This window comes from Urocitellus parryii, chromosome 5, assembly GCF_045843805.1.
Source record: "Urocitellus parryii isolate mUroPar1 chromosome 5, mUroPar1.hap1, whole genome shotgun sequence".
NCBI classification, from domain to species: Eukaryota; Metazoa; Chordata; class Mammalia; order Rodentia; family Sciuridae; genus Urocitellus; species Urocitellus parryii.
This window is the reverse complement of record NC_135535.1, coordinates 61,472,950-61,545,038: the sequence shown is the minus strand read 5'-3', so window position 1 is coordinate 61,545,038 and position 72,089 is coordinate 61,472,950. Positions and strand designations below refer to the sequence as shown.

The 72,089-nt window shown below is 33.3% G+C and overlaps 2 protein-coding genes and 4 pseudogenes across 2 annotated transcripts; 4 read left to right on the top strand and 2 right to left on the bottom strand.

Moving 5' to 3' along the window:
- LOC113181101 (olfactory receptor 9K2-like) overlaps nt 1-5,268 on the bottom strand; it is a 9,739-nt pseudogene extending 4,471 nt beyond the window's left edge.
- A 20,191-nt stretch (nt 5,269-25,459) lies between these two features.
- LOC144255160 (olfactory receptor 9K2-like) lies at nt 25,460-26,638 on the top strand (annotated as a pseudogene).
- Nucleotides 26,639-34,597: 7,959 nt separating this feature from the next.
- LOC144255157 (COP9 signalosome complex subunit 8-like) lies at nt 34,598-35,152 on the top strand (annotated as a pseudogene).
- Nucleotides 35,153-36,415: 1,263 nt separating this feature from the next.
- Nucleotides 36,416-36,731, bottom strand: LOC144255179 (SOSS complex subunit C pseudogene; annotated as a pseudogene).
- Nucleotides 36,732-42,452: 5,721 nt separating this feature from the next.
- LOC113181102 (olfactory receptor OR9H1-like) lies at nt 42,453-45,552 on the top strand. The gene is made up of 2 exons (XM_077799057.1): nt 42,453-42,487; nt 44,586-45,552. Exons 1-2 carry the CDS (start codon nt 42,453-42,455, stop codon nt 45,550-45,552), a joined length of 1,002 nt encoding a protein of 333 aa, XP_077655183.1.
- Nucleotides 45,553-60,616: 15,064 nt separating this feature from the next.
- Nucleotides 60,617-61,564, top strand: LOC113181155 (olfactory receptor 9S13-like). The gene has a single exon (XM_026386555.2). The coding sequence runs from the start codon at nt 60,617-60,619 to the stop codon at nt 61,562-61,564; it is 948 nt and encodes a 315-aa protein (XP_026242340.2).
- Nucleotides 61,565-72,089: the final 10,525 nt, after the last annotated feature.

Sequence of the window (72,089 nt, the reverse complement as noted above, 5' to 3'; positions counted from 1 at the left end):
AAATACAAAAGATAATTAGGAATTATTTTGAAAACTTGTACTACAATAAAATAGAAGATATCAAAGGAATTGACAAATTTCTAGAGTCATATGATTTGCCCAAATTGAATCAGGATAATATACACAATTTGAAAAAATAAATTTGAAGCAATGAAACAGAAGACGCCATCAGAAGCCTACCAACCAAGAAAAACTCAGGACCAGATGGATACACAGCCAAGTTCTACAAGACCTTTAAAGAAGAACTAATACCAAAACTCTTCAATTTATTTCAGGAAATAGAAAAAGAGGGAGCACTTACAAACTCATTCTATGAGCCAATATCACCATGATTCCAAAACCAGTAGACACATCAAAGAAATAAAACTTTGGGCCAATATATCTAATGAATATAGATACAAAAATTCTCAATAAAATTCTGGCAAATTGAATACAAAAACATATCAGAAAGGTAATGCACCATGATCAAGTGGGATTCATCCCAGGAATGTAAGATTAGTTCAACATATGGTAATCAATAAATGTAATTCATCACATCAATAGACTTAAAGATAAAAACCAAATGATCATATCAACAGATGCAGAAAAAGCATTCAACAAAATCCAGCACCATTTCATGTTCAAAACACTAGAAAAAATAGGGATAACAGTAATATATTTCAACATTTTGAAAGCTATCTATGCTAAGCCTCAGGCCAACATCATTCTAAATGGAGACAAATTGAAAGCATTCCCTCTAAAAACTGGAACAAGACAGGGATACCCTCTTTCACCACTTCTATTTAATAGTTCTTGACACTCTAGCCAGAGCAATTCAACAAATAAAAGAAATTAAAGTGATACAGATAGGAAAAGAAGAACTCAAATTAGCATTATTTGCTGACAATATGATTCTATACCTAGAAGATCCCAAAAAATTCCACCAGAAAACTTCTAGAATTTGGCATAGTAGCAGGATACAAAATCAACACCCATGAATCAAAGTCATTTCTGTATATCAGTGACAAATCCTCTGAAAGGGAAATGAGGAAAACCACCCCATTTATAATAGCCTTAGAAAAAATACTTGGGAATCAACCTAACAAAAGAGGTGAAAGACCTCTACAACAAAAACTACAGAACACTAAAGGAAAGAAATTTAAAAAACATCTTAGAAGATGGAAAGATCTACCTTGTTCTTGGATAGGTAGAATTAATATTGTCAAAATGACCATACTACTAAAAGCATTATACAGACTTACTGCAATTCCAATCAAAATCCCAATGACATTCCTCATAGAAATAAAAAAGCAATCATGAAATTCATCCGGAAAGATAAGAGACCCAGAATAGCTAAAGCAATCCTTAGCAGGAAGAGTGAAACAGGTAACATCTCTATACTAGACCTTAAACTACACTACAGAGCAATAGTAACAAAAACAACATGGTATTGGCACCAAAACAGACTGTTAGACCAATGATACAGAATAGAGGACACAGAGACTAACCCACAAAATTACAATTACCTTATAGTAGACAAAGGTGCCAAAAACATTCATTAGAGAAAAGATATCCTCTTCAACAAACGATGCTGGGAATATTGGAAATCCATATGCAACAAAATGAAATTAATCTCCTATCTCTCACCATGCACACAACTTAACTCAAAGTGGATCAAGGACATAGGAATTAAATCAGAGACCTGCGTCTAATAGAAGAAAAAGTAGGCCCAAATCTCCATCATATCAGATTAAGGCCCTACTTCCTTAACCAGACTCCTATAGTGCAAGAATTAAAATCAAGAATAAATAAATGGGATGGATTCAAACTCAGAAGCTTCTTCTTGGGGGAAAAATTGGTGAGGTGAATAGAGAGCCTAGAGCTTGGGAGCAAATTTTTACCCCTCACATATCAGATAGAGCACTAATCTCTAGGGTATATAAAAAAACTCAAAAAGATATACTTTAAAGTAACAAACAACCCAATCAATAAATGGGCCAAGGAACTGAACAGGCACTTCTCAGAAGGTGATATACAATCAATCAACAAATATATGAAAAAATTTTATTGCAGCAAAATTTACAATATCTAAACTGTGGAACCAACTTACTTGCCCTTCAGTAGATGACTGGATAAAGAAAATGTGATATATATACCCAATGGAATATTACTCAGCAATAAAAGTGAATAAAATCATGGCATTTAAAGGTAAATGGATGGAGTTGGAGAATATAATGTTAAGTAGTCAATCCCCAAAAACCAAATGTCAAATGTTTTCTCTGATATAAGGAGGCTGATTCATAGTAGGGTTGGGAGGGGGAGCATGGGAGGAATAGACAAACTCTAGATAGGGAAAAAGGGAGAGAGAGGGAGAGGAAGGGGTAAGTGGGTTAAAAAATGAAGGTGGAAGGAAATGGACATCACTACCCTAAGGATATGTATGAAGAAGACAGGAATGGTGTGAATGTACTTTGTGTATAAGCAGAGATATGAAAAATTGTGCTCTATATATGTAACATGAACTTTAATGCATTATGCTGTCATATATAACAAGTTAGGATAAAAAAATTAAAAAAAATATGTTGGCCATGGCTTTGGGTAAAATAACAGTGGAGTAGGAGAGATCAATGACTTTCCTAGATGATTTCTATCTTGCTTATTATATCATAAATATATTACAGACCATGTTACAGACTATGTTATATCATAACTATATAACAACCCTATTTAAGATTAATGAGCAAGATCAATGACTAAGCAAATCTATTTGTATGTAAATAATAATTATCGTTTTATGGCCTTGTCATCAGTGGCCATCATTATGGCCCTAACTAGATCACAAATTGGAGATCCAGATACCAGAAAGTGCTTCACTCACTGAAATACAAGAAGTAATAAAAGAATTAATGCCCTTAAAGGAAATGAACATGTAAAACTGTAGTTATTTTTAGTGTATTTCAGTTATCAAAAATTTGGAATAAGATACATAAGACATAATGCTCCAACAAATTTTTATTTACTATTATGTGTTGGCTGGCTGTTACGAAAATAGTGTGTAGAAGGCTGGGGATGTAGCTCAATGGTAGAGTGCTTGCCTAGCATTCTCAAGGCCTTGGGTTTGATCCCTAGTACCATAAAAATAATAATAAAGCAACAAACAGACAAAAGTCAGAAAACCTCAGCATCATATATCCTCATGTAACTGGAATCATCAATGAGGCAACTCTTCTGAGGTGGGCCATGCAGTCTTAATTGTTACCTGGTTAAGGATGAATGGCCTTAGCTGGGAGGACTGAGGCAAAATGTCTCTTCGGTTGCTTCTCCTCTTCCATCAGGCAGTACTGTGCATCACCTCCATCACCATAGCAGTGGTTGAAAGGAACTAATGAAAACAGGAATGAGCAAGTACTTTTCACATTAACATCTCATTAGCCAAAACGACTGATATGAATAAATTAAGAAGTGGGGCAGGGCATACTTCCCTGAACTGGAAAACACCATAAAATTTCACTGTAGTGAGAGGAAAAATTGGAAGATAAATAATTGAGAAAGTTTATTTGAAACATAGGGCTAAATTCAGAAACTGTTTTAGTGAGCTTTTTCGCTGCTGTGACTAAAAGATCTGACCCGAACAATTTTAGTGGAGGAAAAGTTTCTTTGGGGGCTTATGGTTTCAAAGGTCTCAGTCCATGGAGAGCAGGCTCATTCCTCAGGGCTCTAGGTGAATCAGGACATCATTGTGGAAGAGTGTGGCAGCGGGAAGTGGCTCACATGATGATCAGGAAGCAAGAAGAGAGACTTCACTTGCCAAAAACAAATATATATCCCAAAACTACACTCCATATGCCCCACATCCTTCAGCCCCACCCCACCAGCTTATCCCATCAGGTGATTAGGTGACTAATTCACTGATGGGATTAAGGCTCTTAATATCCCAATCATTTCTTCTCTGAACCTTCTTGCATTGTCACACAAGTGAGCTTTTGAGGGGTACCTCACATCCAAACCATAACATTGAGCACTTGTTTAGCATTCTTGATGCCCTGAGCTCAATTCTCAGTAAGATAAAGAACTATTTTGATTGTTACTAAGTGACAAAGAATTTTAAGTTTAGTAATAAAATCTTTTTATCTATTCAAAGGAACAACTGTTCTTGTCTGATGTGTATATCTGTACTTAACACCACATGAAAAATGTAGAATTGTTGAAATGTTTGTATTAATGATTATTCCTTTATATAGTTAAGCTTGATAAGTTGAAAATCTTTTTGATTTGCTACTTCTTTTCATTGGTGGGCTTGATAAATGGAGAAAGCTTTCTCCATGGTGTTCAGTTAATGGTAAATGTAGAGAATGTCTTGGTTTCTTCTGTTCTAATGTTAAGGTGAGGAGAGAGAAGATGGTGGATTAGAGGAAGGATGCACTTCTCAGCAGGTCCTTAGCAACAAATTTATAAAGCAGGAAGGCTGCTCCTCAGCAAGGTGGGTAACTAAGAGAACTCAGTGAAATTTACTTGACTATAAAATATTTGACTATAAAAGGAACTAAAGGTAGAGGAAGTCAGAAAATTGGAATATGATATGAGGAATAATATGTTACAGATGCACTAGCTTCTTGGTAGCTGAGGCCACTGAGGGGAGGAGGGAGTGCAGGCAGACAGAGAAGATTGCACTGTGAGCAGATCAAAATAAATAAAGAAATAAAATTGACTGGAGAGACCTGTGAATTAGAGAGATCAGGAACTTATGTAGAACGTTTTCACCAGTCACCTATTAGGATTCCCAGCGTGAACCTGAACCCGAATGACTTAAATAGGCACAAAGAAAATTGTTCCTGGACCACACAGGCTCCAGATATCCAAGGAGAAAGGTACATTTGCTGCTGGTGCCCCATAAAGCTATTGGAAGACACTGATAGCAGCCACACAGGAGCATCTGTACCTCCAGGGAGGATAACTAGTATTCATGGTGGTGAAGGTGAAACCTGTGGAGGGTTAGCCCCCACTCCCTAAAAGTGGATTTTATTGGAGGCCCTTGAGATCCAGACTTCCTGCAGAGACTGGCAATCTCCCCAGCAATAGAGGGTGTGAATCAGATCTCAAATATCCACTGACAGAGTTCCAAAGTTCAGCCAAGACTAAACTCTATCTACTGGAACTTCCAATTTAAAACTGTGTACCATCCTTGTTGCAGGAATACACAATTTGTGAGCTCTTTCCTTTATATCCCCCCTCTACTGGGAGAATAGAGGCTGATATGAATTACTGCAATCAGCTTTACCTCGTAGCCATAATGGCTCACAGCCAAGTGAGAAACACAAAGACACTGGATTTAACAACACCCAACCCTTGACCCAAGGATTACAAAGTAAAAAATAATGAAATTTGATTGGGACAGTTCAAGTTCATAGGGTAGAGATCCTGCTGAAGAGAAATGCCTGCATCTCAGCCAAGTAATAGTGATTCTCATACCACACAAGGTGGAGCCCCACCTGAACCTCATTACTTTATCACATAGGATAGGAGATATAAATACCCAAACCAACAATGAACTGCTAAGGATGAACAACCAGAAGGGGTCCTCAGTTCACACTCATGGACATCTACTTATAGATCAAAAACAGAGAAAAGTTCCAAAACAACAGATAACTACAAGCAAAAATATACAATATAAAAGAGGAAGGGGAGTCCATTTCATTTGATTATAAAAATGTTCAGTGAACTAAAGGAAATTATAAGGAATGAATTAAGAGAGCACGTACAGGAAATGAAACACCATTTAAATAAAGAAACAGATATATTGAGAAGAAATCAACCAGAACTTCTGGAAATGAAACACACAATGAATCCAATAAAAATTTACTTGAACGCATAACCAACAGATTAGATTGCATAGAAAACAGAAATTCAGGCTTTGAAGACAGGATATATGAACTTAAATACTGAGTATGAAATAAAGAAAAAAATAAAAACACCATCAGAATATACACGAACTCTGGGTCAGCATCAAGAGAACAAACCCAAGAGTCACTGGGATAGAAGAGAACATGCAAATATAGATAAAGGCATCAAGCATCTTTTCAATGATATAGTAACAAAGTTTCTCCATAACAGAAATGAGATAGACATCAATATACAGGATGCATACAGGACCCAAAACTGACAAGATCAGAAGAGAAATTCTTCAAGACACATCATAATCAAAATGACAACCACAGAAAATAAGGAGAGAATATTAAAAGCTGTGAGAGGCAAATGTCAGGTTATATTTAGAGGTAAACTTATAAAGTTCACTTATGACTTTACAACTTAGACCCTAAATCAAGAAGAGCCTGGAGTTGAGATATCACATGTTCTAAAAGAAAATAAATGCCAGCCAAGATTGCTATTTTAGCAAAACTCTCATTAAAAATTGATAAAAATATAAACTTTTCTTGAAAAAGTTGAACTAGATCATCAAGCTAGTATTACAAAGAATACTCAAAGATATACTGTAAACAGAGGAAATCAAAAACAAATCCAAACCCTCAAATAGATGAAGATAATTAGAAGAGTAACCAACTAAATGAAAATCAAGACAATTAAATATAGCAAACAAATCAAAATGGCAGGAAAACACAAACACATATCCATACTATGAATGAGTGTAAAGTCTCAACTCCCCAATTAAATGATGAGCAAAATGGATCAAAAACCAAGACCCAACTATATGCTGTTTGCAAGAGACTCATCTCATAGTCACCTAGAGATGGAAAGTTAAAGGATGGAAAAATATTCTAAACAAACAAAGTCTGAAAACAAGCAGAAGCAGCTATTCTCATGTCTGAAAAAGCAGATTTAAATAAAAATTAGCCAGAAGAGAAAAAGGGGGCTACTACTTACTGGTAAAGAGAACAATCCAAGAAGATGATATTATGATAGTAAATATATACACCCTAAATGTCAGCATATGTAATTATAGAAAAAAGTACTTCTTAATAGGAGATCCCAGATATATCTCAATATAATAATATGGAATGATTATAACATACCTATATCACCAATAGATAGGTCTTCTAAACGTAAAATCAATGAAGATATTTCTGACTTAAATAATATTATAAATCAAATGGACCTAATAAACACCAACAGAACATTTCACTCGCCTACAGTTGAATTTACCTTTTTTGTTTTTTAACAGCCCATGGAATCTTTTCCAAACTAGACCATATTCTAAGTCACAGTGTATGTCTTAGCAAATACAAAAGTGTCAATATAATTCTGTGCACCCTATCAGATCATAATGGAATGACATTAGAAATCAACACCAAGAAAAATAATTGAAACCACATAAACACATGGAGATTGAACTCTACTCTTTTAAATGAAAAATGAATTAGAGAAGAAACCAAGAAATTCTGGGAAACACATGAGGACAAACAAAATATATCAAAATCTTTGGAACAGTATGAAAGCATTACTAGAGGAAAATTTATAGCATCGAGTACCCATATTAAAAGAATAGAGGAATTCCAAATAAATAAGCTTGTGTTCCTCCTCAATGTCTTACAAAAGAAAGAACAAAATAATTTCAAAATCAGCAGAAGGTGGGATCTAATTAAGATCAGAGCCCAAATCCATGACATTGAGAATAAAGAAAACCACACAGGACCAATGCAACAAAGGATTGGTTCTTTGAAAGACAAATAAGATTGATCCACCCTTAGACAAACTCACCAAAGTAAGAGAAAGAAGGCTCAAATAGACAAAATTAGAGATGAAAAAGGAGATATCACCATAGACACTTCTGAAATCCAGAGGATCATTAGAAACTATTTGAAAATTTATACTCAAACTGTGAAATCTAGAAGATAATGAAAAAGTTTTAGATTTTTATGACCTGCCCAAGTTTAACCAGGAAATACAGAAAAACCAAACAGACCAGTATTCTCTCTCATGTCCTGAGTGGGTGAGGGAAAGTATTTCCCTCCAGAGGGATGGGCTGGCTGATAAATAAAAGTTAAGAAAATAGTACTATGAAGTAATCACAGGACACAGAAAAGTATGTTTCAGAGTGGGGGCAGCAACAGGCCAAGCTGTCCAGACAGGGGCAGCTTCTAAAGAAAGGAGCCCATAGTGGTTTATTTATATTAACACATCACAGGAAATTGATAGAAAGTTTTTTTGCCAAAAACAGGATAGATGTGGGGGCAGGTAGGCTGCCTGGTTCCTGACAGGTCACGCCCATCTCTGATGCTGCTTTGGATCTCTTTTGGACAGAACTGGGAGGCAGTTCATGTGCATTGGGCCATCTTGACAGTGGGATTGCTGCTCTAAGTTCCCAAATACCACACCTTCCCACTCACTGTCTTCAAAGATGAAAAGGTCCATGCACATGTCATGGGTGGCTTCCTGCACAATATCAAGTATTAAAATTGAAATAGCAATAAAAGGCCTTCTAACAAAGAAAATACCCAGATGAGATGGATTCTCAGGTTAATTCTACCAGACCTTCAAAAAAGAACTAACACCAGTCTTTCTGAAATCATTCCATGAAATTGAAATGGAGGAAACACTTCCAAATACATTCTATGAAACCAGTATAATCCTGATATCTAAACCAGGCAAAGATGCATCAAGAAAAGATACAGGCAAACATCCCTGATGATCATAGATACAAAAATTCTTAATAAAATATTAGCAAACTGCATTAAAACACATCAAGATGTATTATACCATTATTAGGGGGGTTTTATCCCAGAGTTGCATGTAAGACAAAAAATGTAATTGACCATTTAAATAGAATTAATGCAGAAAATGAAATACAACCTCCATTCATTTAAAAAATGCTAAGGAAGCCAGGAATAGAAGGACATTTCTCAACATTATTTAGGCTATATATGACCAACTCAAAGCCAACATTACACTGAAAAGAGAAAAACTGAAAGCATTTCCTTTAAAATCAGGAACAAGAAAAAGATGTCTGCTTTCACCACTTCTATTCAATACAGTTCTCAAAACTCTAACCAGAGCAATTAGGTAAGAGAAGGAAATTAAAGAGATACAAATAGGAAAAGCAGAAATCAAATTATCTCTGTTTACTGATTATATGATCCAAAATCTTGAAGACCCCATAACTCCAGGAGAAGACATATAAATCTGATAAATGAATGCAGCAAAGTAGCAGGATACACAATCAAGGCTCACAAATCAATAGCTATTCTGTACCTGAACAGTGAATCTGCTGAGAAAGAACTCAGGAAAACCATTCCTTTCACAATAACCTCAAACAAACAAAAAAGCCCCTAAACTTGAAAACCAATCTAATCATGGAGGAGAAAGATCTCTACACTGAAAATTATAGCACACTGAAGAGAGAAATTGAAGATCTTACAAGAGGGAAAGAACTTCCATATGCTTGGATGGGCAGAATTAATATTGCAAAAATGTCCATGACCTAAATCAGTGCATAGATTCAATGCAATTCCCATCAAAATAAAATTCAGTTCTTCACAAAACTAGATACTATACTTGATCTAAGCCAGAATGCCAAACAGGGATCTTCATGTAACTAGAAAAAATAGTCCTAAAAGTCATTTGGAAGAATAAGAGACCAGAATAACCAACAAGAAAAGCAATGCAGGAGGCATCATGACACCTGATCTCATTTATACTACAGAGCTATAGTAATAAAACAGCATGGTACTGGAATCTAAATAGACATGAAGACCAATGGAATAGAAGATGCAGAATGTAATCCCCATACCTACAGATATTAGATACTTGTCAAAAATATGTTGTAGAAAATATAGCCTTTTTAACACATGGTGCCTGGATAGCTAGATATTCATATGTATAATAATATGAAAAATTTCTCTCTCTTCTTATACAAACATCAAGTCAAAATGGATCAAATACTTAGCAATTAGATCAGAAACTTTGCAACTGATAAAAGAAAACATAGAGTCTATGCTTGATCATATAGGTGTTAGCACTGACTTCTTTAATAAGACCCTTAAAACTAAAACCAAACCAAACCAAACCAAACCAAAAACCAAAAACCAAAAAACCGAAACAAAACCAAGAATCAACAAGTGGGATGGTATTAAATTTAAATGCTTCTGCACATAAAAGTGAACAATTAAGAACACAGGAGAGGGTCTAAAGAACGGAAAAAAATCTTTGCCAGCTACTCCTTCAACAGGGGATTAATATCTAGGATATATAAAGAACTCATAAAACTTAACACGAATAAGTAAGTAACCCAATCAATAAATGGGAAAAGAACCAAACAAACATTTTCAAAAGAAGAAACATGAATGGCCGACAAATACATGAAAAATATTTCAGCATCTCTAGCAATGAGGGAAGTGCAAATTAAAACAACACTAAGATTTTTTTCTTATTCCCGTCAGAATGGCAATTATCAAGAACAAAAATAATAGTAATGCTGGCAGGATGTAGGGAGAAAGGTATATTCTTACATTATTGATATAAAATTAGTACAACCACTCTATAAAGCAGTATGGACATTCCTCAAAATACTAGGAATGGGGGAAGAGGTGGGCAGCATGTGCATGGGGTGCCACCCTGGCAAAAACTTGTAACTCTTGTTTTTCGATCCCAGTACCTTGCCCATATTTCTCCCCCTTACTATTCTGTGTAGTGTTTGCCTCTCCCTAACCCCAATTCCACCACCCCAGGAAGGTGGGCAGAAGGCCTACACCTCTCTCAGAAAGTTTATTAGATAAATCTTGGGACAGTTTGGAAGAAGTGGCCAAGAGGTAAGATAGAGGGCTGGTCCTTGGTTTGCCCTCCCCCAGAAGAAAGCTCTTGTACTCTTCATTTTGTGCCACTTGGCTACTGTTATGTAGTTTTGGGGAGCTTAGTTTTAAAAGACTGATTAAAAAACAGCAAAAAAAAAAAAAAAAAAAGCAATTTTGAAGCGGCTCTCCAGATAGAATTTGTTCTGTATTATTTGTATTAAATATGAGTTTGAGATAGAATCTTCTTACATTTTTTTTTTTAAACCAAAGGGTCACAATGAATGCAGCGCCATTGTGTGTTTGCGTTTGTCCTTTCCTGTGTGAACAACTTTTATGATGGTGTTACTTTTTATTGTTTAAATGAATATACATTGTTCAATGGTGTTGCTCTTCAGTGTTGTGGTATTCCTTTTTTTTTTGAAACTGTATAAAGTTTTTCCCCCTCAGCATCTGAATCTAATATATAATAACTCATTTGTATAAGGTTTTTAAATTTATATGTAAAAATGTATAAATTTTTTTTGTTTCTTTTTTTGATTTATTTTGTCTGTATGAAACCCGGATGTCATCAAATGGACATTCATAGTTGCATTAAGGATCAGTAACATCAACAAAAGTAGCTTTAAAAGCCTTTATGTAAAACAAGAGTTGAACATTACTGAGGAAATCTTAGCAAAGCTGTCTGAGCAACAGTGGGAACTGCCTGTTTCCCTTTTGAATTCCTATTCAAATGACCAGACCCCTAGGGGCATGGACTGACTGTGCAAAACTTGATGTGCCAAAATTCTCAGTGACTTTAGCGTTTTTTTCTGTTTTTAATGCTGTACTTTTTGTTCATCATGTTTTGCCGTGATGTTATGTAGGTAGGTTTGTATGTAACTTTACTGTCACCTATAAAAAATGTGTTTGGTAGCAGATTTTCCAAAGCATTTTAAATGAAGAGTCATAAAGACTTAAGGGCCAAAATTCTGCATATTGGATTATTCTTAAATGAAAAACCAGCTGCCACTTTTATGTATGTACACAACATACAAGTAGGTAGTGATTAAAAACAAGCAAATAAACAAAAAACCCCAAACACTAGTTGTGATGAAGTTGCAAAATGCCGTATAAAGCTAAAAACTATTTAATCAGTGCCATTGTAGATGATATGAAGAATTATAAAACATTTCAATTCCTTGTTTATTAAAATGCTAACTATAGCATTTTTTTGTGTGAATCCTTTCAATGTTTCCTAACAGTTGTGAAAATCACAGTTCCATTTTATTATTATTATTATTATTTTTAAAAAGAGTGAGAGAGGAGAGAGAGAGAGAATTTTTTTTTAATATTTGTTTTTTAGTTTTTGGCGAACACAACATCTTTATTTGTATGTGGTGCTGAGGATCGAAACCGGGCCGCACGCATGCCAGGCGAGCGCGCTACCGCTTGAGCCACATCCCCAGCCCCCACCGTTCCATTTTATACTCTAATTCCAAGTTCATTTTTAAAGGCTTGGAAGCCATTTTTGTATTGAATAAATGTTCATGCTCTACAGTATCTGTAACATGCCATTCTGGATTAATAAAAGAAACAGTATGTACAGATTAAAAAAAAACATAAAACAAACAAAAAACTAGGAATTGAACCACATATGACCTAGCTATTCTACCACTTGGAATTTATCCAAAAGGTATATTTATAGCAGCAGGATTCACAATAGCCAAATTATGGAATCACCCCAGATGCTTGCCAATAGATGAATGGACCAATAAAATGTGATATATATGCACAGTGGAGTTTTATTCAGCCATAAAGAAGAATGAAATTTTGGCATTTGCTGGTAAGCCAGACTCAGAGAATCAAGGGTCAAATGTTTTCTCTCATATGTGGAAGCTAGAGCAAAATAAAGGAAAGAAGGTGGGTGGAGTGTGTGGAGGGATTAGATATTACAATGATATAGAGAACATCAGTGGAATAGAAGAAGGAGATCAAAAGAGAGGGATGAGGGATGGGAAAGGGGAGGAAATATGGAATGAATTTAACAAAATCACATTATGGGAATGTATGTATATACCTCATGGAATTTTACCTTTATGAATATGTAGAAGGTACCAGTAAAAATGAATAATAAATGAATGAAGGAAGATCAGTAGAGAAAGAAGAATGCAGGAGGGAATGGGGTGGGAATGTGGGGGAGAGGGGATTGATATAAGATTTGACAAATGTATGATTTTGTCAAAATGAACCCAACTACTATGTATAATTATCTTATCTTTGAGTCTACTGATGTGATGAATTACATTTATTGATTTCCATATGTTGAAGCAACCTTGCATCCCTGGGATGAACCCCACTTGATCATGGTGCGCTATCTTTTTGATATATATATATATATTTTTTTATTTGACTTGCCAGAATTTTATTGAGAATTTTTGCATCTATGTTCATTAGAGATATTGTTCTGAAGTTTTTTTTTCTTTGATATGTCTTTGCCTGGTTTTGGAATCATGGTGATATTGGCCTCATAGAATGAGTGGAAGTGCTGCCTCTTTTTCTATTTCCTGAAATAAATTGAAGAGTATTGCTATTAGTTCTTCTTTAAAGGTCTTGTAAAACTTGTCTGTGTATCCATCTGGTCCTGGGCTTTTCTTGGTTGGTAGCCTTCTGATGGCATCTTTGATTTTGTCACGTGATACTGGTCTGTTTAAATTGTATATATCATCCTGATGAGGAAAGCTTCCCCTTTTACAATAGCCTCAAAAAAAAAAATACTTGGGAATCAACTTAATGAAAGAGGTGAAAGATCCATACAATGAAAACTACGGAACCCTAAAGAAGGAAATCAAAGTACAGGTATGAAGACACAAATTGGTTTTAATATACCATGTGTTCAACCAGAGATATGAAAAAATTGTACTCTATATGTGTAATAAGAATTGTAATGGATTCTGCTGTCATGTATAAATTAAAAAAATAGAAACTATGAGACTAAATTCAAAAGGAAGGTACACAAACATAACACACTCTTTGGCATTTTTTTTCCTGCAGGTTGTAAATTTACAATCTCAAAACTTCTGTGTGTGTATCTGGAATTGAAAAAATGAGTAAAAATGTGGTAAATGTTGGAGGTCACCAGGTTTCTTACTGTTGGAATGAGGAATTACAGATTAGTAAAGGAAAAGTCTAGAGTGAATCATGATGTGGAATAGGAGCTGGAGACATCAGTGTGAATTTGTCATAAGGTCAATACCTTAGATAAAGATGGATGAATGGTGAAATAGTATTAGACACATATGTATGCATGGCTTAGCATGTATATTTTCTAGTTGTTTGTTGAGATATCCTAGAAGCAATGCCACCCTGTAGCAATAAGCACATCTAGCATTCCAGCAGTGGTTTCTAATAACATTCCTAATTAAAGAGAAATAAAGAATACAAACAAACAAACAAACAAATATAAACAGGAAAAACTGCAAAACTGGCAGATTTTTATGACCAGGCAGGGAGCATTCAAGAAAAGTCTTAAGGGTCTTGCATGTTAGAGCATAATGGAGCTTTCAGTAAACTCAACAGATGAGACATTTTCAAGGGATACAGGAATTAACTTGATAGAGCTTCCAATGGTCAAAGCTGCAAAACATAAAGCAATAACTTAAAGAATACAATTTGGGATTATATTTCAAGTCAAAAAATAAGTACGTACAAGTCTATAATAAATAATGGTTGACTAAATAAATAAATGGGCAACAAGAGACACATTTTGTCAAGTTCTCCAAATCTAAGGAAAGACCTTCTAGTCTTAAAGAGGTAGAACATCTGCCTACTTGAGTATAGGATCCCACAGTGAATTGCTTATAGTATAGCATTGCCTATACTATTGTTTATAATATAATATTCTAGTATTGAAGGTGTAGGGAATAACTTGATAATGGAAAAACCTTTAAAAACACTCTTTCAGTCAGGTGATCAAGCCAATATCATTCATTGATAAGCCTTGTTGGTAATATATACTTACTGGTATAGTATGATGAGAGAGTCAGTTAATCTCTCTGGCTTTCAAAACCCAAACCTACACTTTATCTATGAGAAAAACATCATACAACAACAAATGGAAGTTGAGCATGTTGGCATGCACAGGTAATCCCAGTATCTTGGGAGGCTGAGGCAGGATGACTGACAGTTCAAAGCCAGTCTCAGCAATTTACTGAGGCCCTAAGCAACTCAGTTGGGGCTTTAAAGGTACAGATAAAAGTGAAATTCATTATGGTATCTTCACTATGTACATAGTATTATTTGATCAATAATATTCTACAGTTTTTCCCTTATCCCATCCCTCCTCCCTCTCCCTCAATTTACTTCCTCTCTCCACTGATCTCTCTTCTGTTTTCCTGAGAAACCCCTCCCCTCCTTATGTTGCTCTAGTTTTCACATATGAGAGAAAACATTTGACCTTTGATTTACTGAGTCTGCCTTAGTTCTCTAGGCATCTTGTTCTCCAGTCCCATCCATTTACCAACCAGTGCCATAATTTCATTCTTCTTTATGACTGAGTGAAATGTTATTGTGTGTGTGTGTGTGTGTGTGTGTGTGTGTGTGTGTGTGTGTAAAAGATAGGGATCTAATTTTATTCTTCTGCTCTGTGATATCTATATCTATATCTGTATCTATATCACTTTTTTCCATTCATTTATCCGTTTGATGGGCACCTGGGCTCGTTCTACAACTTGGGTATTGTGAACTGATCTGCTGTAAACATTAATGTGCCTCTTTCACTAGAGTATGCTGATTTTGCTCTTCTGGATAAATACCAAGGAGGGCGATAGCCAGGTTAGACATGGTTCCATTCCTAGTCATTTGAGGTATCTCTATACTACTTTCCAATATGATTATACTAATTCCCAGTTCCACCAACAATGTATGAGTGTACCTTTGCCTCCCACATTCTAGTCAGCATTTATTATTTATTGTCTTCATAATGATTGCCATTTTAACTGAAGTGAGATAAAGTTTTAATGTAGTTTTGCCTTGCATTTCTCTTATTGTTAGGAATATTGAACATTTTTTATCTATTGACATTTGTATTTTTTTCTTTTTAGAAATGTCTGTTTAGTTCTCTAAAGCATTTTTTAAAGATAGAAGAGAGAGAAAGAGAAAGAGAGAGAATTTTTTAATATTTATTTTTCAGTTTTTGGTGGACACAACATCTTTATTTTATTTTTATGTGGTGCTGAGGATGGAACCCAGTGCCCTGCACATGCCAGGCAAGCGCGTTACCGTTACCGCTTGAGCCACATCCCCAGCCCCAATCTTTAGAGCATTTTATTGATTTTTTTTTTTTTGGTTTGAGTTTTTGTGTTCTTATTCTGGATACTACGAATCTACTAACCCCCTGTCAGAGGAGCAGCTGGCAAAGATTTTCTATGATTCTGTAGGCTTTCTCTGTAAGCTCTTGATCATTTTCTTTGCTGTGCAGAAGACTTTTATTTGATGCCATCTCACTTATTGATTCCTAGTTTTATTTCTTGAGCTCTAGGGTTATTGGTAAGAAAGTTGGTGCCTGCGCCAAAATATTGGAATGTGGACCTGACTTTTCTTCTAGCAGTTGCAGTATGTCTGGTTTAACTTCTAGATCTTTGATCTACTTAGAGCTGACTTTTGTGCAGGGTAAAAGATAGGGATCTAATTTTATTCTTCTGCCTCTGGATATCAATTTTTCCAGCACCATTTGTAAGAAGAATATCTTTCTCCAACCTATGTTTTTGCCACCTTTGTCAAAATGACTATTTCTATGTGGGGTTTTCTCTGTGTCTTCTATTCTAGTACACTGTTCTTTATGTATGTTTTGATGTCAATACCATGCTTTAAAAAAAAACAACTATGGCTATGTAGTATGATTTGAGGTTGGGTAATGTGATACCTACCGCCTTGTTCTTACTGCTGAGAATTGCTTTGGCTATTCTGGGTCCTTTGTATTTCCATGTGAATTTTATAACTATTTTTTTTTTCTGGGAAGAATGCCATTGGTATTTTGATAGGAATTGCAGCAAATCTGCAATTACTTTTGGCTATAGGGTTATTTTGATCATTTTAATTCTGCCTATCTAAGAACGTGAAAGGGCTTTCCATCTTCTAAGCTTTTCAAGTTTTTTCCTCTGGGTTCTACAGTTTTCATTGCAGAAGTCTTTAACCATCATGGTTTGGCTTATACCCTTGTATTATATTTGATAGATTTTTTAAGGTTATTGTGAACAGGACTGTTTTCCTGATTTATTTTTCATCAGATTAAATTTCGGAGTATAGGAAATCTATTGAATGGTGAGAGTAGACATCTTTGCCTTGTTCCTGTTTATTGAAGAAATGCTTTCAGGAATTTTTCTGTTTAGTATGATGTTGGCTTTTTGGTTTTTCACATAGAGCCTTCCATAAAACTATATTGTATAGGAGTGGTGATTGAACATCATTGTCTTGTTCCTGATTTTAGTGGAAATGCTTTCCATTTTTTCCCTTCAGTAAAATGTTGGCTTTAAGTTTGTGGTAAGTAGGCTTTATAATGTTCTGGTAAAAGTCGAATATCCCAACTTCTTTCAATGTTTTTAATCACAAATAGATGCTGGATTCTGTCAAAAGATTGATATGTACCTATTGACATCGTCATGTGATTCTTGTCCTTAAATGTATTTACATGGTAATTTACATTTATTGATTTGCACATGTTGAAACAAGTTTGCATCCCTGAAATGAAACCCACTTGGTCATGATATATAATCTTTTTAATATGTTTTCTAAGAAATTTAAAATTTTTTTCTAATTAGTTATATATGATAGTAGAATGCATTTTGACACATTATACATAAATGGAGTACACTTCTCATTTTCTAGTTGTATGTGATGTAGGATTACATCAGTTATGTAATCATCTATACACATAGGGTAATAATGTCCAATTCATTCTACTGTCATTTCTACATCCACACCCAGTCCCCTTCATTCACTTCCCTTTGTCTGACCCAAAGTACCTCTATTCTTCCCTATGCTTCCACTTATTGTGAACTAGCATCCGAATATCAGAGAAAACATTCAACCTTTGTTTTTTTTTTTTATTTGACTTATTTCACTTAGGATAATATGCTCGAATTCCATCAATTTACTGGCAAATAGCATAATTTTATTCTTCTTTAAGGCTAAGAAATATTCCATTATACACACACACACACACACACACACACACACACATATATATATATATATATGAATATATACAATATATAATACATATATGTATATAATGTTTATATATATAAATTACAGTGTTTGGGAAAACCAGAAATTAATATGTAGCAAATGAAATTAAACCCCTATCTCTCACTCTGCACAAAAGTCAACCCAATGTGGATCACGGACTTAGGCACTAGAACAGAGACCCTGAACCTAATAAAGAAAAAGTAGGCCCAAATCTCCACCATATCAGTATAGGAACCAAATTGCTTGACAAGACTTCTAATGTACAAGTAGTAAAATCAAGAATCAATACATGGATTGAATTCAAACTAAAAAACTTTATGATATATATATATATATATATATATATATATATATATATATATATAATGTTTTCATTATCCATTCATGTGTTGAAGGGAACCTAGTTGGGTTCCATAGTACTGATATGGCTGTGTCACTTTTGCATGCTGATTTTAAGTCTTTTGGATATAAATGAAGCAGTGGGTCAAATATCATTCCATTCCAATTTTTCTGAGAAATCTTCATACTGCTTTCCAGAGTGGTTGCACCATTTTTCAGCCCCATCAACTAACTATGTGTACCTTGTCTCCACATCCTCACCAATACTTATTTTTGCTTGTGTTCTTGATAATTGCCATTCTCCCTGGAGTGAGATGGAAATACAGCAGAGTTTTGATTTGCATTTCTCTAATTGCTAGAGATGTTGAACATCCTTTTTTTCATATATTTGTTAAACAATTGTATCTCTTCTGTGAAGTATTTGTTTAGTTTCTTAGCCCATATATTGACTGGGTTATTTTTTTTTGGTATTAAATTTTTGAGTTCTTCATATAGCCTAGACATTAATGCTTCAAGAGAGGTGCATGTGGCAAAGATTTTTTTTCATTCGATAGCCTGTTTCTTCATGTTGTTGATTGTTTCCTTTGATGAAAGTGTTTTGTTTGAATCCAACTCATTTATTGACTCTTGACTGGATGTAGTAGTATTCCCTCCTTTATCTTATTGAATAATTTGAGGTCTTCTTTAAACGTGGATAGAACTCAGCTGAGAATTCATCTGCTATTTTCCTGGTTGGAAGGCTTCTTTTAAAAAATTATCTATTTAATCAATTTCAGCTCTGACCTTAATTATTTCTGATCTTCTACTGGTTTTGACATCAGTTCATTTTGCTTTTCTAATGCCTTGAGGTATAACATTAGAATATATTTTTGGGATCTTTCTTAGGATATTTATTTAAAATATTTATTAGGATCTTTCTTTTTATGTTAAATGCAGATACTTAATCTTAGTCCCATTTCTGATAGTATTTATAAAAGGTACACTCAATGTGAATAATATATTCCAGACTCAAAGAAAAAAAAAACCTCTTCTTCATTATTTAATAAATATAAGTTTCTCTAAAATTCACTATCTTGTATTTTTAAAAAATTAAGATTCTTGATATTATATGTTGTGCAATGTACCTATTAGTTGTATAACTACAACTAATATTATATGTTGTGGAAAATTAACTTTAGGTAAAATAACATTCCAAAGGCAAATGTAGATGTCAGACCACAGTGGAGAATAGCTAACAATAGGATAGGATTTATAAATGCTGAGAGGCTGAACTAGTAGCTAGGAATTTACAGTAATTTTCTTAGAAATGAGTGGAATCCTTTAAGTTTATTCTCTGAAGCCAGTATCACCCAGATACCTAAACCAGACAAAGACACATCAAGGAAATAAAACTACAGACTATTATCCTTGATGAGCAAAAATGAAAAAAAATCCGTAAGAAAATATTATCAAGCTACATTAAAAACTACATTAAAAAGATTGTATACCAAGATCAAGTAGGCTTCATTCGAGGTATGCAAGATTGGTTGAACATATGCAAATCTGTAAATGTAATTTATGATGTAATTACAGTTAGAAACAAGAATCAGATGATGATTTCCATAGATACAGAAAAAAATTTGGAAAATCCAGCATTTCTTTGTGACAAAAACACTGAAATGAATTGGGAAGGCAGGAATTTCCCTAATATTGTCCAGAAAACCTAAAACCAACATTATACTGAATGGGGATAAACTGAAAGTATTTACTCGACAATCAGCAATCAGAAAAGGTTGTTCACTCTCACCACTCTTATTCAATGTAATATTTGTAATTCTAGCCAGAAAAACTAGGCATGTGGAGGACATAAAAGTGATACAAACAGAAATGAAAGAAGTGAAATTATCACTATTTACAGATATTATGATTCTATAATAAGGAAATCCAAAAAGTTTCACCACAAGAATTCTAGCACACATAAAAAACTCAGCAACGTGGAAGGATACAAAATTAACATATAAACATCAGTAGCTTTATTACACATGAATGATTTCTCTGTTTAATAAGAGTTTAAGAAAATAATTTTATGTAAAATGGCCTCGGAATATAAAATAAAATAGAACAAAATACCTGTGAATAAATCTAAGAAATTAAAGACCTTTACAATGAAAATTATAGTATACTAAAAAGAACAAAATTGAATAATTCTTTAGAAGATCAAAGCATCTCTCACATTCTTGAGTGGGAAGAATTTATATGGTTAAAATAACTATGTTCCAAAACTAATGTACAGATTCAATGCAATTCCTTCAAAATACCAATGGCATTATTCACAGAATAAGAAAAAAATTCCAAAATTCATTTGGAAGAATAAATGACTCAGAATAGCCAAAACAATTCTGAGCAAAAAAGAAATGCTGAAGGCATTGCAATATCCAACTTTGTATTATACTACAGAATTATAGTAACAAAAACAGTGTGGTACTGCTCTAAAAACAGACATAGAGATGAATGTAATAGAAGATATAAATAAACTCACACAGAAATAGTCATCTGATGCTTGACAGAGGCACAAACATACACTGGAGAAAAACATCCCTTTTTATAATAAATGGTGCTGAGAAAACTGGATATATGTATGCAGAAAAATGAACCCCCCCCCCCATGAAAGTCAACTCAACTTGAATCAAAGAGATAGTAATTAGATCAGAAACTCTACAACTGCTAGAAGAAATCTAAATGTCAACAGTAGAACATATAAGCACAAGCAATGATTTTCTCAATAGGATGCCTAAAACTTGGGAAATAATAGCAAAAATTTTTGGTATTCTGACCACGGAAATATAGAGGGAAGCGTTCCTCTGGTGAGCAAACTCCCAGGGGACTGAGGGGGTGACAGGAACCCTCTTCCCACCCTTAGAATGCTCTACAATTTCTCCTAGGTACTAGTAAGATAACTAATACACAGAATGCCTAGCTACTGGAGCAATGTTCTTCATGAGGAAGCTCTCTATTAGAGTCTTAACAGCCTTGACCTGGATCTCAGACACTCAGCTCCTGGGAATAAAGGAACTCCCTTGTTAGACAACCACAATGTATTACTGAGCCTAAACTTGTCCACATAAGAGTAACTTTATACAATGGACTTTCTTGAGAGTTCTAAAAATCTCCTAGTATTGCACATTGCAACTTAGTATGTAACTGAGGAATAAGCTACATAATGTTGCTAAATCTGTAACCTGCCTAGTGATACAATGAACAATATGTACTAATGATGTCAATGATCTAAAATAACCTATGGCTATAAATAAAGCTAGCAGCTCACTTCTGCAGCTTTTGCTTTTGCCTCTGCACCTTCTGTCTCCTTTTATTTTCCTTACAAAAAAACAAAAAACAAACAAACAAACAAATAAAAACAAATGGGAGGCATTAAATTAAGAAGCTTCTGAACTAAAAAGAAAACAATCAAGAGCATGAAGGGAGATCTTATGGAATCAGAGAAAATCCTTTCCAGCTACTCCCCAAGAGGAGATTAATATCTAGTATAAAGAACTCAAAGAATTTAATACCTAAAACACTGATAACCTAAACAATAAGTATGCAAATGAGCTAAACAGATCTTTCTGAAAAGAAATAACAGTAGCCAACAAATATATGAAAAAAAGATGTTGCTTATTTTCAGATGTTAGGGAAACGAAAAGCACACTGGTGACTTACAAGTAAGACAAAAAATTTCCCTTAAAATATATTATGAAATATATTATTTCCTTGTATATCTATTTCAATTTGTTTACCAAAAATTATGTTATGATGTTAAATACGATGTGACTTTTCAATGTAGAAATTAAAAAGGAAATATCCTTTTGGTTCCTACCTAAGCATTCACACAAGGAAAGAGGAAAACTTTTGTATTATTTAAGTCCTATTATGCTCTCTCTTTTTAAAAATCTAGTCTCTTTGGTCCTCATGAACTTGGTTCTGAAACCTAGACATGTAATAATTGACTTACATTTCCTTCTCTCCCAAAGGTGACTGTCTCCCAGAAGGCAAGAGAAATCTCAATGCTGTAATTATTGGAAAAAGTTACACTGTTATAATAAATCCAAAACCCTTAAGAACAACTGTGGCTGATATTTTGGCAGATTATTAGATTCCAGATGATTTAGGAATCTGAACTTCTACTTACATATCCACGACAATCTATTCTCCTTCATTAAAAATATATGAGCACCTAAGAATGCAGGAGAGAAGCTATTCTGATGTTTGATTCTTGAGATTCAGTTTATGTAACTATAGAATATAGATCCTGTTATTATTTCAGTTTTGGCAGAGCATTATTAGAAAATTCACCTTGATTTTCTCCTGAGAAAGACTACGTAAATAATCAACTACTGAAGGAAAGCACCGTTTAAAAAATACAGATGAGAAAAATAGGTGACATTTCTGTATGACAGGAATTGAAATTTAAGATAACTAATATTCATTTGGGGGAAGAGCTTTATTTTATATAAAAACCATCATTTTCCAGTACTTATAGTTGTGACACAGCAATTAATTAACTTTATGTTTACCTTTCTAGAATTAAAAAAGAGGGAAACTTTGGACTCTACTGCTTCATCTTCAACAGATCTGATCAACTACCAAATAACACAAGGTAAAAAATAACTTTTAAAACACTTGAGCTTTTGGCAAATAATTAGCCACAAACTCATTGTTTGTTTGTTGGCTGTTTGGGGAAGAACTCTGTTTTCCAGGTAAAATGTCTTAAGCCATACATTTACAAATGTTTATGATGGTATAACATTCATAGGTGTTATTTATGATATGGATTTATTAAACATTTCTTTGACTCTGCATGCTAATTAGATATACTTTATTTATACAATAAGTATGTATTGATTATTTGCAATTTTCCAGACTCAGAACTTTATGCTGATAGTAACTATACAGTGAACAAATTGATTTTGATATTAAGGAAATTGTTATCGGGTGAGGAATAATGAATATTTAATGGTAATATTAAAGCATGATATTTGAAAGAGTCTCATTAGAATAAACCTTGAAAATTAAAGGAATTTAGCAAAATTAAAAGAAGACAAATTAAATATACTGCTTTTCAAAAAATGATACTTCATAACTACTCAGACTCTCTTTCACTACTAAAGTAAGCCACACCGTCCCAGACCGTAAAGTATGACCTAATTTAAAATCTTGCTTCTTTATGATAAAGTAATCTGCATAACTAACTTTTCTTAGGATTGGTGCATATTTTATTTTTATTTTTTAAAACTGTAGTGAATCGTGATAACACATCATGCCGTTTTTCTCTTTGCCCTATTTTTTTTTCCCTCAGGGAAAATATTACATTGCTCATAAATTTCTTCATTTTCTATAAACCTTAAAAAATTATCTGATTCCTTTAATCAACATAGAATGGTTTAGCCTCAAAAGCCCATTTGCATTTTATTACTGTGCATCAGTATTCATTGTTTTTGAAATTACAATAAAAGAAATCATGAAAGAAAGTATTCATTGAGTACTTTGCTGTATATGGTGTCAAATGATTTGTCTATATACATGATTTTGTATCCACAAGAAAGGTTTGAGAATTTTATTGCTCTTATCTGCCTTTTCTGTTTGAGTACTCTACACAACAAGGAACATTACACAAATGTTCTCTACACAATAAAGAACTCTCTCAAGGTCTCATTCAGGACGTGAGAGAAGCAGAAGTGGAAACTAAATCTGTCCTAACCTAAAACCCATGCTGACCACCACAGTATTTCATTTTTCTTGCTTTCTGCATGCTCAATTATTATTCAGCTTTTAACTACACAGTAAACATTTATTGATATGTCATTGGCCAGGCACAGAATATATCATGATGACAATATGTGGAGAACAAGTTATGTCATATCTTAAGAAACATATTGTTATGTGAGGAATAATTAATATTTAATATGAAAATATGGTGATCATATCTATTATCCTTGGGAGGTATTTTGACCCAGGTTGGAGAATTAGGAAATTTATTTTAAAGATAGGAAAATTTAACATGAAACCACCAGTAGAAGTCAGGAAAAGGAACAGAAACACTTCCTTTTATAAGACAATAGTTTTAAATAAACCATTAAGAATGATAAGGAGAATGAATTCTGGAGACAAGTTTCTTACCCTTGAACTACAGTGCTGACCCAGCAGGTGAATTTCAACAGACTTTATTTCTCTGTACCTTACCTGTAGACATGGCAATATAAAAGTATTCACCTTATATTATTATTGCATGGATTAAACAAGCTATTATGAAAACCTTGAGAAAAGTGTCTGACATATTTAAAATGCCTTATATATGTTTGCTGCCATTACTATTGCCCACACAGAATGATGTATAGTCCTGAGGGGAAAGAAAAAGGTATACCATGTTCTTAATACAAGGAGTTCAAATCTACTTAAGCTGTCTAACCAATTAATGGTAGTTATGAGGATGAATCAGGATACATAAGAATGCAATTAACAATTCCCTCATATTCATATTTTGTTCAGTGTAAATTTCAAAAGTGAGACTTCTGAGGACCTCTCCTTAAAGAACTATGAACTGTGAGCTAAGGGAATGCAAGTTTTTCTTTTAATGAAACACTATTGATGTTTCATCTGGGAGAGAGATTGTCATATTTGTAATTGGTTGTGCACACCTTTTATTTTAGTGAGTATACAAATTTAGTGGGTGTAGAATTCAGTTTCCATGACCTAAAAAATGCGATTGAATATCTTAAATAATTAAAAAATACAGTCACTTTCTTTATATCTGTTAGTACTATGCATCAAACCCACAGGTTTTCCTAAATGTGATTACTAAAGACCCCAATATCTCCAAGTCCAGAGTACATAAAGTGCTTCCTGAATGAAATTCATCAAATTATTGTGCTGTCTTCCTGTTACTGCTCTATGATACTGAAATTATTATCTAAACCAAAGGGGGAAATATGTAGATAGTGGTATTTGCCTATGTGAAAAGTGGTTTGGTAGAATTCCCATTACAGGCACGAAAAAAAATTCTACCACTCTAATAAGGGGAAAAATAGATTAAAAAATCACTACGTTGAATTCTATTTAAGTCACAGTTTGTCTATGAGGATAAAATTAATAATGATTTCAGAATAATCTTGTAAGTCTAAATATTGTACAGATGATTTATAATGCTAAGATCAAAGCTAAGAGTGTATTTATTTACTTTGCTTATGCCTCTCATCAGGTGTCTTCCATGGGTGACAGGGAAACAAGCAATCACTCAGAAATGACTGACTTCATTCTCATAGGCTTCAGGGTGCGCTATGAGCTCCATCTTCTCCTCTTCCTGATATTTCTGCTTGTCTATGTCATGATCCTTCTAGGGAATGTTGGGATGATGGCCATTATCATGACTGAACCCCGGCTGAACACACCAATGTATTTCTTTCTAGGCAACCTGTCTTTTGTTGATCTCTTCTATTCGTCTGTTATTGCACCCAAGGCCATGAGCAACTTCTGGTCTGAAAGCAAGTCCATCTCCTTTGCAGGCTGTGTGGCCCAGTTCTTTCTATTTGCACTTTTCCTTGCGACAGAGGGATTTCTCCTGGCAGCCATGGCTTATGATCGCTTCATTGCCATCTGCAACCCACTCCTCTATTCTGTTCAGATGTCAGCACGTCTCTGCACTCAGTTGGTGGCTGGATCATATTTCTGTGGATGCATAACTTCAGTTCTTCAAACCAGCATGACATTTACTTTATCCTTTTGTGCTTCTCGGGCCATTGACCACTTTTATTGTGATATTCGCCCACTTCAGAGATTATCTTGTTCTGAGCTTTTTGTCCACAGAATGGTCTCTTTTATCTTGTCTATCATCATTATGTTGCCAACCATCATAGTCATTATTGTTTCTTACATGTATATTGTGTCCACAGTTCTAAAGATTCGCTCCACTGAGGGCCGCAAGAAAGCCTTCTCCACTTGTAGCTCCCACCTGGGAGTCGTGAGTGTGCTGTACGGGGCTGTCTTCTTCATGTACCTCACCCCTGACAGGATTCCTGAAATGAGCAAAGTGGCCTCCTTATGTTACTCCCTAGTCACACCTATGTTGAACCCTTTGATTTACTCCCTGAGAAACAAAGATGTCAAAGAGGCTCTTAAAAAACTTCTAGAGAAGAAAAATGCTATTCTATGAATCTTACTTCTGTTCCAACAGTTGTATTGTGGCTATGACACCTCTTGTAACCAGTAATGTTATTCTCCCGATTGTGACAAAAATACTCTTAGTATCTTTTTCCAGGTGATGTATCCTTGCCAAATATTACTTTTTACCCCTCTGAGACATCATTAATCCTGAAAGTCCTGGATATGGGAGATGTTGTGGATGTTAAGGATGAATTTTTAACAAGGAACTCTTTTACTCATCTCCAATATAATTTTATTTCACCAAATCAATGTGTATGCCATAGTGTTGAACAATGTTTCCATACTTTATTATACCATCCAAACAAATCCTGGTTCTCAGAGCTCCATGACTCAGGACTCAAACAGTGAGGAAACTACTTCTCCAGGAGGTGAGAGAAAAGAAAAAACGCTCCACTGATAATCAATATCAAACTGAAAGCCTTGAACACTGGGAAAGTTGGAGCACATCAGATAAGGCCAAGGAACTGAATTGGAGCTGAGTTCAGGAGGGAGTTGGGGCTCGGGGTAAAATACAAGTTCTGAAAAGACCTGTAACTGTTGGAATATTTTGGTATGGGGAAGCCCAGGATTGAAGGGGCAGCCTGTCTGGGGCAGAACCCAGAGCCTATTGGCCCAGTAAACTGGTACATAAAACTCATGGTCTGGCAGCCATGCACAAGGAGCTCAAAGTATAAACATATCTGTGAGAAAGGTTGCGTAAATTTCAACCAGGAGCTTTATATTTGTGAATTCCAGGCAGAAACAAATACAGGAATCCTGCAGATGCCAACTGTGAGCTCTAAATTGAGTCTAGCAAATCCAGATTTTTTTTTGGCATGGAGACCATTTTGCCTAGGAAAAATACAGATCAGAGAGGCCAGAGAAAGCCCATGTTCCCCTTCCCCACTCCGTTGACTTGGCAGTGAGCAGGATCTGCATCAGGGAGAAACCAAATAGGGCAGAGAGACAGAGATTAGTGCTCCAAAAGCAGCTTTGCCTAGGGGTAATACAGATCAGAGTTAATACAGAAAGCCCTCAGCCTCTATCTACCCCTCCAGTTGAACCAGGATCCAGCAGCACACAGAACCAGCAGAAAGCAGAAACTGAATAGGATAGAGTGACTGAGCTCAGTGCTTGAAAACCCCCCTTGGGAAGCAAAAAGCAACCAAAAACCTCCCTCAGTATCCCTGAAAAACAGAACCCTTGAAGGACAGACTCCCTCAGCCCATGGATGGTGCCCTGTGGAGAGTAGTGGGATGCAGCACTAGATGCATGTTGATTTATTAATGCCCCCAAACCTCCTCATAAAACACATCTGAGAAATACAGACCAAATCCCCGCCCCTGCAAGCTTCACTTGCAGTAATACATTGTGCAAATTCCAAACAAAACTCAGTAAATCAGACTGTCAGCATATTCCAGAGCTCTTTACACCATCCCACTGAGAAGGGAAGCTGAGAACAGAAAGGCAGTTGGCACAGAAACTGGGCAAAAAAATAAAAAAACCCTTTCATTGACTATTTTGCTATTTTATTTTGTTAAGATTTGTTTTTGAATGCGTATTGATTAACAAATGATGAACAGTTATGCATTTGTACACATACATATTTGTCTCTGTTGTTCTTTTTAGCTTTTAACATTTCCTTAAGGAAGCTTTTTTCTTTTCTTTTTTGTGCCCTGTATTTTTTCTGGAAGATTAGTTCTTTGATTAGTACATTTTTGGGTTGACTTCCTATTGACCCTTTCATAAGTCAGTTTTCCTTTGTTTCTACTTCTCTCTTTTTCTTGCCAACAGCCAGGCTCTATTGCTCACTCTCTCACTCTTCCTTTATCTCTTTTACTTCTATTGTTAAAATTATTGTTTTTAAAATATTTTTTAAGGTTTTCTCCTCTTAAAACACATACTATGTCACCCCTGAATATGCCCCACTCACCTCTTAAATCTACAAACCTTTTTTCTGCAACCCCATCTCTTTTTCTTTTCCTGTTGAAAAACTATGTTTAACTGGATTCTTGTATGTATTCTTATATCCTCATTTTTTTTCATTTACACCATTTTATTTGAAGGCATTTATTTTTAATGGATGAATATTTCAAATACTAAGATGTTTGATTAGTGCATATAGGTTTTACTTTTTTAAATGTTTATTTCTATTGTGTATATTTTTCTTTTATCTTTCTTTTATTTTTTAAAAAAATTTTCTGTTATTATTTCCTTTTTCTCAATTATTGTTTTCCTTCATCTCTCTTTTTTTTCTCTGCAAAGAGCAAAGCTCTATTGTTCTCTCTTCCATTTTTTGAATTAACCTATATTTTTGTTTCTCCTCATAATTTTCACATCATATGTCACTTCTGTTCTATCTCTGGTCATCACATGAAATTGGAAACCCTATGTAAATTAACTGTTTTTACCATGGGCGATAACTGATCATATTATTTCTGAGTATTGTAACAATCAAGATTGTAGATTTCAGTGCAAGAGCTATTTTGTATAATGCTGTAAATTGTTTGCATCTGTTTCTGTTACTATCTGACTCCCCCTAAACTCTGAGGTATAAGAAATCTTTAGGGACTCTATAATTCCACAAGGTAGAAACTCTACAGTCTTAAGATATCTATTAGATGGTAGACATGCAAACATCATGAAAAAACATGGGAAATCACCTCAAATAAACCAAAATAGGTCAAAAACAGAATCTATCAACAGTAGAGTGAAAGAAAATTTGGAGAAGGAATTTAGAATGTTCATGGTTATACTGATTTGTGAGATAAAGGACAATGTAATGGAGAAAATACAGGTAACAATGATCACTTCAATAAAGAGAGATTTTGAAAACAAACAAACAAACAAACAAATAAATGAAGTCCTGAAAATGAAGAATCAATATATCAAATAAAACATTCATTGGAAAGTATCACCAGCAGACTAGACCACCTGGAAGAAAGCTCAGTCAAAGAAGATAAAATATATGATCTTGAAAATAAAGTTGAGCATGGATAAAATATGTTAAGAGACCTTGAACTGAACCTCCAAGAAGTATGGGATAATACAAAAAGACCAAACGAAAGATTTATCAGGATAGATGAAGGCTCAGAGATACAAACCAAAGGAATACATAATCTTTTCCTTGAAATAATGTCTGAAAATTTCCCAAACATTAAGAATGAAATGGAATGTCAAATACAAGAAACTTACAGAAACCCAAATATACAAAATTACAACAAACCCACACCAAAGCACATTATTATGAAGATGACTAATATACAGAATAATGATAGACTTCCAAAGGCTTCCCATGAAAAAAGTCAAGTAACAGAGAGAAATCAATTTGTATCTTACCTGAACTTTCAACCTAGACCCTTAAATTTAGGAGGTCTTAGAATAATATATTTCTGAAAGAAAATGGAAGCCAAACAAGAATACAATACCCTGCAAAACCAAGCTTCCGATTTGACAATGAAATATAAAATCTTCCATGATAAACATGTTAAAAGAATTCACAAATTGAAAGCCTGCACTACAAAACATACTCATTAAAATATTTCATGAAGAGAAAATGAAAAATAAAAGTGAAAACCAGCCATGGGAGGAACTACACTAAAATAATAGTCAATCAAAAAAGCAATTTCAAATTAAAAACCAGAAAGAATTCCAAATGACAGGGAACAACAACCATTTATCAATAATAATATTGATTGCAAATGATCTAAACTCGTCAATCAAAAGACATAGACTTGAGGACTGGATTAAAAAACTAGAACCAACTCTATACCATCTCCAAGAGATTCACCTCATAGGCAAAGACATCTGCAGGCTGAAGGCAAAAGGGTATGAAAAAACTTACCATTCACATAGATTTCACAAACAAGCAGGGCTTTCTATCCTCATATCTGATAAAGTGGACTTCAAATCAAAATTAATCAGAAGAGACAAATAAGGACACTTCATACTTCTTAAAGGAACTTATACATCAACAAGACATAACAATGTTAAATATTTATGCCCCAAACAATGAAGCATCTACATACATTAAAAAAAAACCCTTCATGATTTCAAGAATCAAATAGATCACAACACAACAATACTGGGTAACTTCAATATACCTCTCTTACCAGTTGATAGATCTTCAAATAAAAAAACTAAATAAAGAAGCCATATAAGAGAGAGAGAGAGAGAGAGAGAGAGAGAGAGAGAGAGAGAGAGAGAAATACCTTGCATTATATCAGATCATAATGGGCTGAAGTTAGGAATCAAAAATAAAATTAAAAAAAAACAGAAGCTCTTCGAACACCTGGAGACTAAGTAATACACTATTGAATGACCAATGAAGAAATCAGAAATGAAATAAAAAAAATACTTAGATGTACATGAGAATAGTGACACAACCCATCAAAACCTTTAGGACACATGAAGGCAGTTCTAAGAGGAAAGTTCAGTGCATTGAGCTCATTCATTAAAAGAACATAAAATCACCTAATAAATAACCTAACTTTACACCCAGAACCCTAGAAAAAGAAGAAAGAACAAGCACCAAAAGCAATAGAAGACAGGAAATATATAAATCAGAGATAAAATTGAAACAACAACAACAACAACAACAAAAAAAAAACAACTCAAGAAATCAGTGAAACAAAAAGTTGGTTAGCTAACAGAGAGAAAACGCAATTACTAAAATTCATGATGACAAATGAAGTATCACCGTGGACTCCACTGAAATACAGATGATAATCAGACACTACTTTGAAAATTTATACTCTAATAAAATGTAAAATCTTGAAGAAATTGACAAATTTCTAGAGATATGACCTACCCAAATTGAGTAAAGGGGACATAGAAAATTTAAATATATCAATTTCAGGCAATGAAACTGAGGATGACATCAGAAATTTACCAACCAAGAAAACTCCCAGGGTGAGATGGATTCCCAGCTGAGTTCTGTAAGATCTTCAAAGAAGAGCTTATACCAATACTCCTCAAATTATTCCATGAAATAGAAAAGGAGGGACCCCTTCCAAACTAATTTTATAAAGCTAGTATCACCTGATATCAAAACCAGAAAAAGAGACATCAAAGAAAGAGAGCTTCAGACCAATATCCCTGATGAACATTGATGCAAAAATTCTCAATAAAATCTTGACAAAATGCATATAAAATATATCAAAGAGATAATGCTTCATTACAGGATGCAAGTTTGATTCAACATACAGAAATCAGTAAAATGTAATAAACCACATCAAAAGACTTAAAGACAAGAATCACATGATTATCTCAATAGATGCAGAAAAATCATTTGATAAAATACAACATTCCTTCATACTCAAAACATTAGGGATAGTAGGAACATACCTCAACATTGTAAAAGCTGTATACACTAAAGTCAAGGCAACATCATTCTAAATGGAAAAAGACTGAAATAATTCCCTTTAAAAACGGAAACAGGCAAGGATGCCCCCTTTCATTGCTCCTATTCAACATAGTCCTCAAAACCCAAGCCAGAGCAATTAGACAAAAAGAAAAGAAATTAAAGGGATTCAAATAGGGATAAAAAAGAGCTCAAACTATCCTTATTTGCTGATGACATGATTCTATATTTAGAAGACCCAAAATCTCTACTAGAAAGCTTCTAGAAGCCAAAAACAAATTCAGCAAAGTAGCAGAATATATAATTAACACTAATAAATCAATTTCATTTCCATACCCTGATGATGTACCAGTTGAAAGAGAAATCACAAAAACTATCCCCTTTACAATAACCTCAAAAAAAAAAAAAAGACATTTGGGAATCAATCTAACAACAGAGGTGAAAAACCTCTCTCTTGAAAATTACAGAACACTAGGGAAGGAAATTGAATTAGATCTCAAAAAAATGGAAAATATCTCTCATGTTCCTGATAGGTAGAATTAATATTATCAAAATGCCATACTTCCAAAAGCACTATACAGATTTTATGCTATTCCTATTAAGATCCCAATGAATTTCTTCATAAAGTTGAAAAAAATATCATAAAGTTCATTTGGAAAAACAAGAGACCCAGTATAACATAATCAAACAATCCTTAGCAAGAAAAATGTTGTAGGAGGCATCACAATACCAGACCTTAACATATTCTACAGAGGTATAGTAACAAAAATGGCTTGGAATTGGCACCAAAACAGACCAAAGGAATGGAACAGAAAATACAGAGACACACTCATATAATTACAGTTATTTCATCCTAGACAAAGACACTATAAACAAAGATAGGCTCTTCAACAAATGGTGCAGGGAAAACTAAAAATCCATATGAATTAGAATGAAATTGAATCCCTCTCTCTCACCCTGTACAAAACTCAACTCTTAGTGGATAAAGGACCTGGGCATTCAACCAGAGACCCTGTGTCTTCTAGAAGAAAAAGTAGGACCAAATCTCCATCATGTTGGCTTCAAAAGTGACTTCCTCAATAAGACTCTAAAAGCACAAGTAACACACCAAGAATCAGTAAACGGAATGATAACAAACTGAAAAGCTTCTTCACAGCAAAGGAAACAGAGGTGTGAATAGAGATTCTACAGAATTGGATAAAATCTTTACCACTGTACCTCAGATAGAGCATTATTCTCCAGGTTATACAAAGAATTCAAAGAACTTAATACAAGAAAAATAAATAACCCAATAAATAAATGGGCAAAGAAACTGAATAAATACTTTACAGAAGTAGAAATATGAATGGTCAAAAATATATAAAAATGTTCAACTTCTCTAGCAATTAGAGAAATGCAAGTTACAACTACACTGAGATTTCATCTCACTGCAGTCAGAACGAGAATTATAAAGAATACAAGTAACAATATATATTGGCAAGGACGTGGGGAGAAAAGTACTCTGATATACTGTTGGTGGGGCTGCAAATTGGTGCAGCCACTATGGAAAGCAGCATGGAGATTCCTTAGAAAATTTGGAATGAAACCACCATTTGACCCAATTATCCCAATCCTTGGTCTATACCCAAGAGAATTTAAAACAGCATACTACAGTGATGCAACCACATCAATGTTTATAGTCACACAACTCACAAGAGCCAAATTATAGAAACAACTTCGGTGTCCTTCAATGAGTGAATGGATAAAAAAATGTGATATATACACAATGAAATATTAGTCATAAAGAAGAATGAAATAATGGCATTTGCCAGCTGTCCACAAAACACACACCTAAGCATGAGGACACACATAGGTTGAATAGAAAAGGTGTTAAAAAGATAATCCATGTAACTTCATGTAAATTATAGCCAAAGAAAACAGGAGTGCCATACTTAATATCAAACAAAATGGATTTTAACTAAAAAAGTGGTATATTCTGTGTGAGGATTAAAAAAGTTCGATTCATCAGGAAGATAAAACCATTATGAATATATGGGTGCTCAACATCTCCATACATAGATATGTGAGGCAAAAATTGCAAAAAGAAAGGAGGAAAAAAAGAACATCACAAAATAGTAAGAGACTTCAATACCTCACTTTTAATAATGAATAAAAATCTAGACACAAGATCACTACTGAGGGCTGGGGTTGTGGCTCAGTGGCAGAGTGCTTGCCTAGCACATATGGGGCACTGGGTTTGACTTGCAGCACCACATAAAAAATAAATAAATAAAGTAAAAAAAAAAAAACTTCTTAAAAAAATCACTAAGGTTTAGAATAACACTCTAGAGCAAATGGACCTACCACAAATTTTCAAAACATTCTACCCAATAACAAAAATCTATACCTCTTTCTAGAGCATGCAAAAAACATTTCCCAGGACAGATTACTCGTTAGGTCACAAATAAGACAATAAATTTCAGAAGATTGAACTAATGCCATGTATATTTTCTGAACAAAAGAAAGGAAAAATTCATAAAAATTGAAAATGAAAATAGTCAACTCTTGAGCAACAAATGCATAGGTTAAAAATAAAAAGGGAAATTAGTATTTGGAGAAAAGCAAAAAAACAAAAAAAAAAAAGCCAAAATTTATGGCATGCTGAAAAAAGAAGCACTGAAAAGAAAGTTTATAGGTAAAATTTATAAAAATGTTTATAGGTTAAAGTCTACACTGCAGTAAGGTGTCTGGCAGGCTGCCTGTTGGCTGCAAGATCACCTGGGAAGATGCCGGGGCAGTGATGGCAGAAGGAGCTCTCAGTTTCAAAAAGTTGATGAATCAGTGGGAGAACCAGGGGCTTGAGTCTCCTGGAGGAATTGCTACACCCCCAGTGTATGGTCAGCTTTTAGATTGGTATTTGCTCCACAATGACACAAATAATTCAAGATGTCTTTGGAAAAGGATACCACCTGCTATCAAATCTGCAAATTCTGAACTTTGTGGAATTTGGTCAGTAGGACAGAGGATCTGGGAGAGAGATTTCCCTGGGAAATATATGACCATCTATGTCCACCACTGGCCTCAGTTAGTCCAGCCAATCATGGAAGCACTTAGAAATGCTACTAGGAGACATGCCTTCCTTGAGGATTTTTGAGGTTGTGAAAGTTACATTAGAAAAAGGATGGCAAGCCGACTCTGTCAGGAGAATGGTTCGCCCAGAAAGCCAGTTGCAGATTCCCTGGATGTTTCCTGTAACAGGTTTATTTGTTTACCAGAGCCTGCCCCAGTTCCACCAATCCTCAATGAACAGCAGTTAGCCAGACAGACTGATTATGTGGCTTTCCTTGAAAATTGATGCACCATTCTGAGTTCAGCGTCCAATTCAAATCTTATACACTGACAAATATAGAAATGTAAAATGTTCATTTTACTGGATGGATTATAAGCACCTCAGAATTCTTACTATATAATTAAATACTATATATATATATATATATATATATATATATATATATAAATACATACATATACATACACACAATGCTATATAGTTGTTAAAAGAATTCTCATGTTGTAATATTTAACAATTTGGTTGGAGCCTATTAGTATTATGCAGTTAGTTTATATTTCTTGGAGATTCATAATAACTCAAGCTCTTCTGCTTTGTATAGAAGAGTATGGAGTTTTCCCGGCACACAGCCCCATCTGCACGACTGTTTGGATAGCCACAGTGATGCTCTTGGACTGCAGTATCGTGCCCAGGACCAGAACCTGAATTCCTGGGATTGTGATTCACCCTCTTTGGAGAAAATGTTTTCTTTTATCCCAACCTATGGAGAATCATTAATAGATACAGAAATATAGCTTAGCAGCAAATAGATCTTTTTCTGAGTAAGCCAGTTTTAGTATTGGTTTTCTTCCAACAGTGTGAGTACCTTAAGTTTTGGCAGTGGAGGGCTTAATGTGAGAATGCGATGTTCCTAAATATTAAGTTTGAACATCTCCTTTCAGAAGAAGGGGAAGATTAAGGGTACAGTGCCTTGTGTGGGGAAGGACGCAATTGTTATAAGTGTTCCAATTTTCCTCCATCCAATTTTTTGCTTATATTTATATTGTGGTTCACGTCAGGCCTTTTGAAGACATGCTAAACAAGTCTTCATTCTTTATATGAGAATCCCCAAATATTTGAAGTTGTTTATTGCATCCTTAGTTCATTTATTCTGCATTTGTTCAATAAATATTTAATTGAATTCTGCAACTGTTTCATCTGAGCTGGTTTCTAGAGTTTTCACTACTTTGGTCTTTCTGTGGACACTTTCTAGTTTGTTTCAAAATAAGAATTTCTTAATTCAATGGAAATGACATCCATAGTGAATCTATGTAGCGAATATTACGTAATTTATGTTTTAATCTATTTTATTGAGTATTTCAGTTTTTTCATCATCCTAGACCCCCACTCCACTTCTTTTTGCTTTTACTTACATATTCCTTCTTTTTTAAGAAGCAAAAAAAATATGTAAGTTCGCCAAAATTCTGAATGTCACAGTGTGTACAGCACTGAATGAGAGGAGCTTTGGCATTGGGTATTAGAAAGTAATTTTCATTACAGATGTTTTATTCATTCTGGGCCAAGGTGAGGTAAAACAGGAAGAATAAAATTTTCAAAAGCAGAGTCTTGATTTATGAAGTATCCAGATGAATGTGCATGAGCATGCTGCAAAGCTGCCTTCTGCTGGGCTTCGATATGCTGCTGTTCTGTATGATCCCGGAAGTCCTTATGAAGAGCAGGTCTGGAGAGTGCAATGCGAGCTTCAGGATGATTTGTTGAAGATTGGTTTCTGCATAAGTAATTTTCATTTCTCTTTGTCCAGTTCTGCCAAGACTGCAACTCTATTTTTGTTTTGAAAATCTTGTCCTGAAGGGTTTGCTGCCATTTTCCTGTTTTCTGCTTCAATTATATTCAGAGGCAATGGATTAGCACTTTACATTTACCCAGGACACCTTGGCACTGGGGAGGCCTCTCTGCAGGTTGCAGCTGTCAAGGTGGAGTGAACTTTGTTTTTAATGGCCGATTGGAACGGACCTGAAAGTTCATTAGTGGGAGTGGGGTTGGTTGATTAAACAATGGTGTAGAGAGTGGAGTGCAGCTCTAAAGGGCTGATGATGGGAACAGCAGAGGATACAATTGAGCAGGAGCCTCAATACTTGGTTATTTACCTAGCCTTGGGTACTTAAGAGAAAGAAGCTCACTAAATAACACTCTCCTTAAAAAAGAAGAGATAATCATCACAGTAAATGAGGAAAGATACAGATAATAAGAAAAAGCAAAGGAACAAACCACCCCAAACAGCCCACAACACTTTAACAACTGATCCCATTGACACCACTTCAGAAGAAATGGCCGAGAAAGAAACAGAAAGTTCATAGTTAAAATGTCTAGTGAACTAAAAAAGATGTAGAAAACAAACTAATAAGAAAATATAAGAAATTAATGATCATTTCAAAAAGAGATAGATATTTTGACAAAGAACCAAATAAAATTCTGGAAATGGAAGACTCAATAAACCAATTTAAAAATTTGATTCAAAGAATCATTATAAATTATACCACATAGAAGAAAGATTTAAGGCCCTGACAAAGTATAAAGTCTTAAAAATAAAGTTAACAATAAAGAAAAAATGTTAAGAGTCTGTTACCAAAATATTCAAGAAAACTGGAATGATATTAATAGCCCAACTGTAATAATTATTGGCATAGACTAAGTCATTGAAATACAAACTAAAGGAATGTAAAACTTTCTTAATAAAATAATGTCAGAAAAATTTCTAAACCTCAGAAACAAGATGGAAATACAAATATAAGAGGTAAACAGAAATCCAAATAGGCAAGATCAAGAAAGATCCATTCAAGGCATAGTATAATTAAAATGGCCAATGTACCTAAGAAGGATAGAATTCTAAAAGCTACAATAGAAAATTGCAGAGCACATTTAGAGGAAAGCCTTTTGAATTTTTACTGATTACTCAGTCCAGATCCTAAAAGCCAGAAGGGCTTGGAATAATATATACCAAACCCAAAAAGGTAATGGGTACAAATAAAGTTGCCATATAACCAGAAAAGCTATACTTCACAACTGAAGAAGAAATTTTAAAAATTCCATAATAATCATAAACTAAAAGAATTTATAACCACTAAGCCAGCATTAAAAATTATTCAATAAAATGTTTCATGCTGAAGAATTAAAGAACTTAAAAATAAACATCATAACTAGTGTATGGATGGATATCACTAGAAGAATAGTCAATTAAAGGAGAATGAAGTCTCAACTAAGTATTAAAAATATAAAAATGACAGGAAATGAAAATCATCTCTAATAACACTAAATGTAATGGTCTAAACTCTCCAATAAACAACATAGATTGGCAGAATAGATTAAAAAATAAGACCCAATGATATGTTGCATAAAAGAGACTCACCTTACAGGCAAAGACATCTGCAGGTTGAAGGTAAAAGGCTAGAAAAAGATATACCATGCAAAGAGAGACCAAAAACAAGTAAGAGTAGTTACTCTCATATCTGATAAAGTAGGCACTAAGTCAAAATTAAGCACAAGAGACAAAGAAGGTCACTTTATTTGTTCAAGGGAATTATCTAGCAAACAAGTATAATAATTATAAATATTTATGCCCAAATATATGTGTACCTGTACACATAAAACAAACTACTCAATATAAAGAATCAAATAGATGCTGATACAATAATATGGGTGATTTCAACACACCTCTCTCATCAATACATAAGTCATCCAGACATATTAAATGAAGACTTTTCAGAACTAAATAAAGCTGTTAATCAGGGCTGGGGTTGTAGCTCAGTGGTAGAGTGCTCATCTAGCATGTGTGAGGCCCTGGGTTTGATCCTTAGCACCATGTAAAAATAAATAAACAAAATAAAGGTATTATGTACAACTAAAAAAATAAATATATTTTTTTAAAAATGCTATTAATCAAATGGACTTAACAGATATCTACAGAATATTTCTTCCATCAATAACTAAAATTCACTTTCTTCTTAGATATACAGGGCACCTTTGTAAACAGACCATATTTTATGACAAAAAGCAAATCTTAAAAATAATAAAGAAAAGGCTGGGTGAAGTGGCCTTGAAAGATGGTTAGGGCATGAGGACTCCATCCTCATGAGTAGGATTAATGCATTATAAAAGAGTCAGTTTAGCCTCCTTTTCTGTCTCTTGCCCTTCTATCTTCTGCCATGGGATGATGCAGTCAATGAGTTCTCACCAGATGATGGCACCTTGATCTTGGACTTAGCCTCCAGAATTGTTAATCAAATAATTTCTGTTTATTATAAATTATCTAGGCTGTAGTAGTCTGTTATGGTAGCAAAAAATGAACTGAGAGACCTGGTTTCCCTAACTATTATGTTGGTATTTTCGTACATACATAGTTGTTCAATATGTTACATCCTAAGAGGGATGAACACAGCAAAATCTTATTCTGACATTATTTTTTTTCTGATAGAATTTTCTCTAGAGCTTCTTTTGATTAAAATGCTTGGTTAATATGGGAAAATATTTGGCTAAAATGGGAAAATAAAGCAGTTTAGGTATTTCAATCAGGGAAATATTTATTAAGGTGAATTGAGTCTTATTATATTAGAAAGGTTGAAGGAACTTTTGCCTGATACTGCTGTAATGACTCCTTACATCATTAATTAATAAGAAGAGGCTACCATTGGAAGTAGGATGTAAGAACACAGCTTAATAGTTATGATCCTGGGGTTAAATAAACATAAGCAAAAAGATAGAATTATTTCCTCATCCACCAAAACAGCTTCTCTAGTATTGGGGATTCAATACTGATTGATCCTGGACAAAAGGCAAAAATCACAGGAAATGTGTGACACATTGAGACAATTCAAACTCCATTTTAATGGCTGGAGAACTGGAAAGGGGAACCTCCAGGGAATGAAAAGTACTGGGGAGATAGTGAAGAAGCGTGTGAAAGAGTGAAGTTGTTTATGATTTTTCAGGCCTTCATTTTGAGCTGTGTGAGCATGGGTATGATAAGAAAAAAAGCATGAAAAATCTGAAGAGAAAGTCAACCACCCTGATCTCAGAAGATTCACTGGTTATGTGGGATACACCTAAGTAGTGTCATAACGCACAGAAAATGGAAATTACGTTGAGACCACTATCTTCAGAAGCTTTTCATAACACATGGTCTAAACTCAGATTAAGTTTCTAGTAAAATAAAAATGTCAATAGCTTCTAGGATGAAAGCAACACTCATAGTCTAAAAATCCTGTAGACATGTTCAGGACATAATCCCAAATTACTTGACATACAGCAAAATTGGAAAATTAGAATTTTCATGGAAAAAGGCAAAGAACAGACAACTGAAAATGTCCACTACAAATTTGGTAAAAGACAAAAGCCAAAACATTCAATAAATTCAACCCAAACCAAACAGGATAATTCTCAGAAACTTATTCTTTGACACATTATAAACTGTGGAAACCAAATGATAAAGAAAAAAATATCTTGAAAGCAGACAAAGCAAAATGTTGGGGCTGGGGTTTTAGCTCAATGACTGAGTACTTTCCTAGCATGCATGAAGCACTGAGTTCGATCCTCAGAATCACATAAAAAATAAATAAAGATATTGTGTCCATCTACAACTAAAAAATATTTTTTAAAAATACAGATATTTGTTCATCTACAACTAAAAAAATGTATCTGTCACCATTAGACTAGTATGACTGAACCATTAAGGGAAGTTCCTCAGGATGAATGAAATGTATACAACCTAGAACTAGTATATACATAAAGGGATGAAAGGAACTGAAAATAGTTCATATGTGGTAAATATAAAACACATTTTTATAATCTAAAAATTTTATTTTAATGTGTATACCCCAACTTTAAACATTATACTGTGTATTTCTAAATGTCTGAAGAAAAAGTTATTGAAATATAGCAAAATCTGGAATGTACATTTTTATATCACATCATTTATCAAATAATTTGTTATTTGGTTACCATTTAACTGGAATTCTTAAGCAAAAAAAAATGGTATATTGCTTGAGTAGACTATGATAGCCAAACTGTCAAAGAAAAAAGAAAACTCTTGAATGATACCAGAGGAAAATGTTAAATATAGATATTAGAGAAAACAATTCTAATAACTGTGGACTTCTCATCAGAAAATATGAAGGGCTGGAGAACATGGAACAACCTTTTAAACATGGGTAGAAAGAAGATCAAACAAAAATGCTCTATCTGGGAAAAGTGCATTTTAGAATTGAAGGCAAAATAAAGAACTTTTATGGAAAGAAAAGCTAAGAGAATGCATTATGCCAAATCTATGCTGTAAGAAATGCTGATGGGTTTTCTTACTTTGGATAAAAGCAAATGTTATCAGAATAAAATAGGATTTCTAAGGATATTTTGAAAAGCACTGAAATTTTTTAAAAATCTGAATAAATTTTTAAAATTCTCTCATTTTTTGGAAATTCTTAAGATTGTTTAATGACCAAATTGTAAAACTGTGTTTTGGAGTTTATAATTTCTCTAGATATACATATTGCAATTGTAGCTTAAAGACAGTGGCAATATGAATAATGCACCTATTAGGTTATAAGGTTTCTAAAGTTAACATGAAATTATATAGTACTAACACAAATAGTGTGAGAGTATATATTTAGTCCTACAGTAACCATCAAAAAACCAATAGAAGCAATTATAGCAAAAATTTAGTTTTATTAAACAGAATTCTAAAAACTAAGAGTATTGAATGTTTCCAAATTGAGATGGTAAGATTTTTTTTTTGGTCATTGATTCATATAAGGAGATGCAGAATGGTTTTAGGATGCCATTACTATGAACTACTTGTATTATTCATTTTTATTTTGCAGCAGAATTTTTAAAAAATCACTCACCAAAAAAATTGTAGAGCATCATGTTATCATATGAATGAATAAATATGATTCATAAAGAATTAAGAAACACTGGATCTGTAAATATTTGAGGAATCTTCCAATAATAAGAATAAGCTATTTATGTTTTATTCAATTATACTGCAACGACCTACCTTCTTGGTCTGTTTGTTCCACTAAAGCTCAGTATTTGTAATAAATTTTTTCATAATCTGCCATCTGCTCACTGTATATTGCTGTAGAACAATATTCTGTTATTACAAAATATTTTATAGTGTTTTAACATGTCTACTACAACAGACAAATTAAACTTATTCTGTTATTAGTAGGGAGCCAATACAACAAGAATATCAAAATTCTATGAAATCACACAATTTGATAGTGGAAAGGCTTGAAAAAATTTATGTCAATTTATTTTTTTCTCGAAATGCTACTTGCATAATCTTTGTGTATTCTGCTGTAGCAGCAAACTATGTTCTTATTCATTTTTAATCCCATATTCTTTATTGGTACATTGTAATTATACATAATGGTGGGATTTATTATTATATATTTATACATGCAAACAATATGACTTGATCAACATGGTTCCCTAACATCTCCCCTTTTCCTCCTGTCATCCCTTCCCCTGGTACCTTTCTTCTACTCTGCTGATCTCCCTTCAATTTTCATGAGCACTTGCTCATTTCCTATTGGCTATGGTTGCTTTTGCACTACAAGTCCAGTTGAGGAGGTAGGAAGTTAGGGTATTTCTTTCTCTTTGACTCTGCCCTTTGGAGTGTTTTCTCTCTCTCTCTCTCTTTTTCATTTGGTGGGCAAACCCTACTGTGATTCTCACAATTATGAGGATTCTAGACTTTTTCAATAACACTTTTGTGTCTTGAATCACAGTTGGTGGTAAGACTGTTTGCTCTTGCTAGCTTCTATGTTACTTTCCCATTTTTTATTTCACTGCTTCTGTTGACTGTTATTTATGATCTCTATTAGTTTTACTGTAATACAGCATGATAGATTTGCAATACATGTATGAAATGAGTCACTAAAAGTAAGGATTATAATCCATCAAGTTTCAATATACTTTGGTGTAAATTTTGAAAATAGAAGAATCAAATTTCTCATCCAATTGTGCTTGCTTTATTATTTTGTTCTAGTAAGGAGGTTAATTCTCATGTTCTCCAGAGAGCCCTTATAACTTTCCAAAGGTCTGATAAGTTTGCTAGTTAATAATTTTCTCTCTCTTTCTTTTCTTCTTTCTGCATTATGGAACAAAATATCTTACTGAGGAGAGAGAACTCTAATCCCCAGTGATTATTTTGTGGAGGGATTGCCCACTACTGTTTTTCCCTCCCCATGAGGGAATTTCTCTCAGGATCCTTTTCATGTTTATTTGTTAGTTTAATCAATGACAAAGTACAGTAAACTTAAACACAATAATAAGAGATAAACCATGATTTTTGCTAGTATTTTTTTATATTAGCAAGTTTGAGTCATGCTCTGAATAGTGAAGAAATGCAATCTGTTGCAGAAAAACTTCCTACTAAACAAAGGTTTGTTTCTTTTCATGTTTTTGTTTGTGAAAATACTTGATTTCACATAAATGTAGTATTTCAAGGTAGAAATAGTATTTCATTCTTGAAAATATGTCATATTTAATTTACTTATTGTACCTACCCTTTCTTTAAATGAGAGACAGAGAAGGGAAGCTTTACATTTCTTAATTTTTTTCATTACTTCTGCCAAAACCAGGATCTTCTTAATGTGAACTATGAATTTAGAGAAAACATGCAGTTCTGTGGTTAATATGCTCTGCCAGAGGTAATTTTAACTTTTCTTCTCTCTTCTAAAATTCATTGGTCAATATTGTTAACGTTTACTTGTTTTCAAGAATGCAGACTATTGGATCTAGATCAAAAGTCCAATCTGCCTTAAAATCATGTCAACTTTACTGAAACCACAGCAATAATGTAGTAAAAATTACAAGATACATTTTATAAGTTTACTATTTAGCCTATTCATTACAATCATGGTTTATATAAGCATACTTAAAAGACATTTTCATAGTATGTAATTTATTGAATTTATTGTCAGTTTCCCTTTCCATTTCATGATAGACTATTGAATAGTAAACTACTATGCTGCTTAATCTTAGTATAACACTAAGTCACTTAAATCTGTTTTTTATATCTCAGTTTATGCATTTGTAAAATTAGAATTAAAATATTTTTCCTTCTCTATCCATCCACTGTATTTTAAGGATATTTTATAGTAACAGTAGTAAATGTCTAAATAAATATAATGGAAGCTTGTTTAAATATACTTTTTTTTCCTTTTGCACTTTTCATTTGTGGAATCTTAGGTTGTCTTCTATGTTCTACATCCACGCGCAAAAGATTGCATTTGTAATTAACTATGTTCTAAAAAGAAAGAAAGAGCTCTGCTCAAGTTTTAAACATTTTCCACTTGTATCCCTATATTCAAAAAGAGTAAAGAAGGAAGAAAGTTAAAGACAAGGAAGGAAAGAGAGAAGAGGGGAAGGGAAAGAGGAAAGAAAATGAAAGTAAGATTTTCTTGTGTTTAGGAAATACAGGTAAAACCCACAGTTTTTAGCAGTGTTGTACCACTAAGATTTTTGTCACCATTATTTGCAGATCTATATATTTGGAAAGGTTTACCAATCAAATTAAACTCTTCACTAAGACTACTTTCAATAGTGATATAATTTTTATGTTCATTGGTGTTTTATGAAATTTTGGGAACAATATGATAAAGCAACTTTTCTTCCAGGCATTACCATTTGATCACTCGTTTCTTTCAATTTAACATCCCTTCAGTTCTGTTCATATCTCAGTTTTGAAGAATGAGCTGAGTAGGAACTCCTCAGAGGTGACTGAATTCATTCTGTTGGGATTCAAAACTCCTCCAGAGCTACAGATCCTCTTATTCCTCGTGTTCTTGGTGATCTATGTGGCCATCGTGGTGGGAAATGTCAGCATGATAGCGGTCATTAAGATGGACTCCAGACTTCAAACGCCCATGTATTTCTTTCTTAGAAACCTGTCCTATTTAGATGTCTGTTATTCCACAGTCATCGCTCCCAAAACTTTAGCGAACATCTTGACCAATGAGAAGAAAATTTCATACAATAGCTGCGCAGCCCAATTTTTCTTTTTTGCCTTGTTTGTCACAACTGAAGGTTTCCTTCTGGCTGTGATGGCATTTGACCGCTTCTCAGCCATTTGCTCCCCTCTCCTTTACCCGGTGCACATGTCACAGAAAGTCTGTGTTCAGTTGGTAACGGGATCCTACATCTGCGGATGCATCAACTCTATGATACAAACAGGTTTCACTTTCAGTTTGCGTTTCTGTCAAGAGAACAGACTGGACCACTTCTTCTGTGATGTCCCAGCCCTGATCAAGATCTCATGCGTTGACACCTTTGTGAATCAGATTGTGCTGTTCGTGCTCTCTGCTGTCATCATCATCACCACCACCACCATCATCCTGGTTTCCTATGGGTACATCCTCTCCACTGTCCTCAAGATCCCCTCCACCCAGGGCAGGAGTAAGACCTTCTCCACCTGTGGCTCCCATATTGCAGTGGTGAGTTTATTCTATGGATCTGTGTTCTTCATGTACGCCCAGCCTGGGGCCATCTCCTCACCACAGCAAAACAAGATTGTAGCTGTATTCTACACTCTTATAATACCAATGCTAAACCCTCTAATATACAGTCTGAGAAACAGAGATGTGAAAGATGCTATGAAAAGAATATTATGTGGGACATGGTCTTCTCTGTGATATTTGGGAAACCGTTGTATATTGGACAAAAGTTGTTTTCCAGTGATTCTAGTTACTCTAGGTTTTGTAAAATGGCAATTTGTCAAAGGCATTTTTATACAGAAACAAATGCCATTTTCTAAGTTTGATAAAATAATATTTCTAATAATATAGGTGCATGACATTATTTTATTTACCTCAATTACATAAAAGCATTTACATTCTAATTTTTTGATGGGCTAATATATTTTCATTTTAATTTTACTTTAAGAAGTAAATATTAGAGTTGTCACTATATAAACATTAACATAATAGTCAATCTCTGTGTGTTATTCTTTCTCTTTTTTACAAGATGAAGCACATTGTGTTGATGGCAAATGGAAAATTAAAGACATTATGTAGGATATTTTTGAATTAAAGGGTTAATATTTCTCAAAAATTCAGAATTCATTCAAAAATACATTCCAGGGACTCTCATCCAGAGAGTAACCATGCCTCTAAAAAAGTGACCCTTGAAGCTATCATTCAGGAAGCCTTTCTTCACATAGAAATTGTGACAATAACATTCTGCTAGGTTTTATTTTCCTCTAATATAAATTATTGCATCATATAATAATGAAAGCTGATACATGAAGAAGACATATACCATAGATTTTTTATTTTATTTTTTAATTTTTGGGTACCAGGAATTGAATTCAGAGTCACTAGGCCACTGATCCACATCCCCAGCCCTGTTTTGTATTTTATTTAGAGATAAGGTCTCACTGAGTTGCTTAGCACCTCGCTTTTGCTGAGGATGGCCTTGAACTTTTGATCCTCCTGCCTTAGACCCTGGGATTACAGGTGTGTGCCATGGTGCCTGGCCCATAGATTGTATTTATTACCATTTTTGAATGAGGAAATTTGCCGCAGGCCAGCTGCAGCAAAATAAGGGGGGGGGTGGGGTGGTGACGAATAACTTGTGTATGTTGATGCAGCAGGAATAGGAGCCGTTTATTGTAGGACAACAGAGCTATTTATACATTTTGCACAGCTTATCTTAATTAGCATAAACTAGATACATCAGTCAACCAATAAGGAATCTCCACACTTAATGGCTCACTTTTGTTACTTTTGAAACCACGCCCTCTGACATTTTGCCAGGCACCATCCAGACTTGTTTACGAACTCTAATATTTTTCTGGCAAAATACCAGGTGTTATTTTTGACTTATTTAAAGACCTTAACAGAAATTGAGGTCTCAGGAGCTTACGAAGCTTGGTGGGGTTAAACTCAACACCAGTAAGGTGCCAGAATTTTTATTATCCAAATTTATTATGCACATTACAATGCCTATTGAATAGTGTAAAATTGCAATTGTATATTCTAGCAACAGTCATTCTTGAATGGAGATGTAGGGTCAGTCTTGAAACATAACAAATTTGATCCTTTTTCTGTCATTTTTGGTATAAATATTCTGTTTATATTTTCTTTGTAACATTTTAAATAATTTTGGTATGGAGCATTATAACACTTGTATGTAATTTTACTTATTGGCCTGGCAATATTTATTACATATACCTATCCCATCAAAATCAGAACTTTTAACATTATTAAAGTTTTCATATATTATATGTTTTAATTAATAGAAAAAGTTTTTTATTACATGATCTAGATAGAGACACTAACTCAAGTTTCCCCCCCCATCATTAGATAGTTTTTCTAAAACAAAGAGAAGAAAAGATTTTTGCCGAACTCTTTCTGCTTTTATTTATTATTTCTTTAAAGGTGTATGAACACTAAATAATAATCAAGGCACTAACTTGAGTCAGGTGTATGGGTGGAGTAAGTCACTTGCTTGAAAAATATACTCTGGGTGGCATGTCACTGTTCTGATGGAAAATTTGTTTTTTAAATTTCTTTTCTTCTAAATGTAAATGTGGGTTATAACCAATCCCATTGTGGCAGGATTTAAAAATTCTTCTTAATTGGTATGAATGATTGGATTTAGGCAAAAGAGGAAATCTTGGACTCCAAAGACTTCATGAGTTCCCTAAATACTCTAGTTCAACTTGACACTTAACTCCAGCTAATTAAAATGAAGTGATATCATATATTCAATTTTTATTGTTATCTCATGGAAATACATATCAAAAACATTTCATAATAGGATGGACTGTCAGGCTAAAGCAGCATCAAGATTATTGGTCTTCTTTGTAAATAGGGCCTAAGTAATAACAAAATTTCTAATATATCCTAATTGTACTTTTTTCAGTTTATAAAATTTATTGTTGTGATAATATAGTCTATTTTTGTACAAAATAGATCCCAGTTTGAGTTGCTTGTGTTATTAATTTGCTTGTATTATATATATATAAAATATGTATATAATGTATAATATATGTATAATATATATATATAATATGTGTATGTATTTATATATAGTATGTATACATATATATGTATTTTAAATTGACAAATAATAATAGTATATATTTATAGTGTACAGTATGATAATATGATAATATGTAAATGGTCAAGTCAGGATTAGTGTTTCTCTCTTTTTATACAATGTCATTTCTTTGGGTTGGGAAGCTTTCAACACTTCCCTTCTGAATCATTATAAAATATATGCGACATCATTGTGCACTAGAGCCACCCTATTCTGCAGTAGACTAGAATATTTTATTTCTGCTATCTAACTGTATTTTGGTACTTATTAATGGATACCTCAGTTGATTTCATATCTTGGCTACTGTATAGAGTGCTGTAGTAAACATGGGAGTGCAGATATTTCTTTGATATGCTGATTTCATTTTTTTTTTGGATATATATATATATATACCCAGAAGAGCATCTGAATTATATATATTATATGTATTTTTAGTTTTATGTGGAAATTCTCAGCATTTCCCTTGATGACTATATTGATTTGCATTCTCATTCAAAATGCAGAAGAGTTTCCTCTTTCTTTGCCTCTTTACCTGCACTTGTTATTTTTTATGTTTGGGATTATGGCTATTTCAACTGGATGGTCATCTTTATGTTGCTATCACATATTTGTTGGAATGGGATTTAGTGACTGAAAGAGCTACATCTTTTAAAAAAATTTCTTAGTTAATATTACTAGGTTTTATTGATGTCATATTTAAGAGCCGAAATTTTTAGCAAACATCTTTCTACAGATTTTAAATATTTGTTGCTATTAAATGTCTTTATTAGCTCATATTTTCTTAAAAAAATTAATAGTACATTACTAGTTTCTATTTTCTAATGAATAATCATAGGACACAAAAAACATTAAAAATTACTATATATTTATCTTGCATATGTTTAATAAACTTTAATTCCATTTTGAGGGTTTTAAAATTAAATATCAGATTTAAAGCCTATTAGGTAAATGATCAGTTTTTGAAGACTTTTTTTTTAAAATCAGCACTTTCTGAAAGGATTCATACAAATGAAAAATACTTTATATATATATGCCAGGTACTGTATGAAGTGCATATATATTTCTTTAATCCTCAAATCATACTTATGGTAAAGTCAACATTATATATATATATATATATATATATATATATATATATATATATATATAAAGTGTGTGATTTAAATATTTCACTAGTTTATATATATATATATATATATATATATATATATATATATATGTGTGTGTGTGTGTGTGTGTGTGTGTGTGTGTGTGTGATTTAAATATTTCACTAGTTTATTAATTATTTCTTAGAAAAACTTAATCATGTGCTGAATTTCACATTGCCAGTAACAAAAAGGGCTAGGACTGACAAGAATACAGAACTTTCCTACTTTAAAAGTCACACAGATAAAAATTATGTGGCAGTAGCTCATGAAACTTTATCCTCTCTGTGTATTGTAAAAGGATTTATTATCTCAAATGTATTTAGAGTTTTATTAAAATCTCCCTAACTTTATTAATGTTTTGCTTTCTTGATGTGTCACAAGCTGAATGTGCTAAAGTATTATTTGTGGATTTTGGTCATCTCTGCTATAATAATTCTTTGCTTCACTGTATTATTTAATATATATCATTTACTTATGTATCTTATTACATGCATTTCATTATCATATTTATAAATGCATTAGATTGAATTATACTTTATTGAGTATCAATATGATACTTAGGATAATTTAAAAATATTATATAGTATATTTTATTAAAACTTTGATATTTAATTTTTAATATGGTATTTTATATCTGTACCTCTTTCAAACTCAACTCTTCTGCCCTCTGCCACTCCACACAACAAAGACATTTTATTCTTAAATGGAAGGCATGCATCTTGCTTAACTAATTGTAATGATATGTTGTTTTCTTCAATTTTGCTACCCTTACTACCTTAGTTCTTTGCTCCTTTTTTTGTATGCTACTATTAAAATAATAATTATGTTGCTTTCATATTTGAGTGTTATAAGCCTAAATCATACACTTTTGTTGAAATATGGAAATTTATCCTTTTTTGAATCTCTTTAAACCATTCCACTGATAATGCAGTTTTCTTAAATATTTTATCACATACGTTTTAACCACAGAAGATAGCACATATAACTTTACCAATCATTAAATGTAATTTAGAAAACTCAAGAGGAAAAGGAAAATGTATTGAATTTACCCATTATCTATCTTATGCTTTAATTTTCAACTTTTTTTTTTATACTTGGTATTGAACCCAGGGGTGTACCACCACTGAGATACATCATCAGCCCTTTTTATTCTGACTGGCCTCAGAATTTGTGATCCTCCTACCTCAGCCTCCCAAGTACCTGGTATTATAGGAGTGCACTATCATGCCCAGCTTCATTTTTAGTTTTTTAATGTAACATAACTGTGACTTCTTATAAATTGAGCTTTTCCTCTTTGGGCAGAAATTGAATTTTCTCTAAAGGAGTATAGTATATCTGTTAACATTCATTGTTATCTTCTCTAAATGAGGACAATATATTATTTTCATTCATTGTTATACTCTATAATTTTTGTTTACTTTTGTCAGTTTTAGTATTTTCTTGTTCTTTCTGTGTTCCTTTTATGTTGCTATATGCTGTTACTGAGAAAATAATATTTTTTCATTGACTCAGTCTTTGAGAAATAAAATCCCATATTCCATCACTTGTGTCTTTGTTTAGCAAGTAACAGCTACATTTTTACCTTTTAACTTTGAAGACTTAACATATGATCATAACTCATCTTTTATGAATAATAGGTGTTTTGAGTCTTGCCAAATTATGCTTTTAAGTTGTACTTTTACTAATGAGTGATGTGATCACATAATAATATATTTTCCAGAAAATTTTATGATATCATTTAATATATGAGAAATATGAAGTCATCAGAATTTTATAGCTACTTAAATATTTATGCTCCAAATGTCCACGTATAGAAAAACATTACTTTAAATACTAAAGGTCGAATTACACTTAATAGAATTGTGCTTCCCTATGCTCTTCCATTCTTTCTATTGTGCTTTTAAAAAGTGTTGTATTTATTTATTTCTGTTTCTTGCAATAGCAAGTGAATGTCTCCTTAGTAAAGATTATGTCTTATTTTCACTGGGTATTTTTGAGAGTTAATAATCTCTTTCTGATTCATTAATTTTTTTTCTTTCCTGTAAACAGATTAACACTAGAGTGTGAGTGTGTGTGTGTGTGTGTGTGAGAGAGAGAGAGAGAGAGAGAGAGAGAGAGACAGACAGAGAGAGACAGAGAGAGACAGAGAGACAGAGAGAGAGAGAGAGACAGAGAGAGAAAGATAGAGAGAAAACATTATAAAATATGACCAGGTTAGAAAACAAATAGAACTTTTAGAAACTAAATTAAAGTTTAAGACTCAACATTAAAATTTTACAGTGTATAACTTTTAGTTGAAAAATGAAATACAGGTGAATTATAACTGAGGAAAGAATTAGAATCTTTACAAAAACCCAGCAAAAAGAGACAGAGAAATGACATGGGATTAAGGTCATAGACACTGGTGATGGTGTGAGAGAGTCTGCAGTAGGTCCACCTGATATCACAGAATCAAAGAAAGAGAGTGTAGGTGGGTGAAATGCTCCCAAACAACACACAATAAATAAATATAAATAGGAAGGTACCAGAGTGAAATGTGCAATACTATAGACAAAAATAAGCAGCCAGAAGGAAGGAAAAAAGGAAGATAAAGTTTATTGTCAAAGCAAAACAGATGGCTGAGTTCTCAAAGGAAACATGTTTTCTTAGAAAACACTGATATGATAGCATTAACGCCCCAAGGGAAAATAACTAAATGCCTAACATTGTACATTGGTGTGTGTGGACTAGAGTATTAACAAGTGCAGAAAAGAGCTGATTTCAAGTAAATAAATAAATCCTGGGAAACTTTATGACCAACCATCCTTTTCCAATGCAATCCCATGTACTTGAAGGGAGGATTATTGAAGTCATATACATACACACATATAATATAAAATTGAATATACTGAATCATAGGGTGTTTCTCAAGTTTAGAAGATGATGTTTGGGAAGATGACATCATTCCCATTTGAAGCATATAATATTCCAACTTGATTTACACCCTTGCCAAGAGCAAGTATCAATCATACTTTAAAAATTTTGTGCACAGTCATGATCATGATATTGAGTCATTTCAAAGTAGACTTTGCATTTTTCTGATTTTATAGAGTGTTTTTTTCCTGTATCTACTGAGATGATCTGATAGAATTTTATCCTTTCTTGATATTAGTGCAGTGAACTGTATTAGTAGATTTTTCAAGACATAGTCCTGAGATTGTAATCAATTTTGTCATAAAGTACTATGCTTTTTAGATACTCACAAATGCAAATTCCCAATGTTTTCAAATGCTGCTTTAACATGACATGATAAAAATGATCCAAGTTACTACTTTCCTAAAATAGTCTTATTGTTATGAAGTGAATGGTGGGGTTTCAGATATACAGAACCGCTTGGGATTTCTGGGTCCCCAGAAGCAAACCAGCAGTTTTCTGCCATCTGGTGGCTGTTATCCACTGTAAAATCTAAGATGAAGATTGGATGCTGTGACAGAACACAAAACAAAGTGTGATTTCAGACGATTTCCAAGTTACTTGGCTTTCGTTCCCATCCCGTTGTCCTTAGCAAGGCAGTTTGGTTCAAAATTACAGGAATTGTGGGAGCCCTTCTCTACCTCCTTGTTTCCCAAAAAAGTTATGCAGCATCCTCAGCCTTGTTTTTCTTTTCCTTGTTTTGCTTTTTTTTTCTCACTGAAAATAAATCCTGTAAGATTTTACCCCCAGAAAAAGAATGAAGAGAAGATGGAAAATATTTGCCAATTATATTCTATGTGGATTATCCGGAGTTGGCACTTTCACAGAGTTTTACTGAATTGCATTTGGCATTGTGCCCACATTTATCATCAACACAGAATGTAATTTGATTTCCTCATTCTAACCATGACACATTTTGGATTCAAGCTAAAACATTAAAACATGAAGACTTTCTACTTCTTTTTATTCTGAAGAGGAGATTGTAGAATGTGGAAATTATCCCCTCTTTGAGGGTTTGCTAGAACTGAGAAGAGATGTCATCTGGACAAGTTTATTGAGGGAAGAGTGTTGACCATTGGTTCAATTGTGATTGGTTGACTGAAGTGGTGACCATCAAAATAATTAACAGATCAGGAATTGCTATTTACAAACATGTCAATAAACAAATGAGTATTATAAGATAGTGCTTTTTATGTTAATAAACTGCTTAATGAGTGATAAATATTTTAGCACAAATCATTTAATCAAATCATTTTAAGAGTTTCCCTGTAATCTAATTTTTACAAATTGTTGGGGATATTTTTGGATTGACTTGCTATCATCAAGTGCTGTCTGAGCCACAATTTGATGTTTGGACTAGCCTAGGCCAAACTGTTACAAAAGATGTCCCATTAAGTTGAAAATCATCACATGATGTGGTGTTTGAAAACCACCTCCCCCCCCCCAAAACTATTCATAGTGCTGAATTTTCTCCAGGCTTCTGCTATACTAATCTCAGTATTTAACTTTATCTGGCTTCTTTAATGCTCTCTGATATGTTTTCATAACATCAATAATTATGTTATTCAATAAGTCACAAAATCATTTTTGCAATGGCAATTAGATGTTTTAAATTTATTAATCTTTGTTTACCTTCAATTAGAAAAAGTACACAAATATTTCTTTGGCCAAATTTCTGTCTCCAGTAGAAAAGTTCACTATATTTTAAAAATTCTTATCTAATTTTTCTCTATATACTTTGCTTTTCTTCAAAATCTGCTTAATTTTTATCAGATCATCAAATTATCTAATATAATTTTTGTTTATATTAGTAATTTTAATTTATTATTTATAAAATTACTATGTATTTCCTCCTTTTGCAATGGAAGTCTACTATCAGAGTACTTCAGAGAAATGGAGTAATTAGGATATAGAAATAGGAAGAGATTTATTATGTAGAATTGGCTTATTTAAATCAGTGAGGTTGTCTGAAAATATTTACTATTAAAACTAGTTTTTTAGGGCTGGTGCTGCAGCTCAGTGGCAGAGCACTTGCCTAGTATGTATGAGGCAACATGTTCAATCCTCAGCACCACCTAAAAATAAACAAATAAAATGAAGGCATTCTGTCCATACACAACAACAACAAAAATTAAAAAGAAAACAAAGTAGGATTTTAGTATGAACTATAAATACTTTAATTATTTTTTTCTAAGTTAGTGAAATTCACAAAAACTAGTTACTTAAATTTTTAATATAAAAAGCTTAGGCTTCTTTAATAATAATTGAAGTCATTCTATGATTTTCATATTTAAAAAATAGTTTCTCTTTTTAGTAGATAAACATTTTAATCAATTTGGAATATAGCTGGGTTACAATATTTCACAACACCATTATTTTCATCACTTTAATTTCTATTTTAGTATTTAATGTTTAAACATATATAATTAAGATGATAGATTTCCTATTTTAATCTACATTAATGCATTTTAATAAAATATTTTTTATTTTTTAAATTAGCATTTTTTTGACAAATGGAGAGATGATTTATTGGAAAAAGAACTACCTGTTCAACAAATAGTACTGGAAGATTTGAACATCTCTATGCAAAAAAAAATAATAAAATAAATAAATCCAGACACAGGCTTTATGTCTTTCACAAAATATAATTCAAAATAAATTTAAAAGCTAAATATAAAACAAAGTATAAGTCTTCTAGAAGAAAACAGGAGAAAAATCTGTATGACCCTGGGTATGTTGATGAGTTTTTATATTCAAAATCAAAAGCATGATCTGTGAATGAAAAAGTGATAATTTAAATTTTATTGAAGTTAAAAATGACTCCTCAAAGATACTGTAAAAATAATAAGATACTCCATAGACAAGGAGGAAATATTTGCAAATTCTGATAAAGGGCTTGTTACTCAGATATGTATGTCTATATCTATATAAAAATAAATGAACTGATAGTATATAATTATAAAAAATATAATAATATGTTCCCTAACTTTAAAAAATTTGAATAATGTAAACATCATCACTTTTTATTATTCTCTAATTCTCATATTTTCCATCTTAATCCATACAAAATTTTTATTTTTATTCAGCTACTTTAACCTAGCCAATCTAGACTTATACTTCTGGCTATTGTTGTTCTTCATACAGTTAAAATCCTACTGTGATTCCCATATTGAGTGACTAAACTACTGTACTTGCTGACACATTCTTTGAAATATTGTTTAATATCAATTGACTCAAATTTTATAATCTGGAACACATTACTATCTTAATATATCTTAGAAATATTAACTTAGTACTCAAATATGCCATATGTTGGAAGAATATTTATTCTACCTAAGAAAAAAAATAAGTGTGGGAGCCTATAGAAAGGAGTCTTAAAAGAGATCTTAATTTACAAAATAAAATATTTAATGGGGCAAGTGTTTGTTATCCTAAGTTATGTTACAATCAAGCTAGCTAGTAAGTAAGAATACATTGGTAGATGATGAATTAGCATTAAAAAAAGAGTTTGCACTTATGTTTCATGAAATAATTTTACGTTTGCTTATTACTTTAGAAAAGAATAATTAAATTAGCATTTTTGATCACTGTATTGAGTAAAACTTACTTATGAGACTTATTTTCCTGTTTTTATCCCTTGATGAAGGTAGAATTACTTTATCTCAAACATGGTATGTGTGCATATCTATATGTATACCTATATCTGCAGATATATATAGTTTATCATATGTCTATGTATGACATTTATATATGTACCATTATCTATAACACTGAATAGCTAAGTGTGTATTTCCAAATAATAAAGGCACTTTCTCATATGACTACAGTGAAAATAAAAAAAATAGTGAAATTAACATTGATATATGCTACCATATAGTACATAGATATCATTGAAATTTTACGACTGATTTGATAAATTTATTAGTAGAATAAATACTTTTTTCCTTGTATCCTTTTCTTTGTTGTTCAGCATCTGATTCAGTATCATACATTGCATTTACCTGTCATATCTCTTTAATCTCCTTCAATATGGAACTGTTTTTTAGTCTTTCTTTTTCTTTCACATCTTTGACATTTTGATGTTAGTCTATTGAAGTCTAATGTTTCTTGTTGGGCAAGACTCAGGTTCTGTATTTGGATCAGGAATACCATAGAAGTGATACTTCTTTTTCATTAGTATATAATATCAGAAGGCATACCATCATTTTTCCCCTTATGATAATGTTAAATATGTTATGATCTTTTTATCTTTTTTCTTTTGTATTGGGGAATGAACTTAGGAGTACTTCATCACTGAGCCACATCTCCAGTATGTTTTATTTTTTAAATTTTGAGGCAGGTTATTGCTAAGTTGCTGAGGTTGGACTGAAACTTGGGATCCTCTGCCTCAGCCTCCTGAGTCATTGGGATTATGGGTATGTACCACCATTCCCACCGGTGTTGTTAATTTTGGTCATTTTGTTAAAACGATGTCTACCAACTTCTCTAACTGTATAGTTGATTAGTAAGTATGTTAATTAATACTTAACTAATATATATTTTATTGGTAGGTATTTTAAACCATGTGGTATTGTGTCTTAACACTCGTACCTGTTATTTTTAGACAATTGATAACTCTCAGATGAATCATTTATTACTTTGAGGGTTGCCAAATGATGGTTTTGTTATTGCACCATTTTTACATGTAAATGATTTTGACATTTTTATAGCAAAGTTATCATTTTATTCCTTCATTCATTATTAATTTATTCACAAATAATTAAAGCATAGCATACCACAGAAAATGTTGAGTATAAGTGGCAAAGATAGACCTCTTGCTTTTTTTCCTAATCTTAGTGGGAGATCTTTTGTTTTTCACCATTAAGGTAATACTACTGGTCTGGATATATGGCTCAGTGGTACAACATTTCCCTGGTATGTAAGAGACTCTGGATTCAGTTCCCAGCACCAGGTGCAGGGAAGGTTGATAAGTTTTTTCATAGATGCCCTCTATCAGGCTGAGGATAACTGCTGAGTTGTTATTAGGAATGAATGTATGTTTTTGTCAAATGCTTTTTTCTACACTTACTGTTTTTCAACTTATGTAGTTGGTTAATAAAATAAATCCCATTGCTTTATTTTTGTATGTGAATCCCGATTTGCACCCTGGTGTAAATTCTGCTTGGTCATAATATGTCATCTTTTTGATCCTTTGTTGGATTGAATTTATTGAAATTTTGTTAAAACATCTTTCTCTATGTTCACAACAGATATTGTCCTGTAATCTTCTTACCTTATTATTTTCCTGACTGGTTTATCAACATTAAACTGGTTTTATAAAATGAGGAAGTATTCTTCATCTGTAATTTTATGGTAAATTTATATGGTATTGTTATGCTTTTACTCCAATGTTAAGAAAGATCTTTATAATTCGTGAGGACGTTAAGTAACTTTGAGTGAGAAAATTGTTGCTCTTCCTATAGCAATAAGGCCTAATTCACTTGTTCCCAAACTTCTACATAGGGACTGACTTTATTAGAGTCATTTGTGAATCTTCAAAAATAAACAAATCTTTCCCTACACTCTTCTCATTTATAGGCATTTTTCAATACCCAGATTAATTAAGAATAAGGTGACCCAGGAATCTGTATAAAAAGCAAATGAAACCTCCCACTCTCAAGGTGATTTGGAAGTATAGGGAAGTTTTGCCAACACTGACTTGACTGAACTCCAGAGCCTTCTTTATTTTTCAGAAAGACTGCACATTTATTTGTATATCTTGTCTGACTTACCCTCTTGGTTTTAATAATAATTGAATGGCTAGATGAGAGGACATAGAGAAGTTTTGGCAGATAACATTTTGGAAGGAGTTTCAGTTCTGTCTTTGAGAAATACAAGAGTAAACTTCTTCTGACATTCAAACTGAAGACTCAGTGTAGGATTCTCTTGCTTCTAATTAGTGGAAAGCACATGAGAGTTGGAAATAAATAGGTCTACTTTTTGAATGTACTTAGATTCTTGAACAAATCTGTACATACTGTAAACCAATTTTGTCATGAATTACACTTTCCTCAAAGCCTACTTTAAAAGAACAATAAACTTTTAAAATACTTCCATAAGTCTTTATTTGGAATAAGCTGGATCTCAAGTAAGGTAACTGGGTTTTAAAAATCATGTTCTTTTCATTTTAGTATTTGGTAGTTAATATTGGTTTTCTAGCATTATCTTTTACTTTGTTTTTAGAATTTGGGATGAAATTTATATAGCAGATGATGAGCCATTTAAAATGTACAATTTAGCGGCATTTCTTCCACTAAACATTTTCTGTTGTATGCTATATAGATTGGCATTTCTTCCATAGATTCCACAACTTACAGTTGTGCTTTTGTGAAACCATCATTTGTGTGTGTGTGTATGTGTGTGTGTGTGGTTGGGGTTTTTGTTTTTGTTTTTGTTTTTGTTTTTAGAATTTTTTATTTTATTTGTTCTTTTTAGATATACTTGACAGTAGAATGTATTTTGGCATATTATACATACATGGAGTATAACTTATTCTAATTAGGATCCTATTCCTGTGATTGTACCTGATATAGAGCAACCCTGCTTGTGTATTCAAACACAAGGCTAGGCAAATTATGCCCAGTTAAGTCTACTGTCCTTCCTATCTGCCCCCTCCTTCATTCCTCCTCGTCTAATCCAATGGATTTCTATTCTTCCTTTCCCCATCCTCCCTTGTTGTGGGTTAGAATCCACATATCAGAGACAATATTCAGTCTTTGTTTTTTTAAAGATATGTTTTAGCTAGACACGGACACATTATTTTTTATTTTGTTTATTCATTTTTATGTTGTGTTGAGGATCGAACCCAGTGACTCACATGTGTGAGGCAAGTGCTCTGCCACTGCGCCACAACTCTGACCCCTCAGTCTTTGTTTTTTTCGGAAGATATTTTCTTAGGAAAAATGTCTTCTTTGTTCTGCACACTCTCTCATATATCAATTATTTATTCAGCATTTTCTATTTCCCACGTGCTGTATATTTCATTTAGCTTGTATGATCATTTAATTTAATCCTTGTGGAAATTCTATTGAGCCAAATTTTTAAGTCATATTTTGTTAATGAGAAAACATGCTCATGGAATTTAATCAATTGTTTAAGATGATTCAGTTAGTAAGAGATGGAGCATGAAATAAAATTCAGATTGATGTGAATTAAAACTCCATACCTTTAACCCAGAAAACATTTTGATTTCATAAGAAATTAATAATAGAAGCTAAATAAATTTCATTTCTTCTGACTTCATGGGACTTCCTATTTTATGAAAATATTTAGTTAAAAATATGTATCTTTAAAGATGTAATGAGTTCCTTGAAGGAAGGGAAACTTTTTGTTAGTTCAAAAATTAAAAAAATAGTAATTAAAACAGAATTATAACATCAAATTTATTTTTCATCTTGGGTTTAACATTTTAGATATTGAAATATTAACATTATTATTATATTGTCTGTGTTGCCTTTTAGCATTTGATGTTAAGCTTTAATACTTATAGAAAAGCAAATCAGAGCCTATGCAATACTGAGTTTTGGCCCTACTTATTTATAGTAATGTCTTGTATTTTATTAACAATATATACAGGGAAAAATCATATCTAGTTGGGGAAGTTAATTTTATACTTTAACTGAAGTGCTTCTATATAAACAAAATAATTCATAACTTTAAGACTGTCAAAATTTGTCTTAGAGTTTGTCAAAAAAGAAACTCTCAGAATCCAGAGATTAGCTGTTTGTAGTAGGAGAGAGAAGTTGAGTTGTGTGTGGCTAGTAAAGTCAATCAAATTTAATATATCATTTGGATGACATTCAAGATTGGTGCTGCATTCTACTGTATAAAATCATGATACCATATTTCCTAAGTTTTTAAATATAGCAGAATATTTTAAGAGATCCAAATTAAATACATTCTGTGGTGGGAAAGGGAGTTCACTCAATTTCTCATTTCTAAATTAAAATAACTTTATGTGTTTGCATATTTGTTTACTTGACTAATAATATTTGTTTTTAGGAAGTTTGAGTCATTGTAAATATAGTTTTTCATATTCCCTTTCACTTAATCCTCACAATAATCCTTTATAGTAGCTATTATTAGTCTTTCCACCTGACAGGAGGACTTTTGACTCATCCGAAGCGTTAAGTAGTTATTGAGTAGTTATCCTAGATTCTTTTAGACTCAAAGAGATAAAACTAGGACTCAGTCCATCACAGTCAATGGCATAAAATAACTGGGTCACATCACTACCTGAAACATCCTTTGCCCATCCACATTTCTCATGTGACACTGACACTGAATTTAGTAGAACCAACCTAAACAACCTTACTTTGGTTGCGCATTGGGCACTTCCAAATGTGAAACTATTTTGTCAGATACTCTGCCAAGAAATCTCAATTAGCATATTTAAACAGCACATTTAAAAATATTAGCATAAGTTTTTCAAAGGGAACTTCAGGAACCAAGAGTTGATCAACACTCTCCACAGGTTTGTCATAATGCTGTCGTTTTTCTCAGATAGGTCTCAGCAATGAAGAGTGAGCCAAGTAGGAATTACTCAGAATTGTCAGAGTTTATTCTCCTCGGATTCAGGACATCCCCGGAAGTACAGGTTTTCTTATTCTTACTGTTCTTGCTGATCTATCTGGTAATTGTATTGGGAAATATCAGCATGTTAATCGTTATTAAAATCGACTACAGACTTCATACACCTATGTATTTCTTTCTTAGAAATCTGTCCTACTTAGATCTCTGCTACTCCACAGTCATTGCACCCAAAACTCTGGCTACTTTCTTGTCCAAGGAAAAGAAAATTTCCTACAATGGGTGTGCGACACAGTTCTTTTTCTTTGCCCTTTTTGTTGGGACTGAAGGTTTTCTTCTGGCTGTGATGGCATATGATCGCTTCTCGGCCATTTGCTCGCCTTTCCTCTATACTGTGCGTATGTCTCAGCAGGCTTGTGTTCGCTTGGTGCTTGGATCTTACATCTGCGGATGCATCAACTCTATGATACAAACAGGTTTCACCTTCAGTTTGCGTTTCTGTCAAGAGAACAGACTGGACCACTTCTTCTGTGATGTCCCAGCCCTGATCAAGATCTCATGCGTTGACACCTTTGTGAATGAGATTGTGCTGTTCGTGCTCTCTGCTGTCATCATCATCACCACCACCACCATCATCCTGGTTTCCTATGGGTACATCCTCTCCACTGTCCTCAAGATCCCCTCCACCCAGGGCAGGAGTAAGACCTTCTCCACGTGCAGCTCTCACATCACAGTGGTGAGTTTATTCTATGGAACTGTGTTCTTCATGTACGCCCAGCCTGGGGCCATCTCCTCACCAGAGAAAAGCAAGATTATAGCTGTATTCTATACTCTTATCATCCCTATGTTGAATCCTCTGATTTATAGTCTAAGGAATAGGGAGGTGAAAAATGCTTTGAAAAGGATGTTGTTGAGAAAAAAGCCTTTTCATTAACTTTCAGCCATCTATAAAACTGGAGAGTCTACTAAAAAGCAATATTAGCAATAATTTATTATTAAGCAGTTTCAATGAATGGCATCTAAAAGTTTTGGAGGTAAACATTTATTTTCATTTTTCAATTGTCCATAGGGCTTTTAAAATTGAATTTAAAAATCAATGGATATTTAATATTTCCACATAATTATTTTGTAGTGTGATATCTAGGTATTACATAGATCCAAAACTAAAATACATTAATACCAAATTAATACCCATATTAAATTAATTAATAAAATATACGTATTTGTATGTTATAAATATCTACATTTTCATCTATCAAGAGGAAGAGAGACACTATAGAATGTTCTATGTTCTTTGATCATTATTGTTTGGCATAGTCCAATCTTTGCAAATCAGAATTAAAAGAGCTATGTAAAGTAAGTTATTGTCTTTGCCAAATAATCACACAAAAGAGTGGTGCCAATTTTACATTAGTAATATTGTTAAGTCATTCAAATATTAATGATCCCATTAAGAGGAAAAAAAATAAATTAATGTGGGGACTGTTGTAAAGCTATATTGTCATCAAGGTCTTAATAAATTTTAGTTAAATGGTCAGTATTACTTACACTTATTTAGTTTCTGTTTATGTTCCTGTATCATTTTCACAATTTGTATACTAATTTAAAATCCTTATTTTTTTTCTAGATTTGAAAACTTATTGCCACAGAGTTACAATAACTGAATCCTTTTCATTTCTGTGGTTCTACATACATTTTGTTTTTAATTCTGACAGTTTCATTCTTGTTTTGCCCCTTAGTTAGACTTGCCTCAGGTTTGACTTTCTATCATTAGAAATTTGAGTTTCATGTCATATAATTATAATGCACTAATTAAAAACAATAATAATAGAAGTGCTGTCAGTAAAAGAGGGCAAAGGGATTGGGATAGGGAGGAAAAGAGGGAAGGGAAGGCATCAGGGAATGTGATCCATCATATGTGCATGTACAAATATGGAATACCAAATCCCACTATTATGTATAATTATTATGCATGAATAAAAGTAAAATTTTAAGAAGTTTTTTATGGTGTGATATCTTGTTATTACAGAGACTTTATGCTTTATTTTGCTTAAGAATATTCAAAATCGCAACATAAAACATTACAAATTAATATATAAATATTAAATTTATTAGAATAATATTGCATGTACATCTGCATTCCATTGTAATTTATTTTTCTAAGTTCTTCTGATTATTTTCTGAATTTATGTGCTGAATGCTTAGTGACATTATTTTCAGATTACAGGTGTATGGGAAGAGAGGGAACCACAGTGTTAGATATCAGTTATTGTTCATATGCCGTCCCAAGATAATGATATAGCATCAAATAAGATTATTATTAATTAATTTCTGTATACTTAAAATCCAAATGTATTAGAATTATAACATAGTATTATCTGTGTGTGCTTAATGATTTTTCTTTAGAATTCTATATATATTGCTATTTTTTAAGCTTCTGCTCTTTTGTTCTTATCTCATTTCTAACTTTTGTAACAATACTTTTAATGTTTATTCAGTTCTTTAATTATTTTTCTTTCCATTTAGCTTATTTATAAATTTTTTATTAGTACATTATTATTATACATAAGATTTAGGGTCATTTTGACATATAGTTATACAAGCATGGGGATTTGATTTGCTCCAGCTCAATCCTAAGTACTTCCCCTTTCCCTCCCTTACTCCTTTCTCCTGTTCTCTTGCCTTTTTTCTAAAAATTTTTCTTCTACTTATTTGTAGTTTCTAAAATTATGGCATTATTGGAGCTGGGGTTGTGGCTCAGTGGTAGAGTGCTTGCCTAGCACATGTGAGGCACTAGGTTCAATACTCAGCACCACATAAAAATGAAATAAAGATATTTTAAAAATAAAATTAGGGCATTATAAATATACATAAAGTCAATATTCACTTTGGTCTGTCTGTCTGTCTGTCTGTCTATCTATCTATCTATCCACACATAAGATAGTTTGGTTAGTTTCATTTCACCTTTCCTCCCTTTTCCTGTCCCTCCTCTATCCTCCTCAATCCTCTTCCTCTTCTCCATTGATTTATAGTTTCATGGGATTCTCTCCTCCTTCTTTTCCTATTAGGTTTATCTTCCACTTATGAGAAACAATATCTGACCCTTGACTTTCTAGGTCTGGCTCCTTTCACTTAGCATGATGTTCTCCACCTTATTTTTGGTATTTGCTTATATTGGTCAGTTTTTTTTTTTTCCAGAGAACTATTTTTTCTCAGTTTGTACAACCTTTTTGGTAGATTTTTTTTCCAGTTAGTACATTTGGGAATGAAAAATAAATTCTGATATAATTTATGTCTCCTTAATTACTCTTGATGTGCAACATTTATTTATAGGAAGTTTTTATATTTATTTTGATGGCATATATATTCAAATTGCCTTTGTGAATTTCACTGCATTGATCATTTTTATTTACTGAGATTTGGGTTTTCTTAATTTTTTTTTTGTACTGTGGATTGAACACAGTGGTGTTTAACCACTGAGACACAATCTATACCCCTGTTTTAAATTTTTTTATTTTTTGAAGCTGGGTTTCACTAAGTTACTCAGGGCCTTGCTAAGTTGCTGAGGCTGACTGTGAACTTGTGATATTCCTGCCTTAGCCTCCCAAGCTGTTGAGATTACAGGTGTGTGCCGTTGTGCCCAGCCTGATGATGCTTTTAATAAGGACATGTGGTTTGCAAATGTTTTATCTGACTAGGTTAGCTTTGGTTATTTTATTTATTTATTTTTTGGTGATGCTGGTGTTTGAACTCAGGGTCTCATGCATTCCAAGAAAATACTCTACCACTAGGTCACATACCCAGCCTTATTTTGATTACTTTAATATCTTTCAAAAATAAGTTCATAATTTTAATAAAGTCTAATTTATAATTTTTTTGTTTTATTGATTGCTCTGTGACTTTTATCTAAGAATTTATTGGCTAATTTTATTTCATATTTTCTCCAATGATTGCAAAAACTTCATAGTTTTAGCTTTTGCATTTATATCTTTGCTACATTTTGAGGTCACTTTTAAATGTGGTTTGAGGTACGAATAAATTTTTACAGGAAGACCTAGAAAATTGCTTCACCAGCTTAGCTACACATGCACTCAGAAGTTGTAAGGAAAATAATAATAAAGACATAGAGACAAGGTACAGCCGCAGGGAAGTGGCTCCTTGTCCAAGTGGTCACATTTATTTATACCAATAGGTTACATTAGGTCATTAGTACTATAACTACACTATTGTTTAGAGTATCAGTAAGGTTGCTTATTTTGCAGTTACATCTAACAGTTACAATATCCAATGTCAGGAGCTTTATGCAGCTGCTAAGAAAATCCATTGTATAAAGTTACTAGTACAGTAGACAGATTTAGGTTCAATGAAACATTGTGGATTTCTAACAAGAGTCCCTATATTTCCAGGAGCTGTGTTCCTGATATGAAGGTCAAAGCTAATAAGACTCTAGCACAGAGTTTCCTTGTGAAGGACATTGCTATAGCAGCCAGGTATCCTGTGTCTTTGCACAGGATTTTCTCAGCAGCCAGGCATTCCTTGTCTTTGCACAGAAACTTCCTAGCCACCAACCATGCCACAATCATGAAGTTTATAAGAGACCATAGAACCCCTATAAGAAGTCACTGCTGGTTTGTTACAGGGGAATCAACTACTGCATGAGCTGGTAGCAGACCTTGGGATTATCCATGCTGTGCTGGTTCTTCAGGACTACAGGATATAATGTTAAGAGATCATGGAGGGAAGACATGGGAGGAGAGGAAAAGTGTAGCAGGGTTGGAGTGCTGGCAGGTTGTCCCTGAGAGAAGGATGTGTGAAGCTGTGAAAATGAAGCCAAAGCCAGAAATTGAGATGCCACAACATGAACTGTCTGCCAAAAACAGATGTTGATTGTGGACAGAACTAGGCTAAAAGAGAGCCCATATACATTGCAAGTGGAAAAACCAAAGAGGTGGGGATGCCTTACGCCTGTTGGAAATAGCCTCTCATAGCCACGTGTCCTGGATGCTATATGCAGCATTATAGGACTTGTTTGCCCAGCTGGGTTTGGGTCTTTTTTGACCTGATTCCTCCTTTCTGTGTCCCTATTCCTCTCTTTAGGAATTGGAATGTTTACTCTGTCACTGTATATTGTATATATGTTGTTAGGGTCCGTAAACAAGTCAAGATGGCGCCTGGCACTTTGCCAAGAGGAGTGGTTTGAGAAGTAAGCCAGTGAGCCATTAAGATGATAGAGATTCCTTAATGACTGACTGCTGTGTCTAGATTATGTCAATTAAGTTAAGCTGTGTGTAATCATTAAGATGATGAGGATTCCTTATTGGTTGACTGCTGTATCTAGTTTATGTTAATTAAGATAAGCTGTGTGTAATTAGTTAAGTATATATACCTCTGCTGTCCTGCAATAAAGTGGCTCCCGCTGTATCAATCTTCACAAGTTGCTTGTCACTCACCCCCCCCAGTTATTTTGCCCAGCCAGACTGCGGCAATATGTAACTTGTTTTTTATTTATCCGGGAGCTCACAGCAACAATTTGCCTTGAAACTCAGAGGAGACTTTGGACTTGGACTCTGGGACAATGCTAGAAGATAATGGGACTCTTGAAGATGAACTAAATGCATTTTGCATTGTGAAATGAACACGAGATTTTGGGAGCCAGGAGTTGAATGCTATGGTTTGATTGTGAGATATTCCCTAAAATCTCCTATTAATGCAGAAATAATTAGAGGTAAAATGATTGTATTATGAGAGCTGTAACTTAATCAGTCCATACTTTGAATGGACTGACTGAATGGTAACTGTAGACAGGTGGAACATGGTTGAAGGAGATGGGTCACTGGGGGTATGCCCTGGAATGCTATATCTTTCCTGTGGCCCTTTCCCTATCTCCCATCTACTTTGCTTCCTGATTCCACCATGAGTTGAGCAGCTTTACTCTGCTGGACTCTTCCTTCATGATGTGGTGCCTTAGCTTAGGCCCAGAGCAATGGAATCAACTGTCTGTGGACTAGTATCTCTGAAACTATGAACCTCAAATAAACTTGTCCTCCTCTAAGTTGTTCTTGTTGGGTATTTTGGTTATAGTCATGAAAAGCTAACTAAATTTTCATAACAGTTATTTATCAAATATAACTTTTGCAAATAGTTTCTCCTAGCCTGTGGTTTGTCATTTTATTCTCCTGACTTTTTTTTCTGGTTTTCAGTGTATAGGACTTAACATGTTTAGATTTATTACTAAATATTTGATATTTCAATGGTATTAAACTCTTTAAACATGGAACACAGTTTTATCAAATCTCCAGAAAACTGAAGTAGAAGTAATATATATCCAATAATTCTGAGGTCTGCAATACTTTGATAGTTTATCCATCTTTTATGAACATAGAGGTAGACATTCTTAGTAGAATTTTGGAAATCAAATCCACAATATATAAAAGGAAACATCTGTGCCACTACATTGTATGAATCGATTTAAATCACGAGGTTACACTAGAGTCAGAATATGGAGAAGTAAACTTTATCTCTTTTTAAGGAGAAGCTGGAAAATATCAAGGTGATATTTGCAATTAATCACAAGGTAGTATTTCCCTCTTGTGGGTGTTAAATGACAAGTTTGAAGAGCAAGCATCACTGAGGAATGCAAACTGTACAACCCTTGCACCTTTTACCTCAATACTTTAGTTTATTGAAGGAGAAGTAAACAACTTACTGAGGCCACATTTATTTAGCAATTTATAAACTCATATTTTTTAAGAACTGTGTTTTCAAATATGCAATTCCTATCTGGATGTTTCTCCCACATGTTGGTGCTGGATGGTTACTTCTCACACAAGAAGATTTGAGGCTTATTTACCAGGAAGTATAAAACAGAGAATTTCTAGACTTGGAACATAATATAGAGAAGATGAATGGGTTTCATAGCAAAAATTAAATGAATATGAAAAGAATATGAATATGGTATTTATTTAATTCATTTCATATGTAAGATGTCCCAGGGCTCCACTCACACTTGTTGACCAGAATAATGGCTGTTGAATTCCCACCCATTACTCAGGAACTCATGGTCTGAAGCAGACCAGGTACCCGAGCTGTAAGTAAGCTTCTCTTCTTATCAGAAAGATTTTTACAAAAAAATATCAGCAGAGTTTCTGCAGAGAGCAGTGTGATTTGAAGCTTCATTTTTCTTATAAATGCTAGTTTGCATACAAAAGCCATGATAGAGTTAGAGTCTGCAATCAAGCTTGTTGTGCAAAAACTATATCATCTCTGTTTTCTTGGTAAAACCTCTGTCTGGCCTAAGAATATGGGACAAAGTATATGTTTCCTCCTAACATCATGCAACCTTCCCACTGATTATAAATCTAAAAGAATTTTCAAACATGAGGTCTAAAGATTTTTACGCATGATTTCCTCTGGAACAATGCAGCTAAAATAAACCTGCTTTCCTCAAATTCTTCCTCAAAGTAGATAAGATGTCTAGCCTTATCTATCCTACATCAAAAGGGAAGATTTAAATATGCTGAAATTGAGAATTTAATAATAAGTGATGTAGCCATATTACAGTAAATTCACAAAGTATTAAAGAATACATGCTATATGAAGAGAGGAAATGTGCACTTTAGTCTTTCTGAAGAATTTTCAATAAGCAATTTGTTGAATATTTGAGGAAAGCATTAGAGATGAAGAATAGAGACACCAACAAATGAAAGGCAGCAAATAGAAATACATGAAGAAATTATGTAATATAGTAGGGTCTCTTGCAAGTGATGAATTTTGCCATTATAGCAAAAAACAACAACCAAAAAGGTGACTTAAACAAATGAATGAGCATGATGGGATGTATACAAAACTTTAAGGACACTGAAATTTTAAATTCATATAATTTTCACGTCATAAAATATGCTTCTTTTGATTTTTCCCAACCATTTAAATGTAAATTTAAAGGTAAAAACCACATTTTTTGTTTGTTTTACACCTTGCAGGACATGAATAAACTTGTGACTAGTCAGATTTGGCCCATGAGCTAGATTGCTGGTTCCTGATTTAAGCAGTCAGTTGTCTTTAGAGCAATTTAAAAATTAGAAAAATAAGCTTTCATTTTACTCTTATTTATTTGATTTTTGAAACTTTCATTTTTTTCCTGTAGTTTTGGACTTATAGTGTATTGCTTCTTTCCAAAATATTTTCTTAAATATATTTCTTATACTGGGCAATGAATCCTTTGTTTTTTGTCTGAAAGTCTTTCTCTTTTATGTTTGAAAAATATTTTCAATGGGCATAGAATTCTGGGTTGGCAGATTTTTTTTTCTTGTAGCAGTTTAGAGATGTTATTTCAGTGCTGCCTTGCTTGCATGGCTTCTGATGGGAAACCTTCTGTAATTCTTATCTTATCCTTAATTTTGTAGGCAATGCCCTTCTCTACTTCTCTGAAGTCTTCATGGCTTTCTCTTCATCTTTGTTTAACATTTGAATGCCTTATATAAGTGAAATCATATAGTTTTTAGAAATGGGTTTGGTTTTGTTTATTCTTATTTCAGGTTTCTTTTAGCATCTTGAATTCATAAATTAATATTTTTTTCTGATTTGGAGAAATTTGACCTTTTCTAATTATATTTTTTCTGCCTTTTTCTTTCTACTTTTTCTGAGATTCTCATCTTGAAATTATAAAATATTGAAACTTTGTTTTGTAATTATTTGATAACATCAACTAATAAAAATGTATGTATCCTATGACTAAGACTTCTGTTCCTTTTCATTAAGCCAACAAATGTGTACATGCCTATTCATAAAATGTATATACAGATTGTTAAGAGCTGTCCAATTTGTGACACATAAATCTCATCAAGTAAAGAATGGGTAAATAAATTATTATATATATATAAAATCACAGTTTATTTACCCATTCTCTCTCTCTCTCTCTCTCTCTCTCTCTATATATATATATATATATATATATATATGTGTGTGTGTGTGTGTGTGTGTGTGTGTGCGTGTGTATTATCAATGAGGAAAAATGAACTATAGGTGCAGTGCAATAGGGATGAGTTTCACTCATGGATATTGAAGAGAGACATAAAATAGAACTCAAAATTCTTTCAATTTATATAAAATTAAAAGCAAAAACTCATTATTAATAAAAAAGTAGACAATTTCTATAAAAAGATATGAAATTATTTCTGGATACATTGCTAAGTGAGTAGAAGAACGTTGCAAAAATAATACAAGGGGTTTGCAGAAGTACTCCAAATAACTTTTTTGTCTATAGATCATTTATAAAATAATCTGTAAATATGGCAACTCATTTTTCTTGAGAGTTCCCAGCTAGTAGTTCAGCAACTAGCTACTCTGCCCTAACATGTTATGAAAGGGACCTGGACATGTGTTTATGCTCTTCCTTACATGGGATACCTCTTTTACTTGGAAGATGGACCACTGCCTAGTTGTCTACTCATGGCCAGGAATCTCTGTCACAGGGGACAAATATATGCTGGCAGATATTTTTGAGGTTTTTATCTGATATATGTCCAGTTTATACCTGCCTGATCATTGGTAAATACTGGTATTCCTCATTTATATTTTCCTTGAAATTGCCAGAAAAACCTGACCTGGACTAGTCCTTGTTTCTTTCAATGGAAGTCACAAATTTAATTCACCACCACAGTAAGTAATAACTCAAAATTTATTTCTTACAGATCCTGATCAGGAGAAGCACCATGAGTCAGGAAGTACCTCTATTGTAGGATCATGCATGATGAGAATGAAGAGACTGGAGAAAGAGAGAGAGAGAAAGAGAGAAAGAACATCATTAGGCAACTAGCAATATTTATTGGACATTAATGGTGTGGGTCACTTTAAGTTTAAGGGCAAATACCTGAATGGAATTGTGTCAAGGGTGACTGAGCCCTGCCTCTGGCATTAAAAAGTTAAATATATTTAAATGAATGCTAAAGCAACATAAAATTATAATAATTCAATACACCACCACCTTCAAATAATTAAGTGATTATTTTCTACCAAAGTACATTCTCCTATATAATCACAATACAGTTGACCCTTGAAAAATGAAATATCTACAAAATTATTTTAGCCCTACAGTATATAACATAATTAATTCTATGCAGTTATGATTTAATAGCACATCTTTATAATTGTTTACACTTCTCTCAGCTATGACTGGTATCATGTGAGGTCTGTAATTATTAGTGTGTGTAAGTTTTGATACTTTTATAATATATGTATTATAGTAGTAAACAATAAAAATACTATTATCCTAATATACTTTGTATATTCATGTCATTACTTTTTTTTTATATTTTTATTCTTTGCAGTTCAGCTGAAAGTTTTTCAAATTGTTGTAACATCTTCCCTTCCTCCCAAAATCCCTGTGTAAGTTGACGCAGGCAGTTCAAACTTGTTTTGTCCAAGGGTTGTTGTGGTTTGCATATGAGGTCCCCGCCCAATGCTCATATGTTAGACAATGCAAGAATGTTCAGAGGTGATGTAATTGAATTGTGAGAGTGGTAACCTAATCAATGGATTAGTCCACTGGTGACTTGAGGCAGGTGGAGTATGGCTGGAGGAGTGGGGTGTCACTGGAGATGTTTTTGGGATTTTTATTTTTTCCCTGGTGTGTAGAGCTCTCTGCCCTTTCTGATTGCCATGTCCTGAGCTGCTTTCCTTCTCCACGCCCTTCTGTCATGATGTTCTGTTTCACCTTGGGCCCAGAGCTATGGAGTCAACTATCTGTGCATGCTGACCTCTAAAAGCAAGAGGCAAATAAACTTTCTCTCTCCTATGTTGTTGTTGTCAAGATTTTTGGTTACAATGATGAAAAAGTTGACTGAAACAAGGGTCAAGTGTACAATTATCAAAATTAGGAAATCAGTGTTATTACATTATTATCATTAAACCTCAAACCCTATTCTAGTTGCACCAGTTTTCCCAATAATTTTTTTTTATATCAAAAGAGTCCATATTAGAAGCAGACTGCATTCAGTTGTCATGTTTTCCAAACTCTTTAAGTTTGGTATGGTTTCTTAGTCTTTTTAACTCTCATGACTGACATTTTTGAAGATCATTGAGCAGTTTCTTTATAGAACATTTATACATTTTTTCCTGAAGTATCCTTATGATTAAATTCACCTTTTACATTCTTTGCAGAAATATCTCAGGTACTTATTCACATATCCTGGCATCTGGTACATAAATTCATTTTGCCATGTTTCTTATAAATTTCACTCAATTACTTAATGCAGATGTTTCTACTAGGATTATCCTATACAAAGTTAAGAATCATAATTTTAAGCACTTAAGTCCAGACAGAATTAATAAAACAGATCAGTGAGGACTAATATCCTTTTTTATTCAGATGGTCATGACATTGTCATATTGAACTCCATTGTCTTAAAGTCTGCCAGTGGAAGTCCCTCTAGCTGGCTTCTAAAATGAGTGGTAACCTAATA

What these genes read in the sequence shown, in the direction of transcription:
- LOC113181102 (XM_077799057.1), top strand. Translation starts at nt 42,453, where the DNA reads ATGGTTGCTTTTGCACTACAAGTCCAGTTGAGGAG. An exon ending in CTACAAGTCCAGTTGAGGAG is followed by an intron (nt 42,488 to 44,585) that starts GTAGGAAGTTAG and finishes ACATCCCTTCAG; the next exon opens with TTCTGTTCATATCTCAGTTT.
- LOC113181155 (XM_026386555.2), top strand. Translation starts at nt 60,617, where the DNA reads ATGAAGAGTGAGCCAAGTAGGAATTACTCAGAATTGTCAGAGTTTATT.